The sequence below is a fragment of the Rousettus aegyptiacus genome, unplaced genomic scaffold, assembly GCF_014176215.1.
Source record: "Rousettus aegyptiacus isolate mRouAeg1 unplaced genomic scaffold, mRouAeg1.p scaffold_m13_p_1, whole genome shotgun sequence".
NCBI lineage: Eukaryota > Metazoa > Chordata > Mammalia > Chiroptera > Pteropodidae > Rousettus > Rousettus aegyptiacus.
Window position 1 is genome coordinate 92,027,988 of NW_023416284.1, and position 71,703 is coordinate 92,099,690.

A 71,703-nucleotide genomic window follows, 5' to 3' on the forward strand; every position below is an offset into this window, starting at 1 on the left:
GAACGTGAAAAAAAAAAAAAAAGCCTCGTTATGCAGATGAGATTGATGTATGTTCAGTTTTAGAGTGGGCTGCAAAGATTCCAGGTTAACCTGTGACCCTTTTTCCTCTCAGGGAAGCCACAGCTGGATGTCAAAGGAGCCTACTTTGCCCACTGTCATCTCTCCAAATAATCACTGCTCTGCTTTTCATCCAAATCTCCATCCAAATTCCAGATGGCCCCCCACCCAAGCCCCAGACTTGAGGCCACTGTCCCTGGCACCCCCGCCAGAGCCTACCCTTGGGCCCTGGCACTGGGGGAGCTCCAGTCAACCATACACTCTGGTTCCCCAACTGAGCAGTGAGCATGTTCAGCAGAAGGGCTCCTGGGCTAGCAGAGATCAATACATCAATAGAAATGTCAGGCTGAACATAAACAGAGGGAGATTGAGGGGAGGAGGGCAGGGGGCTAACTGGGCTCTGGAAGGAAAAGAGCCAGACGGCCATGTCTGGGAAACAGCTGAGCTCCATCCAGAAAGCACCTCACCTGCATTGTCTCCTTAGGGAGAAAGGCTCATTAATTCAGGCCCCACTAATTAGAAACCTGCCATGACTCAGATCCGGCCTAGCCTGAGGTTTGCCTCTATTCCAGGTCTGTTGAGAAGGGTTCGCAAAGCAATGGCCTGCTGAGCTGGATTCTTGCAGGCAAGTCTTTTGTGTTTTGACCTGTGTCACAGGCACATCATGCATGATATCTAGCCATTCCCTCCTTGGGGTTGTCTTTGCTTTGTGTCCCTTACTAGATTGTAAGTTCCATGAGGACAGTGACGGGGTCTGGGAGCCTCCTGAGCCAAGTGCACTGTGCCTTTGGGCTGCACGCACCCAGCAAACACCTGAGGAAATGCCTTAGCTAACTCTGAGCAGCTCAGCCAGGCACTAGTCAACCAATGAAGAAACAGATGGTGGAACGCCCGGGGTTTAAGCAGAGAATGGAAGGCCCCTAAGGGAGGCCAGCAGTTGACGTCAAGATGAGTGATGGGGGAACTAACTCTGGCTTGAAGAAGCCACATTTGATCTCCAAAGGCATTTATTCTAGAGAAACATCAAACTGGTACTCATAACCAGCTGGGGAGCATATGGTGACCCTGAGGGTCCTGTTTGCAGAACTTCAGGGGGATGGAAAGGAACAGGCGACTTGTCAGTATACCAAATAACCAGAGTGGCAGGAGATTCCAGGAATTTATTTCTGGACTCTGGGACACAGAAATCTTTGTGCTTCGCCTTGAAGAGTTTGGAAAAATATGCTTAGACCAAGAAGAGACATTATGGGCCTTTCTCACCACATGGCTCCTTAGCTGAGGTGTGGATTACTGGGTTTGGGTGGGTTCTCCCTCATGAAGGCTTCGATCATATTTTTAAAAAGGAAGTAGGAGAAAGCTGACAGGCCTGGTGAGCATTCTCAGTATTTGTTAAACACGGCAGGGCTTTTCCAAAGAGGCCACTGCACTGCTGGTTGTCATCCCTCTGGGAAATTCCCTGGTCCACCAATTCCTTGTGTGAATTACTTTAAAACTTGATTACTTTATACCTGTTATCTGGCTTATGTCAATCCATTCAAGGAATAGAACTTTGATGAGGGAAGAGCATGCTGTGGAGTGAGAGGGAAAAGAGAAGCAATTTTCGGAGATTAGTAGGGAGGTGTTGAGAATACAAGAGTTCAGCAGGAGGGGACTCAGGTGTCTAAAGAGCAAGGGGAGGATGCTGCCTAAGCTCCTGGTGGTGACGTCCACACCTCCAAAAAGTCACTTTTGAGATTCTGTGCTCTGAGTTGACAAAGAATTGTCCCCTTAACTGATCCAAAGTTTCACTGGGTGAAATAAAGGAGACTGGCCAGGCAGAAGAACCTGGTGTTCTTGGGACTGATTAGAGAATTACTACTGGAGAGAGGCTTAGGACAGTTGCTACCAAGTCTTCTAACCAGAGGATTTTTGGGAGCTCTGGGATGGGCTTCTGGCCAGCTGCTGGGCTGAGCAGTTTCAATGAGAGCCAACGGGCCTCTTGCTGAGGATGATGATGGAAATGAGGGTTTGGAGGTGGGTGAGGAGGAGGGAAACCTTGAAGACATTGGTTCTTGGGAGTAAGTGGAGATCAGGATAGTCTAAGCTTGAGGGAAATGAGCAGGGTGGAAAATGAGCAGGGTTCTGAGCCAATGGCCTCTCCTCTCCTCTGTGGGATCATGGGGAAAAGGATGAGTAAAAAGAAAGCATGCCTGTGGAGGGGCAGGTGGTCTAGGGGAAGATTCTGGATCAGTGAGCCTCCAGTCCTTCATTTGGGCCCGATGTAGAGTTCCATGCAAGGAGTGAGAGAGTATGCAGGCCCCTGATCGCCCGGACAGGCAACAGCAACAGCAGGCCTGGGGACTGGCCAAGCCTCAAGACTGATGGTATGCGGGACAAGCCTGTTGGTGACCTCTTTGCTTGGCTAATGATAGTTACAGTACCCTAAGATTCAAGAGCACTTGAAAATTTACAAGGCCCTGTCATATACATCACCTTATTGGAGCTTTCCAAGGGCACTTCAAAATGGGCAAAGAAAGGCAACAAAGAGGCGAGTTCTCTGAGGGCATTTAATGGATTAGTGGTGGAGTCAGCACTAGATTTCACCTCCAGAGTTCTCATCTCGGGCTCTTTCCCATCCTGCCCATGCCTTCTACCAAGATGAAAGGGTCCCCAAGTCACCCCAAGAAGGAGTCACTGATATGTGAGGATATTTAGCATTCTCTCTTCTACTCACCTCCTTCCACATTCAGGCAGCTTCCAAATTATCCTTGGAAGGATATGACAGGCACATTCTCACCACCACTCCCCTGCACAGGACAAGAGGTGTTCTCCACCATCTCCACCCAGCAGTAAGGAAGGAAGGAGCTGCCTTAGCCCCTCAGAGTACCTGGCTAGCCCTTATGGAGAGCCCCTTGGAGCAGGACATGCCATAAAGCTCCACAAACTCAGTGACTCATGGGTGACCTGAATCGATGAGGTCAAGGCAAGGCAGAAAGACATGCTGCCCTCAGCACAGCCCATAGGAGCTGGCACTGGGGAGATTCGCTGGCCTCCCTTCAAAGCTGCCCAACTCTACTACCTTGAGGCTCCAGCCTCCAGGGCTTTTTGGGTGGGGAGGAGTTTAGAAGTGGGGAATAACCTCTCTTATACCTTGAATTTCTATTCCCAGAAAGGGTAATGGGGTGGGTTTGAAAAGACTTTGATCTTGAAATAGTCCTGGGTTCAGGTCTTGGATTTGCCACTGACCAGCTGTATGACTTTGAGCCAGTCCCTTAATATCTCCACAGAAGGCCCCTCACTGCGTTTCTGTAAGGATCAAAGGAGAAAATGGGTGGGAAAGTGCTTCGCAATCTGTAGGCTGTTGTACAATGGACGTGGATATTATTATAAGGGTTTTGGGGCCCTGCAGCTAGGAAGACAGATGCCCTTACTAGGACTGTATGAGGCCTGGACAACAGTACTTGATATGAGGGATAGAGGCTCTTCAAAATGTGGGAACTGCCAGGTGGGGAGGGAGCTGCTCAGCATGGTTAAAGAGACATGGAGCAGAGGCAAATGGACCTTCTTTGGCTTTTCAACTTCCCCAAATCTTTTTAATGTGCATCATAAATTATCATCCTGTTTTATTCTCATTTTATAGCTTCTTCCAGGCCATCTCTGGCAAATTTACTCTCTGCTCTGGGCCAACTATGTTAGAAACAGGTGTGTTTATTTTTCTCTGTCAACACCTCAGTTTCCTGGCAACTAATCCAGCAACTAACTGGGGGGCTTCTGTGACCACCTGTTGGCCAAGAAAGCATCAGGCCTGGGAGCTGAGAGGTGATACCACAGTTGGGGCATCTAGTGCCAGTCCTTGAGTAACTTCCATTAGCTGGAGGGAAGTAGCACTGAGTCCACGTGTTGACATAGGCTTGTTGAGCCTGCTTCTGGAGAAGACAATCTCACCTCCTGGGACCTGGGTCTCTATTTCAGGCAGCTGTCAGGGTGTGATGACAAATTCTTCAGTGTAGTTAGCTTTCTCTCAGTGTGGATGGTCTAGCCTTCTTATATTTAGAAGGAGGCATTAGGAAGACTTCTGAAGTCATTTCCATTTCAACATTCTGTGGTCCTACATTGATTATGAAAAGCTGGGGGTGAGGGGTGGGTGGAGATGGGAAGAGTCCTGACTGGGGAATCATGGGCTTGCATTCTAGTCCCAGTTCTACTACTAGTTAGTGGCCCTGGGCAAGTCCCTTCCTCTCTCTGGGTGTCAATTTCCTCATTTATAAAGTTAAGGGGACAAAGCATATGGCTTCTGGAGTTCCTTCTAGTGCTGCGATGTTATAATACAGAACATCCAAGCATTTGTTTGCAAAGAGACAGATTCATGTGGCAAATTAATGTCCTATCAAGTGTCACACACAACAGTACTGTTTTTAATGAAATGATGGCTTTTCAAAGGAAGGCAATGGATTAGGGAGGATCTGAATGATACTCATGAGCGTTTGATATAACATTTTTACTGAGGTGTTTTTTTTTGTTTTTTGTTTTTTGTTTTTTTTTTTTTTTGGTATCTTGATTAAGGGGAAAGCAGAGCAGTGGCAAAGTTGTCTCTCCTGTCATTATTCAAATAGAAGAGGATTTTTGTTCAATACGATTCTTATAATAAACTGTCAATTACCATTCTCCCTGACGAATTTCTATGGCACGACCTTGTGGCATCCCATTTTATGGATAAAGGATACGAGGTGGTAAAGGATAAAGCAGTACATGCTGAGTTTGTGATGAATGGAAGGACACAGATGGAGAGCAGCATCACAGTACTCACGGTGGTGGGATAAAGGGGTCTGGAGGGAGGGAAAGAAATCAACCTTTACCATGCTAAATGTAAGAGGGCTACAAGCCTTCAAAAATATTCTGAAAAGAATACAGTGGGATGTGGAGCCAGGAGAGGAGAAGTTGGGGCCATTCATAGTGGACGGTATCAGTAGGGAGGACATAGGGGAAGGTGTAGAGGATATAGGACCAGATGGGGTAATCCCTCTCTGGGCCTCAGTTTCCTCATCTGTAAAATAAGGGGGTTGTACCAGACAGGCTTCGTGCTTCACCCCATCATCCAGCTCAGAGTGAAGAGGAGCAAGCAGGTAAGGCAGGCCAAGGGTGCATCCAAACAGGCTCTTCCTGGCTCAGCTGCCTCACACATAGCTTAGAGAGAACTCTCAACAATGGAAATTTTAGTACAATTTGCATTCAGCCTTGTTGATATACTGATAAATGTTGAAACAGTGCTATCTCAATTTTGTTTATAAAGTTACTTCAAAAAATAAAAGTGCCATTTCCAGGGTGAGTCACAAGGCTAGAGAAAACCCTCCACTCCATACTCTAGGGTTAGGCCAATTGAATGCCAGAGCGGTTCTTTTTAGGGCAATGTTTGAAATCTGTTCAAATAAATTCGTATTCCCATTTCAAGTGTAGGTTACAAAATCATACACCAATGTATGACCCCTTACAATTCCATAAGGAAACCTTATGGAATTCCATCCCCCTGAAAAACTAAAGTGTGTGTGTGCGTGTGCGTGTGCGTGTGCGTGTGTATGTGTGTGTGTGTGTGTGTGTGTGTAACATTAGGGGACATTAGGGTGCATAAGCTTTCATTTTCTTCTCTTTGTGTTTTTTATTATTCTTTGAAAGGCTTTATACCAGAAGTTGCAATGATAGAAAGAAGGAGAGAGACGGTGCGAGACAGGAAGATGCAGGGAAGAGATCTTACAGTTTATCAAGATATGAGTACAAGTCACTCTTTTTTAACCCCCAAAAGGAATGTTCTCAATAGCCACCCCGAGGCAAGGCTCCAGCTAGAAGAGAGATCTGAACAGCTAACATGAAATTGTGTGTAGGTCGTTCCTACGCTGGTCAAGTCTGGGTTTTGACCCACCCCGGGTGTGCCGCTTCTAGACAGGCAGCATGCCTGGCATGGGGTGGAGGCCAGGCGAGAGACTGGGGTTACACTTGAGAGGAGGGCCTTGCCTTGGCAGAGCCTTTTGCCCCAGTCAGTCCTAACTCAAGAGATGAGTTTCCTATTGCCATGCCGAAGGCTCAGATATAAACTTCTGGTAAAACCCTAGTTCTGCTATTTGAACCTCCCCTTTCAGCAGCCTGCCTTGATTTTTAGCCCTTCAGTTTGGCAGAGGTACTCTAGTATAATCAAAGATGTTGTACAGAAAATGATACCATCTTTCATTTGTATAGCACTTCAGTCACTCAGGGTATACACATATCTTATTAGACAATGTTAATTATAACTGGAATTGAATAGCCCACAAGCCAGCAGTCTCCATTTCTTGAGAATTCCGGAAGGAAGCTTCAAGTGCTGTGAGATCAATTCCCTTCGCAGCAGAGGTTCTCAGAGAATCCCTTTAAAATGACTGGAAATAAGAATAAACTGAGATGTGGAATAATGAGCTAGCAAATATACCATTTAGGGCAAATTAAATATTTTTAATAAAATTCAATTTAGTGTGCAACCAGAAATAAAAAAGCAGACCCAGACCCAGCTCCCAAGGGGCAAACAGTCTAGCTAGGGTGGTCAGACTGTATGGAAATTCAAGGAGCAAGTCAAAGAAAGGAGAGATTCACTGTTGTTCATCATGATCCAGCTTCTCACTTGTCCAGACACACACATTCTTTCTTTTGTCCCTCCTGGCACCCACGCCTCTGCAAAATTCTCTGTTCTCGGGTTTCTCTGTTGGGACATGTGGCCTGTATCCGGTGATATCCCCAGGGACTTTCTGTACTGAAGCTCCAGACCACCCTATTTCTGCTTGTACAGCAAGCCCCGAGGGTTCAGTCTTCCTTGTAGTCTTTGAGAGGAATCTGGTTCCACCCTAGACTAGTTGTTGAGAATGGCAATCTTCCTGCTCCCCACCTTCCTTGCTGTATTAAGGGCTTAACTACAAAGGAAGAAGTTGACCAAAATAGAAACGCTGAGAAATGACAAGATACAGATTCTTCAAAGATTCCATAAGTTCTGGTTCCTAGTTTATAGCTTCTGATACCCTTCTGGGAGCCCCACTGGAGTTCTGCCATCTGTTTTTAAAGCCAAGTGTGCAAGTGTGTGCTTGCCAAAAAGCAAAGCTGCCCCTATACAGAGGCTTTCATGATCCCGTCCCTCCAGGCGGCTTTGGAGGGGAATCATGATTAGCAGCAGCAAATGATCCCCGCATTCTGAAGTCCTCCTGCTGGGACCTCACCATCCCTCCTCTGCCAAGCCTGGTGATCCAGTGCTGATGCTTGGTTAGTCCTCCCACAAGGCGTCAGCTTCCTTCCTATAGTTACCAAGGTTTCCAAGGGCCTGTCTTCTGGTGATCTGAAATGGGCTCTTCTGAGAAAAGAATCTGGGAATGAATTTTCCTCCTCAAACTCCAGCCTCGCTTCGCTGGCTTCTCCGCTGCAGCTTGGTACATGTGCACACACACAGAGACAGTTGGATGAGGTTAAAGCACAGTAGAGCACAGAGAGGAGCCCCTCCTACACACACACCCTCTGTCGCCATCACTTACACCAGAGACAGCTGCACTTCCTTCTAGTCTGATCCCTCCCTTTTTCCTGTGGGGCTCTGCCCCTCTGGCTTCTGACCTGGGCCGCCTTATTAATCTAATTGTCACACGCCTAGGGAAGAGTTCTCCACCTTGTTTTCTTTACATCTTTCAGACTAGCACAACATATCTGCATTTTAAAGCTAAGTCCCTCTGCTTAAAGTCCAAGCTCTAATTAAAAGCAGATTTCTCCTCCTTTCCTCCCTCTTTCAGGATATATTCCCTTGCAACTTCCTATGATTTTCTGTGAGAATAGTAAGTGTCACAGATGCACTTGGTGGGAGGGCCGAGAGGAGGTTGCTGCAGGTAGATGGATTGGGGTCATCAATGAAACATGGTTATAAGCTATTTTAATGGATTTATAACTCAAATGTTATAATTTCAGAGCCACCTTTTTTAATGCCTCAAAAAAATAGCCAATTCACTTTACCTTTTTAGAAAGGTCTTCATTTATTTAAAAAGAATGATCGGGGGCGGGGAGAGGTGGGATTGTGCCAGAGGCTGGTTGCAACCACTTTCAGCTTATTAAATTTCACTTTCTCCATGTTCCTATTAGAACCTGTTAGGCTGAAAGGAAATAACTTTTCACCTGCTCTCTTTTCACCTCACTGCTCTATCTCCTCTAGAATTGGGACCTAAGTGGAGAAGGGCAGAATGGGAGGGAGGGGCTCCAAGGCGTGGAGGGACAGACAGCTCATTTTCCAAGACTGTCTGACATAGAATATGGAGAGAAATGCAGCCTGCCCGTGCCTTGGGGGGAGGAAGATCCTGGTGGAAAAACTCTAGAGGTCTCAATTTTTCTTGAGGAGGCAGAGAAGATCCTTTGACTTCAACGTGGATGGGGAGGAACGGGAAGATTCAGGGAAGAGTGGGACTTGAAGGCACCTAAAACTTCTGTGCAGTCTTCCTCAAGCCCAAAGAATATAAGGCCACGCCTGCAGGCTCCTCCAAAAGGCGTTTCTGACTCCAGGAACAATTTGGTGGATCAAGATGTCTGAATTAGCTGGGACTTTCCACAGTAACTTTCAATTATTTCTATTCGGCTCAATCTGAAACCCTTTAGAAAGTGCGTGAATGCGCAGTTCTCCAAAGCCAGGGGAGACCACTCAGCCTGACAGTGGGACAGGATATTTGAAATCAGGAATGTGTCGGGAAATCCTCCAAGCTGTGCCTCAACCCCGGCCCAGAAATCCAGAGAGGCGGACTTTCACCTATACCCACCCCGGGGACTCTCAGAGCTACAGACCCGTTGCGGGTCGCCGGGAGCGAGACCGGGTGCTGGTTGCTGAACCCCTCCCCCGGGGAGCTCTGGGTTGCTCCGGCGGTTGCAGGTGGGCGAGGGGCGGGGCGCTGGGGGCAGCCGGGTCCCCACCACCGCCACCCCCACCCTGCGCACCCCACACGCGGAGGCTTGCGGGTAACGGCCGCTCCCAACCGCTAGCTTCGTTGTGCCGCGCGGCAGATCCGCTCCGGACTCCTTAAAGGCGAAAACGGGCTTGACTGCCAGAAGGGGATGGGAGCCGCGGAGGAAGCAGGGTGGGGGTGGGGGGGCGCCTTCTTGGAAGCTAAGGAGCCGGAAGAGAGACCCCTACTCTCCTCGTTTCGCGGCCCTCCGTGGCCCCAGAGGGGGAGGACATGGGCTGTGCCTTGGGCGGGTCGTGGCTCAGGTGGCGGCCGCCTCTCACGCTGCAGCCTCTGCGCCTTCGGTCGCGCTGCTACCAGGAGTCTCTGTTCTTGGTCACTGCCCAGTCACGAAGCAGGTGAAGGGCAGACGCTGGAATAACAAGACAGGGTTTGCGGGCATCTGAGTATAGGGGAGGCATTGCAGGGGCATCAGGTTAGATGGAGTATGTTGGGGTGGAGGCTGCCCTCCCCAAGGATACAGGATTTGGGTCCCAGAGTTGCACTTACATAGCTGAGCCCAAAACTTGTTTCCTGTGAAGTGAGCTTGCTAGGACTACCTCCTGGGCGGCAACCGTGGGCATCTTGAAGAAATGCTGGCATAGAGGGTCGAGGCAAAAAGCATGTGTGACACCGGGAATGGGCTAGAGAATGCTCTTACAGAGCAGAAGGCAGTGGTAGCTCACAGCAGAGGCTCAGGGAGTGGGAAATGTGGAAAACTAACAGACTTCAATCAGCTCACAACACTGACACATGCCAGGGGTGGGCAGGTGCCAGCCAGGGTTATTAAATAAGGATTGGTGGGGTGTCATAGTGTAGAAGATGGGGGAGGGGTACTTGAAGGGGAAGAGGGTGGGGTGGTGCTCCTGTCACCAGCACCAGCCCTCTCATCAGCTTTTGGTATCAGTCCTCGGTCACCTTTGGGAGACATTTCCTGACTGTGGAATCTGTCAGTGGAATGAGGACAAAGAAGAGGGGAAGTTGGGGGCCTTAACTGGCTCTCTACTAAGTCGCTCAGAAATATCTTCCACAGATTAATCCAGAGAACAGGAAAATCTTTTGAGTCTCACTCTGAGTTCCAAAAGTTCTATGTATCCAGGCCTGAATCCAGCAGGCATGACCGTTCATGCCTTAGGTTTTCCATCGGGAGCGTCTGGAAAAAAGCTCTTTCCATCCAGTATTCTCTACTCTGACTAGAACCCAGAGGTGCTACTCTCATGACAGCCCTTTGAGGGGAGAAAGAAAGTGGGCGATGGTCTCAGAGCAGGCATCAGGCCAAGTTTCAGGTTAGCTGTGGTTCAAGACTTAGCCTGTGTGACAAAAGTGGATATGTGCAAGGTCCCTGAGGTAGCACCGTCCCCTTAAATTCATCTGATTTTCCAACCTGAGGCAGACTTCTCTTACAGGCAAGGAGTGCCTCATTCACTTCTGGGCCCTTGAAGACCTGTCATTGAACTGGCACATGGTTGGCACTGGCAAGGCACATACTTACTGGATCTTGAAGGCCTAAGCCACAGGCACATTTATAAGATCCATATCAGCAGCGGGGTGGGAAGCAGTTGGGGAACTGATTGAAAATCATGGAAAGTACCTGAAGAGGTAGATCAATTTGAGCTTTAACTACTGGAGAATGGAGCATGAGCAGGACCCATTTTCTCATACTCATAGATAAGTTGGGTGTACCTTCTAGCTATGTAAAAGCCAGTAGGAAATTCCCTTCCTGCTGAACCATGAAGGATTTCCGGGTGGACACTGGGTTGTCTTATGGACCATGGCAGTGAATCCAAACCCCTCCTCCCCCCACCCAAATGTACTTTCCTACTCTCTAAATAAATATATGGACACTACATATTCTTGCCCCGCCTGGTCAGCCTGGGCTAACTTCCTGAAGAAAGGGGTCAAAGAAAACCTGGGCCTGCCTACCTGGGCCAAAGAGATTAGAGCTGAAAGGGAACCATCTTTAAAGTGGATAACAGTGGTCCTGACAGCGCACAGAATCTTAGAGTTGGCCACAAAGCGAAGGCCTTGCATCCCGGCTGGCTACTTGAGCCTCCAACTTCGGTGTCCACCCATTGGTGCTCTCTGAAGTGGCCCCACAGGGTCACTGGATGCTGGGCTATTATTCTCTGATTGGCCTTGTTTTAACAGGCTGTAGCAGAAGCTTTGGTCTCCAAAGCCCAGGAAACAGAGCCCCTACACGAACACCCCTGAAAGGACCTGAGACAGCCCGCTGCTTCAGGACCACAGGGACTCACTCATGTGTGCTAAGAGGGGCTTTAAAGGCTACTGAGTAGAAAATTCTCAGATGTGGGTCGGGGTCACAGGCACCGGTGAGGTCATAAGCCACACCTAAAGATTGTGTTAATATGAGTGCATTCCAGATCCTCTTCCAAGGCAAACTCCCTTGCCTTCTCCACAAAGTTCACTGTGGAGACATGAGGACTCAGGAGGCTTACCAAGCTTAGGGTAGCCCCAGCTGATGGAACCAGGCCCAGGCCCCCACTGGGACATTGGCTTCCTGCTTTGCCCAGACAGAGGCCCTCAAAATGTGTGCTTTCTCACAAGAAAAGTAGATAAGAACAGCAGGATTAGGCCTTCAGAAAGCTTGAGAACTATCAGAGAATTCTGGACAATGGTCCCTGCTGGGATTTGGGAGTGTGGGGGTGTGAGCTGGGAACAGGAGCTCATCTCACAGGGACCTCTGCAAGTGGTGAGCAATGACTGTCAAATAGTGGGCAAGGCTAAGGGATCCTGTTAAGCTTGAGGTCATAGTTTCTTTTAGACTTCAGCCAGAGGCAGATAATCCAGCCCCAGCGTGGGCCCCTGGCAGCTCTGCCTGGAAATAAGGGAGGAAGCTTGTTTCTCTCCTTGACTCCAGGATCCTGAGAGGCAAAATAAAGTATGGGATAGCTCCTTACCCATGCATTGGGTGGGTAGGAACTTGGGTGTCAGCTACTTGAAGTGAGTTATTCCTGTTTGTGTGGTTTTTGTATGTCCTCTGCACCCAAGACACCTGTCCTTGCACAGAGCCCTCCTTGGCCCCATCCAACAGATGGCAAACTCACATTTCCAATTATTGCAGCTTTCTTCCTCTGGATATGTATGTAATATTTATGATGGGCCCACAGATAAACTTTAGCTACAAATGCAAGATAGTGAGAAATTTATTTACAAAGTGGTTCTGGGACAGTGATACCTTGGGGGCAGAGGAAAAAGTAAACTTTCTCTCAGACCCCTCCCGCACACCAGGCCTCCGATGTAAAGGTGTACTTGTAGGAGGAGATGCTGTCACCCTGAGACCACAGAACCTTAGAACCATCAGAGAATGTCTGGACCATGGCTCTAGGTGGGGTCAGTGTTGAGGTGATGGACTTAGTAATGGGGCAGAGGAGCTCACCTGGCCATGATTTGCCCCTGAACCTCCATGTCTGCTCTTCAGAACATCTCTCTGGTGATGGTAGACCTCCCGATCCCAGAGAGCAGCTGCTGGCAGATGAAATGGGCCTGTGGTGGGCATGGGAATCCCTGTGGACTTCCTGAACACATGCTAGGGGTGGTTCCAGAACCCACGGTGACCTCGAGCCAGGGGCTGGCAGGGGTCAGGGAAGATGAAGTCTCTGGGCACAGAGCTTGCTTTTCCATTTGTTATCCTGATTGGGCAGAAAAGCACAAGGTGCAAGCTTAGCCACCTACTAGACTATAAATTCTCTTGGAGAACAGGGCGTTTGCTTATTTGGATCATTTATTCCCTCCACCCCCACCCTCAAATGTTTTAAGCTACCCAGCACGTAGTAGGCCTGCCAGTGAGTTTGCCGTAGATTCAGGTCTGGAACAGCAAATGCTCTACAGCTCCCCCTGGCTGACCAAGTGAGAAGAGCCACAGGAGAGAATCACAAGTAGGGTCTTGAAGTCCTGCAGCCCTTGTTTGTTTAGAATTTCGGGCTGATTTCATCATAGGTATATTTTAATGGCATGACCTGGGAAAACATGGCTTGAAGCCTGATGTGTCATGCCCTGATCTCACTGAGTGACCATTTGGAACAACCCAAGGACTGATGTGTGTCTTTTCTTGTTGGAAAGGGAAGGATGGATAGCACTTCTTTCTCCAGATCAAATTAGAATCCCAGTAAGAGGAGGCACATTGGCCAAGATTGGTGGTGGGGGTGGGGAGCAAAAGAGCAGGAAGCAGGCTCAGGGCGAGCTGGAAATAACTCATGACACAGGCTTGTGGGAGCACGGGCTTCCAGTGGCAGAGAAATCTCCAATTTGGCTTGTAGTAAATACATAAACCTGTTAAATTGATTAGCACAGGATCTCCACTCAATGCTCTTTAAACTCTTAACATATGTAACCAATAAATAATTCATATAGTAGATGTTAATTAGAAGACTTGGGAGGAGGGGATAGCAGCTTAAAAAGTGCACTGAGGTGTTTCTTTGCCAAATGCAAGCTAAAACTCCTACTCAAATGTAGAGAAGTTATGTGAAAATGATGTCTCCCTCCTTCTGTCCCTTAGTCACAGGCTGCATACATCACCCTGCCCCTGTCCCCAGCAGGCAGGTGACGTGACAGCTACCTCCCATCTGAAGCCCAGCAATGCCCCTGAAGGCAGCTGCTCAAGCACAGCTGGCCATGGCCCACAGTCACTATAGGGGTGTCCATGGATTCCTAGAACTACAAGCAGTGGAAGGTAGCCCTTTCCCTCCCCCTCTCCCCTGCCAACAGGCAGGTAACTGTTTGCTCAGGCATCCACTGGGAATGGGAAGGCATCTCCCAAGTGCAGTCTGGAGGTGCTGCTGGAGTCCTCCCTACCTGGGTCCTCAGGGAGAGGGCGGAAGTCAGAGGTCAGTGATGGAAAAGTCTTAGACCAACCCAGAGGAAATATTCCTCTCCCCAGTTGGTTTTTTGGGGGTTCCAAGCCCCTTGCCTCCTTTTCTCAGCAGTTTCCTTTGGAGTTTCGGCTTCTTTAGCAGATCATCATTGCTTTCAACTTTGGAAGGAGCAGGGCTTCTGGGAGCCCCACCAAGAGGCCTTATAGCCACATTCCTGGACAGAGTGGGTGGCTAACTTCTCTAGGTAAAATAGCTCAGTTCATTTTCATGGAGTAGGAGGGGAGCTGCCCCCCACAAGACCTGGTCAGGGGCCGAGAGAAGTACATTCATCTTCTCTGAGTGAGTAGTTTGCAGCTCACTGAGACCAACTGGGAATTGAGAAATGCACAGGAAAAGTACTTTATACCCTCTGTTGTCTACTCTCCATCAAATATTGGAAGAGTTTCTTAAGGACTGGAGTAGAGAAGCTGCTGGGGGTAGCCTGGGCCCTGCACCCATTAGCTGGTGCTACCGTTGTAGGGCTGCGCCTTCCTCCATGCAGAAGAGGGTGTTCAAGGTTCTGTCCGTGAACTGAGGTCACTGAGTGCTGTCTCCACCGGCGCTTTGGCCCATTTAGATGCCAAGCCAGCACCTAGCCTGGGCCAGGAAGCAGCAACACCTGGCTGGAGGCCCAAACAGCAGGTGGGGAAGCTCTGGTGGGAGTCTTGCGCTGGCTGTCCAGGTGAAAGGAGTCCAGAACTCACCCACATCTTTTTCTCCATGAATTTAACTGAGCGTTTAATTCCTGAAAGCTTTGATCTCCTACAGGGCTTGGCTCCTTTCTTTGTTTCAGTGCTGTTATTGCAATAACCATTTTCCTTCTGATCAGAGATCTTTGAAATGGAATGGAACTACATGGAGATCTCTTGGGTTGAGGAGAAAGAGAGCTGCTGGGCTCCTATTTCACACTTTAAGAACCAAAATCCAGGAAGAAGGGTTGGTCTCCCAGATAAATGCTTCCCTCCTGGGGATCCGCCACTTTACTACAAGTTCAAAGTTAGAAACCCAGCCTGGGCAGGTGCCTTAGACTCCTGAGGCAAGGCTTAGTGGTTGGCAATCAGTATGGACAGCACAAGGGTGAACTCCAGTGAGGTCACAGTGGGCTTACTAATGTTTGTGGGCTACTGTGGAATGGGGGTGGCAACCGTTTGGCCTATTTCTTGGAGTACATTTAAGTTCTCATACCATGGGCCTCAGCCTGCAGACAGGGGGTTGGATAGCCAGAGAAGTAGCCTGGTCTTGACATTTTCTTATGTTAGTTAAGAGGGTTTGGGGCATCAAATTCAGGTTTGACCAGTGCTGTGAAGTGGAGAAGGGCCACGAACATATTTCAAACTTCAGTGGGGGGGGGGGGGTGGTTGGGGTGGGGGGAGTATATAAATCTCCTTGGAGGGAGAGGCAGGGAGGCAAGGAGGGAGTCCCTTGGCTGGAGGTCAGTGTGGCCTCTGAGCATATAGTGTGTGATTCTTGGCTGAAAGGACGAGGAGTGGCCAGAGTGCGGCTCCAGACCTAGGTCACCTGTTCTGTCATTTAGGGTGGTGCCCGTGGAAGCCTCTGAGTAGCCAGATAGAGCAGCCAGTGGTCAGACCACCATTTGGTAAGACTGAAGTTAGATGGATAATGGGGCTTTGTTTTATCCACAGGATCAACATTTCTTAGCTTTTATTGAGAGGTGCCCAGATTCCAAGAGCAGAAAATACCAGTGAATAGAAAAATAGAAACCCTCCCCATGCATTTAATGAGAAAGCATTGCCTGGCACAGATCCCCAGAGGTGGGCTTGGCAGAACAGAAGAGTAGATTGATTGGTCAAAAGTCAACCCTCCCCCAGTCACCCCTCTACTCCACTGGCCCCAATGCTTTCTCTCTCCAATGACTTGTAGGAAGCTTTTGAGTGTTCGGCTAAGGGAAAGGGGTGCATCTGCAAAGGCAGAGTATAGGGATGTAATTTGATAATCAATGAAGGGCAGAGTGAAGGCCTCTGCTTCCTGCTTCTCCCCCATCGGTGTACCCTAAATCTGAGGTCCTGCGGTCTGAGAGGGACAAAGCGTGGAGCATAAGTGTTTTTCTGTTATTTCCTCTGGCTAGAAGTACAGGCACGGTCCAGAGCAAGACTCTCACTAAAACACATCTTATTTACCCCACTGACAACCAACCTCTCTACCCCAAGGCTTTTCAAGCCCTTAGCTAAATATCAAACTGTGTCTTCTCTTATTGAGGTGCCCATAATGTGCCTCATAACCCACTCGCCAGGGCTTCTGTTCCAATGTGGAGAGCTCTTCCCTGAGCCTGCCTCATCATTCAGATCTCGGTTCCGATGTCATTTCCTCGGGAGCACTTTTCCGGGCCCTTGGCCCCAGCAGCTATCAGGGACATCTCCATGAGCCACTCCCTTGTGGCATTTAGCACAGTTTGAAACCATACATTTATTTGTGTGATTATTTGATTAATGTCTCTCTCCCCTCCAAGACTGAATTTAACCTGGTTCAGCTCACCATGGTCCCCAGCTTCTCTTGCAACACCCCGGCACTTAATAGGTACTCAATAAATATTTGTAGAATGCATGAATGAAAGGGGCAACATGAGTTCTCCTTTTCCTCACACTCACCTGTGCAACCCTCATTCATTGGGCAGTTCACTTGAATTGCTCAGATGCCTGGCTCCAGCAAGCTCAGGTAAAGAAGGGCTTCTGAAGCTGCAGGAGGGGACTTAAAGACTCATCTGAGGACCATTAGCATAACGACGATAAAGGAAGCCACTCAAAAAGCAAGTGGAGAAACTCAGGAAACAACATACAAGGGGTCAGCCAGCAGAGGAGGATGGGCCAGTGCTGAGGGGTGGAGGAAATTTTGAGAAGTGGTAAGAAGTAACGCAACAGCAGAGTTTGAAGGTGACGTAGTGGGTGGGCTGTGGCTTCACAAGTCCTGGGGGATGGTTACCACGAACCTGCCCAGGCATGGACAGAAGAGCCCTCACGTGCTGTGCATGGGCAGGGAAGCTGGAACAGCCTTTTTGGAGGGCCATTTTAAACATAGAAAGCAGTTCCACTTTGGGGACCCTCCAAGAGAAATACTCGCATAACTTTGTGAGGATAGACATGCAAGAATAATTGTGGCAGCATAGCAATGTTAAAAAATTGAAAACAACCTGAGCGGCTAGTTGGGGGGTGGCTAAATCCATGGCACATTTATTTGTACGATGGGAAACAACGCAGCCTCACTAAGAGTGTGATGGGGACATGTGCACCGATGTAGAAATATGTTGGTGCATTATTTGAAAAAAGCAAGCTACAAAACAATGTGTACTAGGATCCCATTTATGTTTTTAAAAACAAACTTCTACTTGTGTGCATGAAAGTGCACATATGTTTATGCATAGAAAAAAGCCTGGAAGGATATGTACATACTCCACATTTACCACTATTCCTTCCGGAGAATGGGATTCGGGGTAGAGTAAAGGGATTCACACAATTCGGCTCTCTCTGTGGTATGGTTTGAATAAGCATGTATTCTGTGGTAAAAAGGAAAAGGTTCTAAGATGTGAAATCAAGAGGGAATCTTGCCCTCTGGGAGCTCAAACTCATTAGACTGGGAGGCGAGCAGAGAGACCAATTGCACTGGGCAAAGTGAAAAGGAGGGATGGGCGAGCCATTACAGACTGTGAAGATCTTTCCAGAAGTTTTCTGGTGAATGGCATTTTTGAAAGAGGGTGATAGCTTAAGGAAGAGGTGAGGTGGAGGGATGGTTTTTTACCTAGTGGGAGGTGTTGGCACATTGGTAGGCTGAGGGGAAGGAGACGAGATTAGATTTCACAGGATAGCTGGGGGAGGGATGTTTGGTCGGAGGGCCAGCCTGGGGTGTGCAGAAAGGCTGGCAGCACCCAAAGCCCAAGTGGAGGAATTATCCCCCCAAAAGGCTGAGAAGCATGTTGCAGGTGGGGCTTTGGGGAAGAGCATGGATAGAGGCAGATAACATGAGACAGGAGGGCCAAGGAAGGAGTTCAGAGTTGATGGCCTGGGTTTTCATCAGTGAACTAAGAGTGGATGTGTCACAACATGAGTAGGCTAGGAATGGGGACAATGGTTTGAAGACAAAGGTAAACTCTAGGAATGGAATAAAAGGGTTAGTGAACTGACTACCAGCTGAACTGTTAATCATCCTTTTGTAATGGAAAAACCCAGGGGTTCTGCATTTTTCTCATAGCAGAGCTCAAGTGCAAGACTGGAAAAAATTGAAAGGTCATGTTTGTTCCAAGACTGGGGGACCAGCAAAGCAAGGCTAAACTTAAAAGGAGGGGAATGGAAGTTCTTAAATTGGTTGACCATCAGGTAGAGAAACAATGTGATATGGAACTGGAGATCTGCAAGTTGGGATGAGCAGCCATGGGAGCATTTTGAGAGAAGGATTTCAAGCTTTGGCTAGGGGGGTGAGTTACAGGAAAGTAGTGGGGACAAAGTTTCTTGGGAGTTGCTTAAATTGTCCTAGTGGGGGCAGAGTTGGGGCAAAGATAAAACCCATGATTCTGAGGCCAAAAGCCTCAATTCATTCATTCAACAAATATTTATTGAGCACCTACTATGTGCCAGGCACAATTCTTAGCCCTCATGGGGAGGTGAATGTGGAAGTCCACTGGGTTGTTGATAGATGAAGATGGGAAGAAGAGAATCATACAGCATGGGGTATGGGGCTCCAACAGGAAGAGGAAGCATCACTGAGGAAGGAATTAGAATGATCAGGAAGATGAGGCAAGAAGCTCAGAGGGTGCTAGCCAGCTTGGGATGGACAGGAAGAAGAACATTCTCTCTCTTTTAGAAGAGCTGGAAGAGGAGCACCATCAGGGAAAGGCAGGCTTCGGATGAGGCGAAGGTGGGAAGCAAGTGTTTTTCGTGGCTTCCTCCTTGCAACCAGGCCTGCTTTCCCCCACACCTCAGTCCTCACAAAATTGTACAGGACTGACAGAAAGGGAGAGGCAAGTCTCTCCTCGGACACCACAAGGCTCCATCCTAGAACTGTGACACTCCTCTGTAACTTCAGCTCTGGATTCTGGCCCTCACCCATTGTGTGGAAGTGGAGAGAAGAAGGCCCGGAGAAGGACCCTAAGACCAAATATAGTGGTAGGAGAGAGAAGCATCCAGGAAGAGAGAGATGCAGATGAAAACAGAGGAGGAGAAGCCAGAAGGTATTCCTGAAGGGTGTAGATGCACACAGAGGAGGCAGGACTGAAAGTTGTCACACACGGAGGGAAATGGAGCCAGGTACATCTGGTTCTACTATGCATTAGGTGTTCCCGGTAGCCTGCAAAGGTCCCTCTAATGTCTTCTGCCAATCCTTCAGGCCACGTTGAAGCCATGGGGAGGAAGAAATCTGGAAGCAGTGATAGGGCCAGTGGTGCAGAAAGAGTCTGGAGCAAGGTGGATGGCGATGACCCGATGACCTGGGTTCATTCCTGGGGATCCCAGGGACGATGGCTCTCTTTCTACCTGAATACCCTGGCCCTCGCCCATTATGCTATCTTCCCAATTGAGCTCCACTTCCTAGGGTCACCTGCTTTCACTTTGTCTTATTCCCCATATTGCTGACCTTGTCATTTGACTTGAGCATCCTGGTCTTCATTCCCCCTCCCTTGGGGAGTGGGCGTGGGGATCTCCCCATGCATTCATGACCTGCCCATCGGCAGGGCACTAACAATCAAGTTGTGCTCTTTTAGATTCCAGACAAAGCTTCCACGCAGGATGACCTGGGGCCTTCAGCTTCCCCTGAGGGCCAAGAAGGCTCTGCTCTAGGAGGAGCCTCTCTGAGTCTAGAATGCTCTTTCCAGAAGAGCTGAAGGCAGAGCCCTTGGAGGGAGAGAAGGGAGCCGAATTCTTGTGGACATCTTTTCCTCGTTTGCCCTCAAAGTCTTTGGGATGCCAGTGAGGCCTGGGATTTTATCGGCCCTACCAGCCGGTGGTCAGGTGCTCTCCTTTCTCTTGGCCCCTTTCTCAGAAATTGCTGCTTCTGGAGAAAGAAAAGGCAACTGAAGTGTCCCAGAAGGGAAGAGTAGGCAGCAGGAAGTGAGAAGCAGGAACCCAAGCTCCCTGGTAAGGGACACCATTAGCCTCGGTTAAAGAGGGGTGGGAAAGGAACCAGAGTGCTTGGAAGGAAAATCCAGCCTTCTGGTCTGTAGGCAGCCACCTGTGAGTAGCAGCAGATAATTCTAGAGGAGAATAACAGAAAAAGCAAAAAGTGTAAAACTGCTCAGAAGAGGGCCTGAGGTAGAAGAGTGGAAAACACAAAGTGCTGGAAACAGATCTGCTTCTGCGGTTGGTGAGTGAGATATGGACATGTGCTCACCTCAACCTGCAGTGAAACCTTGCCAGGGGCTCCTTCTGGGGAGGAAAAGGGGGCAGTTGTAAAGCAGGCACCCTCACACGTCCTCCTCCTCTTCACTGTCCTCCGTGTGCACGCCAGTGGTCTCTATGCCGTCGGAGGTCTCAGAGCGGCCTCCCAAGCAGCTCTGGTGGTTCCTCTCTGGCCTTGAGCCTGGGAATGGGCTCCCTCACTGCTGCTTCTCCTGACCACCCCCACGCAATCCCCTACTCCCAAGCTTTGGCTCTGACTGAGCTCTGCCTTCTTCTGAGACCACTGTGGTTTCTTGCAGACCAAACCTCTTCACCTGCCTTTTGTTCACTGTACCCTGGGCAAGCTCACAGATGACAATGCTACAGTGGCCTAGAATGTAAGATATGCTACGCTTGGGCTGTCTACTAAGGGCAGAGTCACTGAAGACTGACTGTAGCTAGGGCAGGACATGATCCCCCAGTGCTGAGTCTGCTGTGAGGGCTCCCATCACTCCCTCATAACTTTTTCGGGACTCCCTCATGCTCTCAATGTATCTTAACCCTATTTTAAGTTTATGTTCAGCTTAGAAACTTCTGAGAGAAACTTATCTGCATTGCTAATGGGTCCTTACAGCTCAGAGGGTCTCCTAGTCCTGATATTAAAGGATTTCATGAACTCTGCTGACATATCCTTAAAGACTAGACAGCCCAGCTCAGCCCTCTTCTTTCTAGAACCCCTTGAGGTTCCTGACACCCTTTTCTGGACCAGATAAAGCCTCATAACATCTGGCTGAGGTAGAATGAACCGAACCTCAAGTCGGTCTCAGGTGCAGAAGTTCCTGCTTTTTGTCAGAGTCTGATAAGTTCTACTTTGCTTTCTGCTGGTGATCCCACGCCTTCGCTGGCCTCATGTGCTCAGGGGCTTTCAGATCCCTGTCCTTATCTCCAGGCCATACTGGAGGTCATGCTTCTGTCACACACACTAGGTTACATTTGTTCACCCTGAAGTTCAAGTCTGCCACTGACTTCCCTACTCCCCAGTTTGTGGCTTCCCACAGGCCACTCCCCGTCTCACCACCACCAGTGGTTGGGAATGTAACTACTCGCATTGGGTGTCATTATTGTTTTTTGTGTACCTCATTTCCCCATTCAATAAGACAGCTCCCAGCGTGGCTCCGCAGACCTCCCTACTGCTAACAGTTCACCCTTCAGAACAGTTCTGCTTTTAAGTTTTGCTTTTGGTGATCCATTTCTCTGATCCATACAAGTGTTTGACACATCTTTTTTCTGTCTCAGATTTCTTCCTCCTTAAAACCCAGCCCCAAGAGACCCACCTATTTCCTCTTTTCCCAACTGCCTTGCCCAGCTTTCTCACTTAAAAAGAGTGAGGTTCAAAGATAGGATGGATTGTAGAGAGATGAGGTAGCTATCTGATCCTGCCCCAACCTTGCTCTTAGCTTCCCTGCATTGGTTCAAGCACACAGATCCTCTCTAGTGTGGGCTTTGATTGGTTATGATTCCAGACAATACCAAAGGAGGACAAATAAAGGGAAGGTACGAAGGCTCCAGGACCATCGCCAGGTCCTCCCAGCGTTACTTCCTGGTCTCTATTGCAGCGTCAGTGATGGTTCTCCCTCTTCCTTTTATGTCTCGATGGAGCTGACACAGCACCCTGTTCCTGCTTCTTCTCACATTCTTCTCCAGAGCCACGCTCCAACCCCCTCAGAGGCCCCTCCGCCCTGCTCTGGGCACAGGAGGCTGACCCGAATGGACTGTAGGACAGCTCTCAGCGGGGTCAAGAAGCACTGGCTGAAGCTGGGGAGAGTGAACACTCACTGTGGTCCTCGGTGGGAGGTCATAGCTCTAGCCTGGCTGCCCTCTCCACGCAGCTGCCCTTTTCTGATCTCATAATTACGTGCTCCCACTGCTTTTAGGTCTTCTATTTCTTCCTGAAGCATGTCTTAAACCCCCCACTGTAGATAGTCAATGGCTGAGCTTTGCTCAAACGACCTGGTGTAGCAGGGTCTTTGTTCCTGCTGGCTCCCTGGCTGGTACAGTCCTTCTCTCCAGTGTGGTTTCCCAACTTCTTAAATCCACGTTTCCTGTTGATAAACACAAAGTCTGGTGCTCTGCCAGGAATTCTGATGCACCTCTTGGGTAGTGTGGGAGGCCCCCACCCCACACAAGTAGGCGCCATGGATGCACAGGAGGGACAGACCGTTCGCTCTGCCACCCATCTGCCCAGGTTCTGCGGGGCTCTACATTGTGTGGTCTGTATTGTGAAAACCCTCAATGATTTTCTAATTTTAAAATTCAAATATGCTTTTATTCAAAAGGCATCTCCCTGAGATTCTGAGGCTTTTCTGAAACCTCCAGGTGGAATGGTTGAATAGGAAGCCTGAACTGGGGGGAGAGGTGGGATCAGGGGTGGGAGAGGTGGGGCTCTCCATTGTCGGCGTTGCTCAGAGAAGAGGTCCAGAAAAGACTAACCCAGAACTTTGGGGAAAGTTGACAGTTCAGGGGCAGGCACAGGAAGAGAACTAGTGCAGAGGAATTACAAAAGGGCAGAGGCGGGGATGGAGAGAGAGATTAAGGAAAATTGCTGTCCCAGAAGTTAAGGGAAAAGTCTCAACAGAACACCTGTGACCATGTCAAATGCCACTTAGAGGCCCGTGCTGTATCAGATGGACTTAGCAAGGCTGGTAGTGAGCTCAGCTGGAGCTGCTGCTGTGGCACAATGGGGGGTCTGCAGGGCCCCAGCAGGGAATGAAGGGGCTTCCTGTTAGAAGCTTCAGAGAGGGTGGGCTGAGGGTTTCTGGATTGAGGGAGAAGACTGAAGGGACAAGTCTTGAAGGGTTGGGGAGGGGGTGCCAGTCCCTGGTGGAGGACTCTGAGACAGCCTTTCTCCTGGAGGCCTTGAGAGAGACCCAGGTTCAGTTGACTGGGCACACGGGAGCAGTGGAGGGGCAGGGGGCAGGCAGCGGAGGTAAAGGCCTCTGGGCTCCAGACCTTGCCTTTCCTCAGTGAAGTAGCTTCTCAGGGCCTTTTCAGAGTGTTGGGGTAGTGGTTTCAAAAAGTTTGGAGATGTCATAGCCAAGCAAAAGAGTAGGCACCAAGGGCACACACTCTCCAGGACAGCAGCTTTCCTGAGGTACTCAAGGGGATGGTAAGGAGGCTGAGACATACAGGCAAGAGCCCAATGGGGTGAATGTTGGTGAGTGGGGGTCTAAGTAAGGAAGGAAGGAAGGAAGGAAAGCCTAGTTGAGACCCCAACGGGACTTCAGGACCTGGAACTCTCCATGAGATTGAAAAATAGGGACATTTTTATACTGACCGATTATCTTGGTAATCAGAAAAAAGTCAATTAAAAAGACTGCCAGAATGCCCATCAACAGTATAATGGATAAATAAATTGTGGTGTATTTCTACAATAGAATACTATACAATGCCATGCAACATATGGGCATATCTCAAATCATAGAACTGTTGAGCAAAGAGGTCAGACATAAAGGACTAGATAGATACTATTTGTGATCGTTTATGTAAAGTTCAAGAAACAGGCAAAAGTAATCCATGGGGTAAGATTTCAGGATAGTGATTACTCTTGGGGAGAGAGATCACAGAAAGGAATGGGGGAGCTCCCCAGGAAGCTGCTACTCTTCTATTTGCTGCTCCCAATTCTAGTTCCATGGGGCCATTCAGTTGGTGAAATGCATTAGCCCATACAGTTATGACATGAACATTTTCCTGTGTATTCATTCTGCTTCAATAAAAGTTTGCTAAAAAAAAAAAAAAATGAAGCAATTCCATTGGGTTCCAAGGCCAGTCACTTCTGTGACCACCTCCACCAGATGTTGGACCTCCTCCTGGCCACAGCAGCCACCAACGTGGCAGCAAGTCTTCCTGTCCATTGCTATGGGTGAAGAACCCCTACTTCTGTCTTCTCCCCTGTGCTCACCACTTATGGTGAAAGATATTCCAGATAATCAATCACATCGTGAGTACTAAAGGCCATTTCCCCTCTGGAATCCTCTGGCCTTGTGACCACAGTGTTTCCTGTGGTAAGACCTATGGGTACGGTTCTATAGGTTGTGCCAGCTCCACTTAGCAGGCCGTGCAGGGCCCAGCTGTCCTAGATCCACCCAGGAAGGTGCTTTTTTCTAACTTGCCCAACAATGCGCAAGAGATTCTTCATATCCTTTCTGGAAGTTGTTGGACAAACATTCTTTAGGTCTTACAATGTCTGGGCCAGAAAAAATGGGAATGTGAGGGTTTAGCCAGTGTTACACTGACGATAGTGATGGGTATAGAACCTTTTATTTTTCAAAGCACTGGCATCGACACTCTCTATGACCAGGGCAGGAAATATAGAAGCATCTCTCCTGGCCACAGCTTCTGCTGCTCCCTGGAATCCAGCTGGAGAGTGACAGGGCTAGTCCTCCTTCGCCTGTGTGTCATCACCTGTGGAAGTCATTAGTTTGCAAGACATGTGTGTCTGGGGCTGTGTGCATCTTGCTGTCATTCTGTCACTGATGGAATCCTTCTGTAGCCCGATCATTCTTTAGTTCTTGCTTTTGATGTTTGTGAGGGCTCTGCGGGTGTGCTGAGGAGCCAAGACTCCTGGCTCCTGGACCCTCTCTCCCAGCAGGCCCTCTGCTCACAGTGACTTTGCATTCAGTTGCCTGTGGCATCTGGTCGTGGGCCTAGACTTTTTGTTCTGCAAGACACGTTTTTGGTCTTTTTTTTTTTTTTCCTGTTTTCAAATATTCTCCAAGTCTTCCTATGGGGTTTCTACTCTTTAAACAGTTCCTTTTGATTTTTTCCCTTAATAATAGCCACATTTCATCATAGTTTCTTCACCTGAAGTTGAGTGCCTAAGAGGGGCACATCAGGGGCCTTCCCTATGCCACTAGAGCATTAAATATTATCGCGTGGGTGTTAAGAGCCTCAGTGCCGCCCTGAGGACCCCTCCTGCTCCAGGGATGTCACTTTGGAGAATGAGCCCAACCTATTTCCAGTCTTCATGGATGAGAAAACTCTATATGAGGAAGAGTCATTTGTTTTATCCAAGAGCTGCACCTCAGTATTTCGTCCTGATGAAGCAGTCAGCAATTGGAGCCATGAAAAGGAGTTTTATTTTGAGTAGTGAAATGGCAATTGGCTGATGGGGACAACATATGGGAAGTCCAGAAAAGTGGTGCAACTTAAACAGACAACGTTCTAGAAAGCTGGGGGACAACTCAGGGCAATTAGTAAAATGTGATTTAGTTATTGAAAACAAGTCCATTATGGCCATGTGTCTTACCTGTGCAGAGTAGAACTGGTTGTTTAACCAGCCTGCCTATTTTCTTCCTTCCTGCGGCATTTCCAGTCTGTCAGAGCTGCCTGCCATTGGTCAGTTGCCTCCCACCTAATCTCTAACACTTACTTCTGTCGAGACTGCATCAACCATTCCCAATCATCCACTTTATTTGTCGACTCTCTCCCACTCACCCAACCTGTGATATGCATGTAGAAACAGTCACACGCTTTGTCTTTGCTTTTCTGCCACTTCCCGGGCCTGTCAGTTGTCAGGTTGTATGGGTAAATTTTATTGTTACCCTCGTTTTCTTTGAATCTCTACATTTTCTCCTGACCACTGACTATCATGGGGTAGATACCAATCAGAATATCATACAGTCTGATATAGACTGGTGTTTTCTCCTACTTTAGTTGAAAAACTACCCCGATTTCCATTTTTCACTCCCAGCAACTTAGAGCCATTCATCCAACCCATGCATTCAGTCTCAGAGTCCCTACTGGCTCTCATGCCCTTGTTGGAACTGAGGACTCGAGAAGAGCAGAAGAATTTGTAGGATGAAAATGCTGGTGTTAAAAAAAAATAAATAGCAGGCATCGGCTGAGGGGATAGAATGAAATGGAGCCCAGCCTAGAATAGCCTGGGGCAGAGAGGACAGCAGAAAGTATGCCATGTGTGGATAGATCTGGGATCAGCGGTTCTAGAAACAAGGGGCAAGTTAATAAGGGATCTGGGGAGATGGAGAGGATGAGTCAGGCAGGGAGAGGCAGCTGAAGAAGCCCCCAACGTGCAGAGAAAGAGGGAGAGGTATGAAGCTTCATGTTGGGGCAAGACATTTTGTTAACCTAGGGTGGCTGGGAGGACGGGCATGCTGGGCCTTGGGAGCAAAGAAGGGAGCTGGGAAATGATGGCCACCTTTTGGGTCCAAAGACAAGCAAATGATTGGCAATCTGATGGAAACCTCTCTTCTGCAGTCACACTTATGTGCTGCCCCACACTTACTTTGGAGGGCTCTTCTCTGGAAATGGCTCCAGCTCTTGACCTCCATTACCCACCTCCTGACCATCCACCTGTGCCAACAACAGAGTCCTTGGTCGGCCCATTCCCAGCCAGGCTGAAAGCTCCCCTTCAGTGGGCACAGAAGTGGCCATGTTCTGCCTGTCTCTCTCGCCTGAAGGCCCCAGATCCAAATTACAGAAACCCCTCCTTGCCAGGCCTTCTCTGCTTGCTTCCTTATCCCCAGAAAACAGACTCTCTCCGGCTCACCCACCCTCAGCTTGTTTGTCCTCTTGGATAGGCCAAAGAGAGGATGGCTGCTCAGGCCTCTCAAGTCCAACTTCCATGTGCCTTCAGAAAAGCAACAAGGAAACAGACATCAGGAAACTGGCCTCCAGAGGGTCCTCCTTTGTCCTGGCCTCAGGAACTCACTCTGTAGCGTCACTAAGAGTGCTGTGGCTTCTTTGTTGCTTTCGGTATCTAGGTATCTGCAGCTTCCCACTCCACCCCTCAATTCTCTTCACTCTATGCCCACTCTCTGAGGCCTGCCTGGGGCCCTTCTCCTCCAGAAAGCATTCTTAGTCCACTCCAGCCCACTATCATCTTCCCAGTTTTCTGACAACTCAGAGCTTCTGTTATCTGCATTCCATATTTATTTAGTGCTTTATTATACTCCATTTTCAGCTTAGTTCTGTTTTAATCTCTAAGAATTTCTTAGGCATTCTTTTCTCTATCTAGCAAGATAAGAAACTCTTAAGAATAAGCCTGACCATGCATTTCTTTTAAAGCTCTCTCCTTCACCCTCACCTGGGGAATAAAGAGTTGCTGGGAAGCCAGTCTGCATTATAAGGGGCCTGTGTAATGGTGGCTGATGGTTCAGGATTGGAGGGTACTGAGTAGGCCGGGTACCGGCAGCAGACAACATTTACTCCAACAACTGTGACATCTCAGTGGGGCGGAAGAGATAAGTTCTCCATAGGCAATGAAGGAGTTGGACTTGGCGCTTAAGACACTGTCCAGACCAAAAGAATGTAGGGGAGGTTCGGGCAACTCAGGGTGTTCGGGGTCCAAGAAAGAAAGGCTTCTTGGAAAGGGTGTGGACTTGGGAACTGGGCTGAGGGGACAGACCCCCAGGGTTTTCTATGGCAGGTCGTTGTGTCAGTGGGCAGGCTGGGCTAAGCTTTGGAACTGCTGCTTTGCATATGGGACCAGAAGGCTCCCTAATCAGTCTGTCCCAGCTAGGTCAGTTCAGAGGGAGAGCTGTGGAAGAGAGTGATCAGGTTTGGGGTACAGGGAGAGTGGGAGGAAGAAGGTCCCTCCCAGGGCCCAGAGTTGATGTCTAAAGCAGGCTCCTGGAGGGCTGGGAATAAGGCACAACCCGGGCAGCCAGTGAACATAGGCTGAAATAAACTGAACAGTGGGAGCAATAAATCTTTCTTCAAATGTTCTCACATCACAGGGAGGAACAGAGTGGAGAGTGGAGAGTTGGGGAGAGGAACTTTGATGTGATTTTAGCTAGGGCTGGGTTCGGGCTATGCTCGCCCTTCCTCTTCAGTCATAATTGGTCTGAGTTGAGGCAGTGGGAGAGGCTCCTTCTGGGAGGATGGTAGCAGGTTCCCATCAGAGACAAGCCAAGCAATCGCTAGGCAGAGGGGCCTCCAGGGAGACCCCAACAGCCAGCAGCTTTCCCCTAGGGAGCAGGGCTCTGCTCCACCATCCACTTCTGCCTTCCCCTGCCCGCCCCAATCAATTCCTAGAAAATAGAAAACGTCTGGTGTCTCCCAAAACACTTTTTCTTCTTAGGCGCGCTGCCAGCTTATCCTCATTCTTCCAGCTCAGCTTAATATCCCCCTCAGAAAAGTCTGTCATGCCCGTAGCTCCAGTGGCCTCCCTTCCCCCACCACAGCTATTCTGTTGGTTCTGTTTTCTTCATAGCACTTATCATTATCTGGATTTATCTCGTCCAATTCTGATTCCTTGTTGGTTGACTCTCCCTCCTTCCTAGAAGGTAAGCTCCATGCAGGCAGGTTCTGGTCATTCTTGACTGTAGCTGTACCTTCAGCATCCAGAATAGGGCCCGACACAGAGGGGCCCTCAATGAGTATTTGTTGAATGGATGAATGGGTGGATGACAACAGATGGACATGCACCAAGTCTCAAGCGGGATGGGGGTCATGTCAAACCTCCTTGAGTCTCATTCCAGGACCCCTTCCAGAAAGAGCTACCAGCTGGGGAGACGGCCTACAGGCAGCGATAGAGAAGGAATTCTGGGCCTTGGCCAGCCAGTCTTTGCTCCCTTTCAGATGGCATGCTGAAAAATGTATGAAATGGGATGCAGTTCATTTCATTTGAGCCTGAACCCCTGAACCCCTGGGAAGGACTAAAAATGTGTGGTTCTGTTCCCTTTGCCCAGGCATGTGGCCTTCTTTCAAGGGCCAGGCAGTAGAGAGCGGTCTTTGAGGGCAGAGGAAGAAGAAGTGTGGTCTTCAGGTTGCCTGATGGAGTGGAAATTGTGGTGCTGTGTACAGTGAGCCTACAGGGTGTTACAGTCCTTAGGGAACAGTGGCCGGTCTGGCGATAGGCAGTAGGTTTCCTAAGCCAGGCTGTCGTCTCAGTGGGTGAATTGGACTAAGCTTTGGAACTGCTGCTTTGCATATGGGACCAGAGGGTTCCCTAATCAGTCTGTCCCAGCTAGGTCAGCTCAGAGCAGGGCTGTGAAAGGAAGTGATCGGGTTTGGGGTACAGAGAGGGGAAGGAAGGAGGTCCCTGCAGTGTGGGGCTGTCCCACTGCCCCCAGCCCGAGTGGAGGCTTTATCCTGGACCTCTTTCCAGCTCTAGCACAGGTGGTTCCAGCCCCATTCACTTTTCTACCTAACTGAACTGTCACCACCACATCTGAACCTCCAGCATGGCCAACACAATGAGAAGTCAAAGGAAGAGAAGGCACTTGGAGATTTCCCTCTGGCCCACAGGGTTCCACCACCTCCAGGTTCAGGCAATATCAGACAGTGGAGGCAGGGGTGAGGCAGGGAAGCTCGGAGAGGAGCTCAAGAACTTCAGTGAAGGTGGGGTCTAGAATAGGTTGATGATGCTTTTTTCTCTCTTCTAAGGAGCTCTTTCTCTCTTTTATACTTGATAGAGAGCGCAAATATTTATTTTTAAGAGAGAAAATATCTGAGTTTGGGGATAAGGAACTCCAAGCTGATAGCAGTCTGGAAGGAAATATTTGGGATTGGAGCCCTTCCCATCCAAATGTGTCTCCTGGGTGATGGGAGAGGAGACAGGTTGCCCTTCACCCCAACCATGTCCTCTTTGCCTGTCAAGCCTGGCCTAGGCCTCTCACTCCTGATGAAGCATCCGTGAGCATCCCATTAGTGTCCACAAAGACCATTCAGGTATGAGACTTGGAGAACATCTAGGGCTTGGCATCTGGGCCAGGAGATGAGAGTGCCCTTGCCTATGGAGCATCAGTTTGATGGGTTTTCTGCAGTCTCCCACACTGCTGTCCCAACAGAGCTGGTGCCACACTGGGCATTTCCTCCGCATAAATAGCCATCCTCTGACCCTGCCCCTACATCGCCCCCAACTCTCACCCCATTCACTTCCCACTCCTTGTCCCCTATCCCCTATGTTTGTAATGGGGCTCTTGCCAATTAAACCCCATCCCACTTCCTAGTTCTTAGGTCCCTTCCCCATGCGTCCCCTTCTTGCTTGGGCCTCCGGGTCTCAGTGCAGCGTCCTCTTTCCTTCACAGCTGCAACCACCTACCCTACCTTCTGAGTGCCGATGAGAGACGCTTCATCTGCTTGCTTCCTGGCTGCTTCCAGTCAAACTCAGAGCCCCTGTCCATTTTAAGTGCTTCTCTGCTAGAAACAGTGGGGCAACGAACAACATAAGGATGTTAAGAAATCTCAGAAACGATCATGAAGGATTTGTCCCTAACCCAACAGAAAGGTCAGTGGCTGAAAAGGGCCCTTCCGCTAGCATTCTCTAGGGGCCCCAGGCTCTGTCTTCACTTTCATATACCTTTGGATTTTCTTGAGTATCCTGAAGGCCAGCTGAGATCTAGTTTGTCCTAGATATTGTATGTGGATTCACAGGCTGCAGGAAGTTGGGGGTGGGGGGTTGTGGGAACCAGAATTGTTCAGTTTGAGCAGCACAAGAGGACCCTATTGAAAGTGGGAAATAAGGGGAGATGATGGGAGCTGAGGCAGAGAGCCTGAGATCAGTGGGGGCCTGGACAGGTATATGTATCAGTCCCTGAGCCTCCCTGGTAGCCCCCAGACCTCCATCGGTCAGAGAAGACCTGGTAAAGGGCCTTATGTGACCCTCGGTGGATGGTAGAGGAGGAGGGGTTTTTCCAGGCAGCGATGCCCACACTAAAGGTCTTCATGGAGGGTCCCCCTTGGGACTGATTCTGCCTGACGGTCCACAGTTCCAGGTTTGTAGATGAGGGTAACGAAACCCAAACTGGGTTATCTGGCTGCAAAGGTTCAGGAGAGAGCCATTTTTGTAAGGATTAGGTATTAGAACAGCCTACAAACCCCTAGGAATTAGAACAGCAGTGAGATTTGACATCACTGCTGTTCTAATTCCTAGGGGTTTGTAGGCTTAGGAAGTTAGAGTAAGTAAAGAGGATGAAGGGCTAAGGGTTAGCCCCAAATAACCACCAAAGCAGAAACCTGTCTGTGGTACTTGGGATCCTGACCGTGGGGAAGACACAGGTGTAACAATGGAACTTTGGGAGCACCCTATTAGAAGAAGGGAAAGCAGAGAGAGTGTGAGAATTGCTTCCTAAGAGTCTGGGTTGGAGGCAGGAAGGGAGGTGGCTAAGGCATTGTCCTTGGTTAAGAGCTTAGAGGAATGGAAGAGCTGGTGGTGGGGCCTTTAGTCAGGGCTGTGCACGGGGCTAGGCTCCTATGGATTGTGGCCGGGACTTGAATTTGGACCTAGATAGTTAGATACTCTTTGGTTTCCACAGGGGACTTATGTTCCGCTAGCCCAATGTTTGGGAAGAAAATATACACAAGAGTACGGATGGGGTGGTTTGGGGTGGGATGGGGTTTGGGGATCTTCGTAGACTAAGGTGACATCAACTACCATGGTATACAAGCCAGTTTCAATGCCATAAAACCATCTAGGAGCAAGGGAGCAAATCCAAGATAAAACCCAGATAGAGAGGTGGCCCAACATTACAGCTATGGTTGGAATATGGGAGCATTTTGATTTGTTCTAGAAGGAATGAAAGAGGCAATGGAAGTAATCACCAGCTTCTGGTTCTGCAGCAGTGCATAAACCACAATTCCCAGAGGTAGCAAACTAGACTTTGGTTGTGAAAGAAGAGTGTCTAGCTTCTTTATCACCTTCAGTAGTATGCTAAAGGCCAGGCTTGGTGAGCTAGATAGTGGACTTTTTACTTAAGTGAGGTCCAGGTAGAAAAGGAAGGGGCAAAACTGTCCCTGCCTGCACAGAGAATTCTGGGAAAAAGAAGAGAGAAAAAGAAACCCACTCTCCAGGGTTCAGCCCAAGAGCAGGGCAAGCATTCCAAGCTGAGTAAGATCAAAGCAAAGGGTGAATGGCCCGTGGCCATCTGGCACCAAACTGCCCCCAGGCCACCTTTCATGGGCAGGCTGAGGGGTAGCTGCATCTTAGTCTTCTTGACCTGCCTTGGTCCCCACATGCTACAGGCAGGACCCAAAAGAGGCTGGGCGTTTGGCAGCAGAGGCACCTGATGTAAGGAGTCACTCCAGTATGGACACCAGGCTGGACCACGTCGAGGCTATGGCTGGTTCAGAGTGAAAATCCAGCACCCACAGGGCAAAGAGCCCCACCCTGGAGACCTGAACCGGCCGCATCTGGGGCCTGAAGAGACTCTTTGTTATCGAATGGAACTGAACTTTAAAACATATTGGGCATTCGAGCAGGGTTTTTGCTTGTTTGTTTGTTTGTTTTTTAAACTATAGACAAAATAAATTTCATTTTCTCAATTTCATTTCAATTGTTGTGTTGGTTAAATGTTGCAGACCTGTCCCAGGGACCACCATTGTTATCAGGAGATGCAGCACTTGTAGCTCCAAGAGGCTTTCTGAGCTGCCAGCATCACCTGCTCCTTCCTAAGGTGTTTACAGCGTTGGCAGTGTTGAGAACAGAGAGCAAAGTGCTGATACTGACCGAACCCATGAATGGCCTTGGCCTGAAAGTCCTGTGTCTTTCTAGACAGCACTGGGCCCAAGGTTTACAATGGATGAGCCGAACATGCACATCTGGGCCTAGCTGCCTCTCCCCACTCCCCAGGCCTTGAGGTCCAATTATCCCTGGAGCCTGAGTCAGACGAGCTTCCTCCAGGGTAGAGGACAAGCCTTGGAGGCCAGGGATCCTGGTAATCACAACCAAGGTGGGTCAGGGAGCCAGACAGGCCAGAATTAGAAATCAGGCAGTATAATAACCCCTCCTTCGGCAGCAAGGGAAGCTCAGCTCAGACTGAGCATTAAAACATAAAATTGTAAGAGGTTGTAAGAGCCTAGGAACACCCTGACTGTGCTCTTGGCCCAGGAGTGTGCCTAAAGGAGGGTCTCCTGAGCAGGGGTGATGGCACAGCAGTGGGTAGAAGAGGCGCCTTCAGGTCCCCAGTGGGCAGCCAGGACATCTGAGCAGGGCAAGGGGAGTCTCCTCAAGCGTCTTGGCCTGTGGCCTAGGCATAGCAGTCACGTCCACTGGGAGAGGAAGCATGGAGGTTGGCAGGCTGGAGCTGGGACTGGGTCCCAGGCCATTGGGACTTTGTCCATCTCTCTGCCATCCTTAGCATGTCACTGCCATCCTTGTGGTCACAAAATGCTGATGCTCCTCTAAGTACCTTGCCCAGAGGGAAAAGAAAGAAGGCCTAATGGGGTAGACTGGGCCCTTTTAGACCTAGTACCTTCTGCTAACATCTCGTCATCCAGAACCACCCCACATGCCTGTGGAGACAGGGCCTTTTTGCTGGTCCCTGAAGTACTGACTAGGCTCTTGTGGCAATTTAACAGAAACCCAGATGGATGTGGCCTCTGCTACCATGGAGTGGGCAGTGCAGTGCTATTGGTGTAGGTTGGGGAGAGCATGGGGTGTTGGAAAATATATAGAAGAGGCATGAATCCCAGTCTGGAGGGGGCAGCAGGCAGGGAGAGTTTCCAGGAGCTGGAGATATCTGAGCTAAGACCTGAAGGCTGGATAGGAGCAAGCCTGGGAAGGAGTCAGGGGGGCGTGGCTAATGACACAATTAAGGGACTAGGATGAATTCAGCTGGAGTGCCGGGTAAGAAGTATGCTGCAGAGGAAGCAGGGCCAGGCTGGGCACACAGGGCCTTTGGGCCGCACGGAGAGGAGTGGGAAGCAATGGGATCCAGTGTAAACTGGAGAAAGGCCTTGGCCTGCAAGCGGCATAGGCCAGACTAGGGGCAGATGGCTAATAAGGAGATTATTGCATTTAGAAAGTCAGGAATGACAGATGCCTGAGCTCAGGAACCACAGAGACAGGGAAAGACTAGAGACAGACCCCATAAGCCTCAAAGACCAATGAAGAGGTATCCTATCCACAAGAGGCTGGATAGATAGGGAATGACTGCTAGCTGAGGGAAACCAGGTGCAGGTGGCCTTAGGGAAAGAGGGGGCACAGGGGAGGGGGCAACTCTATGCAGAAGAGACATGTCTGATTGGAGAGACTGCGTTCAAGCCTGTTGAGGAAGAGATGGAAGATGTGGGTATCTGCTCCAGGAGCTCGGCAGAGTTCTGGCTTGAAGATCTAGCCACCCTCCCAGTAATGCCACCTGTGCAGAGACCATCACCAAGGAAAAACACTGTCCTGCTACTAAGAACCAAGAAAACAGGTGAAGAATGAGGGATGTGCAGAATGGGTCTTTCCTTTCCCTCGGGCCACCATCCAGCCCTGGCAGCCAGTCAGCCAGTTTTGAGTGGGCGTCTAGGTGTCTCCCTTCCCTGCCCCCATCCGATTCCCTGCTGGTCTCCCAGCCGCAACAGCATCCTGGATCCGCTGTGGAGTTGTGAGGTTCTGAGGGTAACGGGAGAGGTGGCGGCAGCATCTTTGGGCCTTTCAGACTGTTCCCCAATGAATGAGTAAAGGGCAGGCAGCTTCTTCCTCCATTAGGGTGCCCGATGCCCCCCGCAGCGGGCTTTGGTGCAGCTCACCCAGACCAAAGCTCTGACCCATCACAGATGGGAGAGAGCGGGATAATTCCCCATCCCCAGGAAGAATCCAGAGAATTCCCGTCCCTGGCTCCTTCAGAGCCAAGTGGAAGCAGGGACTTGGGTTTCTGTTATCAGAGGTACTGCTGTGAAGCTGCCTGGGAAGTTCCGTTTTCTGGAAAATGAGGGGCCTTCATGTCTTTGGGGGAGATGGGAGCTTAGAGCTTCTGGAGTCCAGCCTCAGCGTCCCTTGTGCCAAGCAGGGAGAGGGATGTGGTTAGCCAGCGCTGCTTCTGTTTCTGATGGGGCAGGGCCACAAGGCCCGTCCTAAGATACCTGCTGGGCTGTCTCAAGAGCATATCACTACTGGCATCTCTTAACAAATCCCCTTCTCTCTTAATCGGCCCAAGACACTTTTGCTAAGAACCCTACTCAAGAGCAGGGAGGCTTGGGGAGACCCGGGGGGAAGGACTACGGCTCCATGGGATGAAGTGACCCTAGGGGACAGGATTGCTGGGGCAGGGCACAGGCAATGGCAGGAAAGGAACCCAGGAAGGAAAACGCAGTGCACAAGGCTGAAGTCTGAGGCTTGAGGAGCCAAGGAGTGGCTGCTGTAGCTTCCTCACCTGTATAATCAGGATGGTAATCATTCACTCATTCATTCGTTGAACAATATTTTCAGGCCACAATTGAACAAATGTTTTCAGATATATGTCTGAATACATCTATAAATAAGACAGACAAGCACCCACCTCTCCAGAACTGATGTTCCAAGCTGACAGGCAGGGGGACAAAACAAACGCAAAACAAATTAGTATTTGTCTGAAGCTGTGGGTGTGACAAAGAAAATAAAACCAAACGGTAGTATAACAGAGCTGCAGGAGGAAGCAGGCAGCTACTCTTGGGGGTGGGGGTGTCAGGGCTGCCTGAGAGGAGGAGGGAGCTGAGTAGATGTAGAGGGGAACTCTTGACAGAGAGAACATCAGGCTCAGGCCCAGCTCCCTCATTTGGATCCTTGGGAGGCTAGGGGAGATGTCAGAGCTCAGCATAGCCCCCAGGCCTATGGCACTCCATTGGGAGGGAGAGAACTTGGGACATTTAAATGTTGGTGGTAATGGGACCAGAGGGAGGGAGCGGATGATGGGGAGGAGACATGGAACAGAGGGCAGGGTCCCTCTCTGGTGGTTGCTCTTTTCTCTGTGAAATGGGAGGTGTGGTTTCTACCAAGAGTTTGGTACTCTACCTGGGGGCTAACTTAGAGGGTAACTAGTAGCCTGGGGCCTGCTAGAGCCATGCAGTTCATCAAAGTGGTGCCCAGGAGCTCAGGGAGAGGGGCTGGGAAGATTGGGGCACTGGAGTATTGAGTCCCCGGATCTGGGGATGTGGCTAAGAGGGTGGGTGGAGAGGCAGGCCCAGCAGCCTGAGGCACAGAGGAGCAGAGTAAAGTTAGGAGCCCCATCAAAAGAGGAGGAGGGACACACGTATGGGAGTGGATATGGGTCAGCCACCCTCTGGTCGAGCAAGTGGGAGAGGGTGGGGTGGCCTCAGTAGGGCATGGGGACACAGAAAGTCAGCCAGGGAGCGGTGACCCATACAGCAGCATTCACCTTCATGTTACTAGGCATCCAGTTCTATTCCATTGTGGCACCAAAATCTTCTCTTTGGGTGTTCTAACTTTGAATCTAAATGTAATCTCCACCAGCATCTGAAGAGAAAATTTGGGGAAATTTTTAAATGTGTTTAAACTGTCATAAAAAGAGATGGTCATTTATAGATTTTTATGAGTAACTGAAAATTTTCACAAGTACTTTGTGTTATGATGGGGAAGAAAAAGATAGAATTAGCATTTATTCAGTGCCTACTATGTGCCCTCTCTCTCTACTGGCAGGCGGCAGCAGCCCCCACCCCCTGCTCACCACCAACCTCTACCTCCCAGTTTTTGGACACTGAATGAAACAGCTTGGTGGGCTCATAGGACAATCACTGAACATGCTCTTTTCCCAGAGACACATCCTGGCCCCCCCTGGGCCCAAGAGTAGAGGCACAGCCCTGGTGGCCTCCCCTTTCTGACTGCCTTCTGAAACTGGAGTAGAGCCTGGAGAAGGTGGGATGAGGTGGGAGTTGGTGCAGGTTTCATTTGCCAGGGAGGTCGGAGGAGGCCAAAGGACTGTGGGAGCCACAGGGAGTCTGCATGAAGTTACACTGGAAAAGGGAGGGTGAGTGGCTGGAAGAGGCTAAGCCTGAGCGGGTGGGGTGGACAGTTCTGGGCTCTGCAGGGCTGGGAGGCACCTCTCAGGGCTATATGACACCCCACCGTCAGGGTCTCTCGTTGCCCTCCATGGTTCTTTCACATGGGTTTTGTGGCAAGTTGCTTAGTGCCTGAGCCAGCACACCAGCAGGTGACTCAGCAGCGAGTGAAAGGCAGCCTCACTACTTGGCAGGTCAGGAACTTAGGCTAATTTCTAACCCTTCCGAGCCTCACTACTACTGCTATAAATTAGTGACAGTATGTCTCTCAGGAGGATCTCTACGAGGAAAAAGTGTGATAAAGCATTTCTGATTCTAAGAGTAATGCCTGACACATAGCAAATGCTCAGGAAAAATTGAGTACTCACAGTGGGATTCAGGGATCACAGAACACAGATGGCCCTAAACTCTCACTCCATCCCAGCTTCTTGCCCAGCCCGTGATTCTGGTCCCATCAAACCGTCAGCCTCTTTGCAAATAGCCCCTGCTCTTTGTGGTCTCTACTCTTTGTTAGTCTCAGTTCCGTGGGTGTGACATGCCCTTGCCCTTAACACATGTCGCCCTCCCGCCCTCCTTTTCCCCATTCAAGGTCCACAGCTACCTCCCCACCTACCCACAGGAGCGCCATGAGGGTAGAGCTGCCAGCTCTTCCCTATGTCCTCAGCTAAGCACACCAGTGCTGTTGAAGAAAATTCTGCAGCTCCGAGAAGAACCAGGTGAGAATACTGAGTCTCAGCGCTGGAAGGGGGAGAGTCTTGCTGGTGGGGGAAGGGGGCCACGAGTCTCCCTAGCTCCCAGGTTCCGGGATTCTGAGACCCTCTGACCATCCTCCCAGGCCCTCGGGTAGTAGCAGGGACTGTGGACATGGCAGCTGGCAGCAGCTGCTCGAGGTCAGGAGGCCTTCTGCCATCACCAATACTGATCGTCCTGGCTGTCGGGGAGTACCACGTGAGTATCCCTTCTCTGCCTGTCTTAGTAATAGGACCCTGCTTTTTAAGCAGAAACCAAGTGGTTACACAATTCCACAGTTCTTTTTGGCAGCCAGGTGTGACCATGTGACTGGCCATGCAACAACTGCCACATGTGAATTTCAGGAAGCAACTCAAGGGGATGAAATACTCTTCTTCCTGCCCCTTCCTCCTCCCTCTGCCTGGAAGGCAGACAAGTGATGGCTGCCATCTCTGACTACGAGGACGTGTGAGAATGACAGAGCAACTAGATAGTCATGGCGCCACCAAGAGCCAGCCCTGGATTGCCTACGTTAAGGTGAGAGAGAAATGTCTACCTTATTTAAGTCGACATTTTTGTGTAGGCAAACCTGATCCTGATACTCAGTACCATGATCCCTCCCTCCTTCTCCTCCTCTCTCCCTCACTCACCAACAATGACGCACGTACTGTGTGGAGAGCAGAGACGGGACATAGAAGCATTAGAGGCAATTTAGCAAGGTTGAGGATGTGAAGGTAATGAAGGTGGTATAAGCAAGGAAGGATAGAGCCTGGGGAGGAGTCATCAGAGCAGGGGTAGCAGGAACTCCACGCCCATTTCCATGCCTGCCCCAGTTGTCCCCTGGAGGGCCCAGTACCCTGTCCCCAACCTCCTCACCTGCCTATCAAGGCCAAATTCACCTCCCTGATGGGGCACCTGGAAGGGGTGGGGGTGCTAGTCAGGTGAGAGTGGGGAGAGTTTGAAGCCAGCAGAGAGAGGGAATAGCTCTACAGACCTGAAGGTTTTTACACATCCAGACAAGAGGTCTAAAGGTGACCATGGGGTTCTCTCCTCATTCTAGAGATATTGTGTCATTAATTACATGGCTTACTTCTTGGAAGTGGGCTTCCTCTCGGCCCCCGTTGAACTCAGTTCAGTAAACACATGGAGTCCTACTGTAAACGCTACATGTAGACATGTACAAAAATTCCAAGAAGGCCCTTCACTGCAGCTTCAGGGTACACTGCCTGACAGGTTGGCCCAGGACAGTCATGTGCTGGTAAGTGTTTTACAACCAGCTCTTTCCTGGGGTGGGAAGGGGTAGGAAGGGAACCCTGGTTTCTAGTGTTCACAAATTTTGGTGGTCTAAATCCTCCATCATGGCCATTGCAAGCTGTAAACATGAAGCTCTTGAAAGTGGAATCAGAAAGGGAGCTCAGCTCCACGACCAGCTCTCAGGAGCAGTTCCAGCACAACGCTGCCAGTGGCTTCCAATCACATGTCACAAGTCCCCACCTTCACCATGGTGTCCTAAGCCCACAGGTTGCCTGGCCTGGGATGCCCCTGGGAAGAAGGAAACTGGGCCCTAGAGCCTTACTACTAGCCTGCACCTTGTCCATGGCAGATCAGCCACAGGCACTCGGTAAAGAAGAATAGGGGGACAGTCAGCCACAAGAGCACTCTCTGGAGGTGCTTACTCCCCTAACTTCTGCCACTGCCACCCCACCCCCTTCCAGGCCTTTTCCTAACTCTTCCTGCTTTTCTTACATAGCTTCTCTTCACCTTCAAGTTCTCCTCTTCCTGGTCAGAAAGGACCATTCCCCAGTATTTGGAGCCTGAGCCCTCCCAGCCCTGAAGCCCATCCTCTACCTCTGAGTGGGGCCTCGTGGCCCTGCCCCCGCATGGTGCTTCCACAGCTATCTCCTACCTGCATTCTCGTCCTCTCAGCCCCTCATCCCTGCAGCCCACTGCCAACCCCCACCTGCCCCACAGGAGGCCTCCATAGACAATCTCTGAACGCTGCTGGAGGGAGGTAGCAATTCTCTCAGCTGTCTGGTGGTTGCCACAACTGCTGTCTTCAAAAAAGGGTGGAACATTCCCCTCAAACTCCCTGCCTGGCTCTCCCATCCCAGCCCCAAGCCATCCTGGCATCATCTGTTCCACCTCTAGCAGCTGGGAGCCAGGATCCCACCTGCCCAGCCGCCTGGCAGCCTAGGGCACTGAGCCTTTACAGCTCCTGGGTAGGTCTCTGGATCTGGGCCCCCAGCCCCCAGGCTCCAAGGTGCCAACCCAGCAGGGGAGTTGCTTAATGACCTTGTGAGCAGTAATTACACCCCAGGGCCTGTTCTTAATAACCATGTATTCTCCCTGTCAATGTGCCTTAATTGAAAATGAGTAGGCGATACAAGTTGCTGTGAAGTTGGCTGGCAAGCCTTTAACGTGATATTAATTGTAGTAATTAGTAGTCACTTTGTGCTGGAGTCATCTATAAATAGGGGGTCCATTAGTTTAGCAAAAGAGCATGATTTAAAATGCAAATAAAAGCCTAATTAGTCAGATAAATCACTAGTCTTACCCAACAAATGAAGTCGAAGGTTGGGGATTGCAGGCACTTTGAGGATACATTGGTCAGTTCAGGGGCTCTGCCTCTTAACACCACCTGAGCGGCTGATTTGGGACATTGTCCCTTTAAAGGAGTGTGCCCAGGCTCTCTCAGGAGGCTGTCACTTTAGGGAAGTCCTACAGACTTTTCATTGGCACAACCCCTTGGCAGGCCCTCAAGTAGCTCCTCCCCCTATCTACTGATTGGTTCCCTCCTGTGACACAGGAGCACTTTTTAAAGGGACAGTAGCACAATGGGCCTCTAGGTCCTGAAAAAATGGACGGGGGTGTGGGAGGGCTTCCTTCTTTGAATGTAGCTCTTCATAGTCCAGACAGAGTGAACCCATGGAGGTAGTGTGTTGTCCTGTGACCCAAATGAGTTAAAAAGCAGATCCACACATTATTCTGAAGGCGAACCTTCCTTCCACAAAGACCCCTATGGTGATTACTAGGGACACACACACACACACACACACACACACACACACACACACACCGTATAATATTTCTCATAGGCTTTGAGCAAACACTGGAAGTGGAAATGACTAGAAATAGAAAGTGGCACCTAGGGAGTTAAGAGGGCTCAGCTTCAAGGCCAGAGGGGGAGATTGTCTAGTTTAGCCTTTATCTGATTAGAGTTTCACTATTTCCAACACCTTCTCCCAGGCCCCAATTTCCAGTCTCACAATTAGGAACCCATGGTGATTGATGTGCCTGGGGACATGGATGCTAGCTAGTCCTTCTCTCTTGGGTCAAGAGAACTGCCAGAAACCTGGTGTTCAGAGTCCAGATCTGAGTTCTTCCCACCCCCACTGCCACCTGCAACCAACTCCCTTCCCTTCCCAGAGCCCATCATTGCCTTATGGATAATTGTGGCTGGTACTCTGGCAGTATTTGCATTTTAATAGGAGTCAAAGCCACAAGATAAAACAGCCATCCCCAAGAACAGCAATTGTCCTTGTTCCAATAGGACTTCTCACCATTGTTCAAGAAATGAGGAGAACACAGGCAATTTGAAAATATTATCTTTTAATTTATCCTTTATTATCCTTTTATGACACAATGCTTGCAACAGGTGGTAGTACTTGTGATTTTAATGTCCCATTTGACAAAATCAAATATTGGCAACCCTATGTGGATTCTAAAAATAGTTTTTAGAAATTTTGCCAGGGTATACAATCCAAATGTCTGGTTGCTGCTGAGCTACAAGATTGAATCGGGGACTTGAGGCCAGATGAGTCAGATGTGTGTGGGGAGAGTGGAGGTGGGGACAGTGAAATAGGGACTTAACAGTGGAGATTTCCCTCTCTCTGAAATAGCACGGGAAGACAGATCATGGATAAGGAACCGGAAGGAGGCTCAGGCACTGTCCCATCTGATCTTCCTGTATTACAGATGAGGAAACTGAGGCCCAGGGAGGGAAAATGACTAAGCCAAGTGAAGTGTAGGCTCTGGCTATCACATGCTGAGGTCACCTAGTATCTTCCCACCTGTCCCTTGTTCCTGTGTTGACTCTAAGGCGAGTATCAGAATAGATGTCCTAGGATAGGCAGGGTGGGTCTAGGCCCACTGTTGAAGCTCTACTTCCACAGCAAGTTGCTTACTCCCAAAATGTAGGAAACAGCCCTGCTGATCAGACCAAGAAGTTCCCAAAGGAACAAAAACCAAGCATAGAAGAGCATATGGACCAAGCCACTCATGACCAGTCTCTGAGTGACAGTGCTTCCCCACCAGTGACAGTTTTGCTTTAATTCTCCCACCTCCTAGATAGAAATAAAGACCCCTATCATTGAATCTCTCTACTACTTGGTAGCATTAAATCCCATACTGGCCACTGCTTCCCCAAGCTCTCCTCCAAATCACCCAACACCAACACAAACCCTCTAAGAAGCCCCCTCAGACCCTCCTTTTGAGATGCCCAGAGGTCCTCAGGGTGTGTTCTTCTTTGCTTCAGCAAGCTAAATAAATTGAGCTCTATTTTTTTTTTATTACAGGTGTGTTTCTGGTGTTAGTTGGTTGTTAGGCTATAAACATCCAACGGATACTTGAATCACAGTATTCCAGGCAATACAGTTGAAAACAGCATAGCTTAAGGATAGACATATAAAGTGATCAATGAAATAAAACTGAGAGTCCAGAAATAAAATGTGTCCGTGGTCAACTGATTTTCCACAAGGGTGCAAAGACCATTCAATGGGGAGAAGTAAAAATCTCTTCAGCAAATGGCAATGGGACAACTGGGTATCTACATACAAAAAGAAGAAAGCTGGACTCTTACCTCACATTATATACAAAAATTAACTCAAAATGGATCAAAGACCTAAATGTAAGAGCTAAAACTATAAAATGCTTTGAAGGAAACACAGGGATAAAATTTCAGAACCTCAGAGTTGGCAATGGATTCTTAGATATGAAACCAAAAGTGAAACAAAAGAAAAATGAACTTTGTGAGAAAAACTTCAGAGGACACCATTAAGAAAGTGAAATGGCAACCCATGTAATAGAAAATATTCGCAGATCATATATCGAATAAGGGGCTTGTATCTAGAATAAACAACTCGTACGATACTCTAATAAGACAACCCAATCTAAAGATGAACAAAAGATGAAAATAGGTATTTTTCCAAGGAAAATACACAAATGACCAATAAGTACATGAAAAGATGCTTGCCATTATTAGTTATTAGGAAATGCAAATCCAAACCACAATGAGATATCACCTTACATTCACTAGGATGATCTAAAAGATAAGTGTTGATGAGGATATGGAGAGATCTGGATCCTCAGATATTTGTGGTGGAAATATAAAATGGTACAGCCACTTTGAAAAGTAGTCGATCATAAAAAGTTAAACATAGAATTGCCATACGACCCAGCAGTTTCACTCCTGGGTACATATCCAAGAGAAGTGAAAAGATATATCTATGCAAAAACTTGTACACAAATATTTATGGCAGCATTATAATAGCCAAAAGGTGGAAACAATCCAAATGTCTCATGAATGAATAAACAAAATGTGGTATACCATGCAATGGAATATGATTAAGCCATCAAAAGGAATGAAGTGCTGCTCCATGCTACAGTATGAACCTTGAAAACATCTTGCTAAGTGAAGGAGTCAACCGCAAAATACCACATATCATGTGATTCCATGTATATGAAATGTCCAGAATAGGCAAATCTATAAAGACAAAGTAAATTAGTGGTTGCCTATGGCTGAGAGGAGTAAAGAGGTAAAGGTGTTAAGAGTATGGAGCTTCTTTTCGAGGTCATGAAAATACTCTACAATTGACATGCCAGTTGCACTTATCTGTAAACATACTAATCCAATTTGCTATTGAATTTTACACTTTAAGTGGGTGCATTGTATAGAACATAAATTATGTCTCAATAAAACTGCCTAAAAGAAAATAAAGCCAGGCCCTTCCTCTGTGGAAGCTCCATTCCAGAGAAGGTTTGCATGAAACGGACCACCCTACAAACATATAGTTTCCGCCTGACATGTGGGCTAAGATGGAGAATCAGAAGGCCAGGAGACAAGGCACGGAGAGCTGCATCTGGAGGGGGCCGGGGACGAGTGTCAGCAAGTCCGCTCTGGGGAAGAGACTCTTTTAAATTTTTTATTTTGCAGCTTTCTCTCACAAAATTCACCCATTCCAAATTCACAATTCAAAAATATTTAGTAAATTTACCGTGTGGTGCAATCATCAACCATAATCCAGTTAGAACATTTTCATCAACCCAAAAAGATTCCTTAAACCCAAACACAGTTAATCCCATTCCTGGCAACCGCTAATCTATTTGTTTCTGCTGATCTGCCTTTTCTGGAAATTTCATGTAAATGGATCATATATGACCTCGTATGTCTGGCTTCCTTCACTTAGCATGTTTTGAAAGACCATGTTGTAGTACATGCCAGTAGTTCATGCCTTTTTATTGCTGAATAGCACTCCACTGTATAGATAGACTGCATTCTGTTCTTCCGTTCCCCAGCCAAAGAATAATTGGGTTACTTCCAATTTTTTGGCTTATGAACATTTCACATACAAGTCTTCGTGTGGACATATATTCTCATTTCTCTTGGTTAGATTCCCAGGAGTGGTATTTCTAAGTCATATGGTAAATTTAACTTAAAAAAAACCCGTCACATCGTTTTCCAAAGTTGAACTATTTTACCTTCTGCAGGGAACTGACGCTTAAGATGGGACCTAACAGATGAGAAGGAGCCAGCCATGCAGCGAAGTCAGTGAGAGGAAGACGGGGTGTGGCACATGTGAAAACCCCCAGGCCGGAGGAAGGTGAAAGCTTCCCTGGATAGAAGAGCTGGTTGCCTTAGGAGAAAATGTGAAAATGAGAGAATACGAAAATGAGTCAGAATGAGGCCCCAAGGGCAGGACGGCATGAACACTGAGGATGTATGTTGAACATGAGACAATAAGAATAAATGTGTGTGACATGATAGAGGTTGGCCATTCAGGACGTAGCTAGAGGAAACAGCACCAACCTCGGAGTGAAGCCAACCTGGATTCAAATTCCAGCTCAGCCTCTGGGATGTTGGGCATATTAATTTTTCTGAGCCTCAATCTCCTCAGCTGTAAAGTAGAGACTAACTTTACCCTGTCTTAGGAGATTCTGAGGACTAGCAATAATGGGTCACATCCAGAACTTGGCTAAAAGGGACCAGAAGCCACAGGTATTTGTGGAACTCCCCAGAATAGTTTAGTGGAGGGGGCAGTGAGAGGGCCGAGGAGGGCAGTGGGCAGATCACGGGGCCTGTGTCTTGAGGGCTGCAACTTTATTTACCCTAGAGGCAGCGAGAAAGCGCTGGCGGACTCCCTTGAGCTGACCAGGGGTGGGAGGCCCCACAACTGTACAGAGAATGGGTTAGAGCAGGATAAGACAGAGAAGGAGACAAGTCATTCTGCTGTGATTGCAGCAAGATGACAAGAGTATGGGGAGGCAGAGGGAGATGACGGTAAGGGGAGAAGAGGGCATGGTGTGTGGGTGAACTGGGGGTGTGTGACATGGAAGAGTCAAGCATGTCTCCAGGTATCTGGCCTGGGCTGAACACCTGGGGAAAAATTGAAGATTGGGACAGCAGGCTTGGTATGGGGAGAAGGGGAAAGTGCTGAGGTGTTCTATTTTGGACACCTGGGTTCGAAGGGTCTGTGGAGTGTGCCCACTGGCCCCATGACAAATTACCAGAAGAGAAAACCTTGTATGTGGGAGACTCAGGGTGTGGACTCGGGTGTCCTCAGGAGGGTTTCTTTGTGTACACATTTCTGCTGCCACTGACCTTAGGGAGGCTCCACTTTCCTTCCTCATCTGCCTTGTTCCAAGTATGGTACAGACCCTTCCCTGAGTGCCCAGCTCTCGTAGGGTCCCAGCTGTGGCTTTCAACAAGTTCCTCAAGGTTTGAGAATAATCTATTACATGAATACACCAAAGGGTTTCCTCTGAGGCTGGTCCTCTGCATTACTCCCAGCTTTGCCCTCTGCCTCCTTCTTCATGTCTGGGCCAAGGTGATCCCTGAACCAAGGAAGCAAGGGTTTCCCTACCAGAGTCTGCTAGTGCCCTAATATCCACTTCCTTCTATGGACTCCTGATTTGCAGCTTAGCATGTACCCATCCAGAATAACTCTTACAGTTTCCAACCTTGCTTGCAGTAGGATGTGGTCATATAACTAAGTCTGGCTAATAAGTAGAAGTATCTTTTCTAAGAAGTGTCTCTAAAGGGAGGAGGTGTGGCCTTTGTCATTCCTCCTTCCTAGTAGTTGGAATGCAGATGTAATGTCTGGAGCTCCAGCAGCAATCTTGGATCATGAGGTGGGAGTGACGTTGGGAATGGAAGCCACATACAATGGAGCAACAAGATAGAAGAAGCCTGGCAGTGCCCTACTTTGCCCAATTTCAGGGGCACCCTTAGCATTATATTCTATGGTGAACAACATACAGATTACAATGTAAAAGTCACTCCCAGAATTTGCAAAGTAATGGACCTAGAGCCTGAGCCCCTGAAACTAGAGTGTCATATCAGCCTCAACTGCCTATCTGTGGATATCATGCAAATAAGAAACATACTTCCATTGTGAGCAACTGTAATTTGAGGATTTTCTGTTATCTGCAGCTGGATCTACCTCTAATATCCTTGGTCTACGCTCAGTCCCACATCCTCCCTTCCTTTCCCCAAATCTATTTGTGCTCAGGATAAGTATCGCTTCCCTTCAGGAGAAACCACACCCTACCTCTGATAGTGGCCCCACAAGTCAATCCACAGAAGCAACGTAGCCATTCTGCCATAAGTCTCACCCATCTCATCTTGTTTGTCTATTTCCAATCATTCAAAATGCAGTGGCTTCACACAATAATTTATTTCCCGTAAGTTTTCTGGGCTCACCAGGTATTTCTAACTTAGGGTCCCCCATGAGGTTGCAGTCAGATGGTGGCTAGGGCAGGAGTCATCTGAAGGCCCAGCTGGACCTACAAAATGGCTTCATGCTGGCAGGTGGTGTGGACTGGAAATTCATCTGGGCTGTGTGCAAGAGCTCCTGCCTGGTCTTCTCACAGTGTAGAGGCTGGATGCCAAAGAGTATGCTGGGAGTGAGCATTCCAGGATACCTGGGCAGGAGCTGCAAGGCTTTTAATGCTCCAGCCTTCAAAGTCACACAGCATCGCTTCTGCCATGTGGTTTGGGCTGGCGCAAGTTCCAGAGCACAGGATTATACAAGGCTTGAATACCAAGAAGCATGGTTCATTGGGACTACCCTGTCACAGAGGAGTCTGGAGCTTGAAAGGAGGCTGGACCAGAGACACGGATTTGGGCACTGGCAGCATTTAGGTAGTAATCGAAACCCAAGGATGGATGAGTTTTGTGTGCACTTGAATTTGTGTGTGGCATGTGTGGTGTGTTTGGTGTGTATTATGTGTGGTGTTTGTGTGGTATGTGCTGTGTGGTAGGGGCAGTGGCGGGGTGGTATATGTCCCTGCACATGGTTGGGAGCTGGAGGTTAGCAGAGGATAAGTAGGATTCTAGGAAGCACTGAGTCTTTAAATTAGTAGTCAGGGGTTCGATTCCCTTTTCTGCTGTCTCCCACTTTCTTCCTTCAGAGCCTCTGACACCGTCTCCCCTCCCTGGAGCCACTGCCAGCCATGGGAGAAGTTACCAGGGACCACCTCTGAGGGAGGAGCAGGCCTGGGGCTCCTGGGGCTGCATGACTGGTTCCACCCTGCCCATGGTCCCCCCCACTCTGTATTCATGATGGCGGCAGGTCCAGGTGGAGGCCCTACAGACAGGCAGGCAGGGCTTACAGAGGCCTCTGCCACATCGGCAGTTCCCAGAGGACACTTTCTTGTCACACCTCTGCCCCATGCCAGAAGGCCTCTGGGGAGGAAGTGGGGGCACTGTCCCTCCTGCCTGGCCTCCGGGGTCTGATATGCAAAGGTCACTGGGCCAGAAGTCAGGAGTCCTGGGTTCCACTCCTGCCACATGACTGTAGGTAGGTCACTTGCATTCTCCGAGACAAATGAAAGGACTGAATTAGACCCCTTGAGATTTCACGCAGAGTCCCAGCACTGAACAAGAACTCCCCTCCCCCGCCCCACTTCATTCATGTTCTACTTCCACGGGTGAAGCCTGGAAGGCCCACACAAGCAGAACAGCACCTAAGCTCCAGAGGTCATCTCAGGCAGACCCTGGCCTTAGTTCCAGCGTCATCTCTTTCTGAGCCAGAAGCCCCCATCTGTCAGGCAGGGCCCAGTGGTTGCAGGGGAGGGAGCAGAGGGGGAGTTAATCTTCCCTGGAATATTAATGGTTCCGTCAGGAGCTCTGTGAATGAACCGAGCAGCAATCTGCCTTTATTAAGGAGGCGGGCAACAGCTGGAGCGCAGGGGCCCAGGAGACAGAAGAGTGGAGGAGCAAAGGCAGCTGGAAGGAACCAGGAGGGTGAGACAGCAGGTAGACAGGGGAGGGGGTGCCCCACTGCACCTAGGCCTCAGAGCCCCCTCCAACCCTCAACCACTCCACCTACCCCCGAACCCCATCCGCTTACCTCTGCTGCCCCTTCCTCTGGGAATCCTTCTGGCAGTCATGCTTGACTGGGCCGCATGGATGGCCGCCACTTGAACCGGCCTATCACCTAGACTTGTTGTCTCCCTGTAATTGTCTGTCTAACTCGGTGGTTCTCAGCCCTGCTGTGCATCGGAGATACCTAGAGAGTTTTAGCGATCCTGATGTCCCGCCCACACCCAGAGATTCTGATTTGAGTGGTCTAGAGAAGGCCTTGCCATGAGTATTAACATGTAGTTAGTTTCCCAGGTGCTTCCTACGTGTGCAGCCACAGTTACAACACCCTGCTTGACCTAGGGGACCACCCCCCCCCCCCCACACACACACACACCTCTCCCCAGCACCTGGCTTCATAACCCTGTCTGGTGGTGGCTTAACCACTAACCACTACACAGGGTTATGAAGCCAAAATTAACAACTGGCTCTGTGGCTGGAATTAATACATATTTCCCTCTTTTGCCTTTTTTGTTAATCAAATTGAAACAAATTTTTAAAACTGCTCACAATAGATTTGTTCTGAGTCCCCAACAATGAAGAAGAGTAATGAGGCATTGGGGCCCTTGGGCCAAATTTCATTCATTAAAATGAACACTCGCCAGCCAGAGGTAGCCCAGCCAACCTGTCACATGCCATCTGCCTCCCACCCCCACTGAGCTGCCCCAGCCCCCAAGCTGAAGGCTGTCCTGCTCAGCCTCAGGGGATGGGGACACACCCCCATACAGCTGCATCCCAAACCCTGGGCTCCTCTCTCTGACCCCAAATATTTCAACCTGAAACCAAATCCTGGCCCCACCTGCCTTCCCAGGGCACATACCTCACACTTCAGTGAGCTGTGCTTTCCCAAGCAAAATCCCACAGGGCAGAAGCATAACAGACACCTCACCTCCAATACTCTGCCATGTGCCTCAGAGGCCACCATTGGAATCATAGATCATTAGAGTCATAACAATACTGGCTACTATTTATTAAGAATTTCCCATATACCTAGCGCTGTTGTATAAATTCCCCAAATAGTAATACTATGATTATCTCTATTTGATAAAAACACTGAGGCTGGAGAAACTAAATGGCATGCCCAAGGTCACTTGGGCAGCAATTCGTTGTGGCACACGCAGTGGGTGAACCTTCCAAAAGCTATTACCAAGCTCCCTTTCTCTTCTGTCTCTTACTCTATAGTTAGGAAGCTGAAATGTTCACCTTCCCAGCCTCCCTTGCCGCTAGAGGTAGCCCTCTGACACAATTTTGGCCAATAAGCAAGAGGTGGAAGCCCTTGGAGCAGGCATTTCTTCCCAAATAAAATGACAAAGCCTAGCTAAAAGAGAAGACTTTGCCCTCCTCTTTCTCACTTCTTTCTGGTTGTCCTTTTTCCTTCCCCTAATTTAAGGGGAACATAGATGTGATGATCAGAGGTGTAGCAGTCACCTTGTGACCATGAAAAGAAAATCAACATGCTAAATATGAGAGAGCAAGAAAATAGAAGAATCCCAGGTTCCTAGGGATATCTCGAAGCTGCCGTACCAGCTCAGGCCTACCTCCTCCCACACTTGTTCTGGGATAAGCCAAATAAACCTCTCCTTTGTTTAAGCCTCTTCCGTGATTTCCTGTTACTCACTGCTGAATGCACTCCTAACTAATAAGATGCAAACACAAGCTGTTTGGCTCCAGAGCCTCTGATTTTAGCAATCTTGCCCTGCCTGTCAGTGATTTCATAGAGGATACACCCTCTTTTTGGTCCTCTCTTATCCCTGAATGAAGGGTCGTTTGTCTCATATAACTTGGCAGCTGCCTGAGCATAGCTCATTGGTTTTAGAGTGGACACCCAACCAAGAGCTGAGCCAGATTCTTTCCCAAGAACTTCAACCAAGCCTGGACTTTGTCTAATGTGGAGAACATTGTGATGCACTACTCAGATCCTCCTTTAGGAATGAAGGGCATCGTCCCCCAGCTGCTGGAAGTGCTGCTGACTGACGTGAGACGAGCGAGATGTCTCTCAGCTTGTCACCCCTTTAAGGACTGCCTCTGCTGAGAGCAGACAGCCAATGACTAATGGGGGAGGTCCCCTCACTATCCCAGGACCAGAGCTTCCCGTGAGATCAGCTAAGGACATTTTGGGGGTGGTGTCAGAACTCAATTTCTTTCTCTTTCCACTCCTGCATTCTCCTCTTTCCCTCCCTGGGTGTTAACCTTGAGAACATTCCTAATAAATACCCTCCACTATAAACTCCATCTCGCAGTCTACTTCCCAGGGAGCCCAACCCCAATGCGGGAGCCAGAAGAACCCAAGACACATGGCTGAAGAGACCACTGTTGTTTATGAACAGAGAAGAGAAGCAGGAACCTGGAGCACTGCAAAGGGCAGGCATGAGAGACCACACAGTCTCCAAGAGGGAGCAGATGAAGCAAGCGTCTGCACTGATTTCCGACACTCCCCAGCTCCTGGGTCAGCTCCTGGAGACGCCACAGACACTCCTGATTCCTCATAACAACTCCCCCAGAGCTGCCCTGGGTCCTGTCCTTTTGTTCGGCCAACTTGAGTGGATTTCTGTTTCTTGCCATCAGACTATCCTTGAACAAGACCTGCTGCTACTCAGCAATTTATGAATGAAAAAACTAAAGCTCAGAGGAAAGGGACCTTCCCTGAGGTCACAGAAAGTTAGTGAAAGAGCCAGGTCTTCACCCTTTATTTACGTAACAAATAGTTACTGGGGACCTGCTATGTGCCATGAATTGTTGATTTGGGGATTATAACTATCAGCACGGCAAAGATAATCCCTGCTATCATTGAGCTCATAAGGCAGTGAGAGAGAAGAACAGGTAAACGATTACAATGCAATGCGATAAGTGCTATGGAATCACTTAGGAGGGGGACTTATACCAGGCTTGGAACCTCATGGAAGCTTCCTAGGGGAGGTAACATTTATACCAAGGCCTACAGGAGAGCAGAGCCCTCCAGGAAAAGGGAACAGAATGTGAAAAGGCTCAGAATTGAAAGGCAGTGGTATATGGAATCTACGTTCCGGTTTTGTCTGATTAGCAACTTTTCCTCTAAAAGGGACCACAGCTTTCCTGGCCCTGCTGGCAGGTGGCCAATCACTATGCCTGTGTCCCTCACCTTAGGGTTAGGTCCATGACCCAGAACTTCTCTCAAGAATATACATCTCTAATGGAGACACGCGAAGACGGAAGGTGGCGAGGGCTGAGGCATCCTGTGGCAGTGCCCTAGAGAGTTGTCATGCTTCTTAGGTCTCCAGAGCAGCCCTGGATACTGTCAATCCTGAGGCCCATTCTCCAGCTTTTCTTTCCATTCTGTGACCTGCTTCACCGTCTCCTCAATAAAGCCCCTGTTCTTATTTTACCTTTTCAGAGCCAATTTTTGGTTCTTGCAACCAAATAATTCCAATTCAAAAATTAGTACCAGGAGTGAGATTCATGAAAAACCCTTAGGGATATGCGAGGTACTTGGAATTGGTTTTCATAACTCCCTGGGGCCAAAATCAGTAGGACTCTGGTTCATATTATTTAACAGAAAAGAGGATAGCAATGGTACACAGCAGTGAACAGCTGATCGTGCTGTACCCTCTAGCTACGTGCCACCTGAAAGTGAAAGACTCTAGCAACTGCCTTGAGCCAATTTATAAGGGGTGAGGAATGCTGGGACTATGGGCTGGATGATTGTTCCTAACACTAGATAATATAAAGCAAGAAAATGACAGGCTCAAATCAAAATGTTCACCTCAAGGCACAGAATAAAATTCAGGGCCATTACATGACCATGCTAAAAAAAATCTTTTATTGCATGTAGGCATAGAAGTGAAATTGCTGAGGAATGAACTTAGAGATTGAGTTTGAAGTACTGAATTACGGTATCAGATAAATTCACAACTTCACCAGGTCTCTTCTGTGAAAGGGAGGGCATCGGTCAGGCAATATTAGTATCCTAATGGAATGGTGGTATCTGGGAGGATTATGAGAACTTGGAGGACATTCAGCCCCTAAGTAGCTTAGCTCACTGTCCTGCCTTTGAGTTCCCTCATGACCTACCCCTCACTGTTTCTTCTGGAATATTCAGGACTCCACATGATCCAGATGATACAATGCAGAATCAGGGGAAGAGAGTCATATCCAGAAAAATCACAGGAATTCACTAATTTATATTTCTAGGGTATGAGAAATATGTGTGGTAATGGATTTTGAGGGTGCCTGGATCAAGCTGGGAAGGACAGAAGTGTGCACAGGGCTGTTTATTGATATTAGTGTCATCACCAGAAATTTTGTATTCAAAGTGCTCTCTCAGGCAGTTGGCAGAAGTTCTGACTTTTTGCAGAAGTCACTAATGAGAATCTGGACCAAATGATGATCTGCACTAATTGACTAAAAAGGATCAGAAAAATTCTTGGCATAATTAGAGGAAGGAAGGCAAAACAAGTAGAGACAGGAACGCTGAATGGGATCTACCAATTCCGGGATGCACCCCCTTCTTACTTCCCGTGAGGATGCTGTCCATGAGAGAGGATCATAATCTTGTTTTTCAATCAAAAAATTAGTACTGTGTTTCAGATATATAAGATGTATAAAGAACAACGTAACAAACACCTGTGAATCTCTTACAACTTAAGATATGAAATGTTTGAGTTTGAGTCCTAGAGGACACAAACATCAAGAGGGGATTGAAAATGACTATGAGGGGAAATCGGGGTGGGGGGTGGGAAGGTAGAGGGGGTAGAGAGGGCCATCAGATTGCCATGCAGGTCGATCAGTGGGAAGGACAGAACAAAAGGAGGAAAGTTGGACAGGAAGAGTCCCAAACTGCAGCACATGTAGTTCTAAGAAAGTTTCAGCAAAGCCCATGAGAAGTTCTGGCGCCAAAGTCACCTGTAAGAAGAGCCCCACGTCTCACAGAATGGGCCTGGCTGGTATTCCTGCAAGACCGGGTGCAGCCTGGGAAGCGCAGGCTGATAAATCCAGTAGGCTCAGAGTGCAGCAGTGGCGGCCATCAGTCAATTATGTGCACTGAAGTAGGTGACACATTTTCATGCCACACACGAAAGATGGCTAATGGCAATCAAACTCCTTATTAACTGGCACCTCCCATATCTTTACAATGGGCTCAGCCACCACATCCAGGATTTCCAGCAGAAGGGCTGCTGTTGCAATGGGATTTCTAATCCTAGAGTGGGTAGAAGCCCAGTGTAGGTGAAGTCATTATGTGAAAATTGGAGGCATGGCCATCCTTTAATAGGCTGGCAGGGATGGGGCTATGGGAATCATCCAAGGGCAGAAATCCCTGGACATAGGTAATTGATCAAGAGTCCTTTGGTATGACATGTGCAAGCAGCCCACTTAGGCCTCACTTGATCCTTCAACCTAAATGCTCTAAGTTTGGTGAATAATGGGTTCCAAAGTCCATTACTGAGAACTTGTAACAGGGACTCAGAGCCTAGAAAATGCAGGAGTGGGCAGCACCTTTGAGCAGGACCTGCTGCAAGAGCGCACAGAGAAGACACTGAGACTTCCATCCAGCTGCTGCCCTCTACCTGGGGTGCTGAGCGCAAGCGAAGGGAGGGGAGGTTACATGAGCTAACTATCCCCAGCTCCTGGGGAAAGGCATGCCACTGTGGTCTGTAGGTAGGAGTGGCCCTTCAGGAGCTTAGATGTAATACAGTTCCCACCTGAATTCACCCTGCACTAGGTCAGTGGAACCTCGACCCTCTCCCGGAGCTACTTCTCAAGTTTCTGTGAGGAAATCAAGGTCCTTACAGGTAACATAATTCAGGGCCTGCCACCTCAGTGAGGATCCTGCAGGTCTGTGGTCTAGGTATGACAGAATACTCTCTTCAGAGTAAAAGAGAATTTGCTGCAACTTGAATCCTCTACCCCTAAAAAGGGGCTACAATGCTCAGTGGCCTTCTTTGAATTTTGGAAGCAGCCTCAAAATCAATTCTTCTGATACCTTTTCTAAGCATCCTGAAAGCATCCAGCTTTGAGAGTGGCCCAAGCAGTGGAGGCTCTGCAGGGACCCAGGCTGCAGTGCAGGCCCCTCGGCCCTTAGCACCTGCCCAGTGGTGCTCACAGCATCCAGGACAGGGCACAATGCTGCATGGGGCTGACCTGTAGCAACCCCCCCCCCGTGGTAAAGTCCTAGTAGAGTCTTAGAGCTTTGGAATAAGTAATTTTTCTTTGAGGAAAAAGATTCTTGCCAAGGGCCCTAGAAAGATTGATCCTGAGTCACCAGGCAGTCAGCAGCCTGAGATGTCCGTCACGAATCAGATGCCGTCGGTGCCCCTGGCCCTACATAGGGTGTGCCCAGCAGCACTCTATCTTCAGTAACCCTGTGCATAACCTGTGTGAGGGCTCTCCTTTCTCATGGGAATGAGCCTCCATACTCTTTGCAGCAGAGACCAAGGATATCAGGAAAAAAATATTTAGTTGCCAGTAACAGAAAACACTGGCTTACACAGAGGAAAGGCTCACATAATTTTAAAAACACGAAGTTAACTGCTTCTGGTGAGGCTGGATCCAGCAGCCCTATGTTATCATTAGGGACTTTGTTCCTGCCTCTCCTCTATGCTTTCCATGGAGGTAGCCTTATTCTAACATTACCCTCTCTGCTCCACACAGAATAGCTGTCAGCATTCCCTGTGCTGTACTGTTTCCTCCTTCGAGTCTGGGGGCAGTAAGCATAATTCTGCTGACAACTCCTGGGGAAGCAGAGGGGCTCCTTTCCCAGAATCCACCAGCATCCTTGTGTCTCCCTGGCCTGAACTGGGTCATGTGTGCACTTGTACATCAATTCCTGTGGCCGGGGACCTTCACTGATTGGCTGTAGACATCCAGGCCCAGTCCCTGGGGCTGAAAGAAGCCAATTCTATAACCAAGAGTGGAGGAGGGGTGTGACTCCAAAGGAAATGGGGGGCTTTATTGCCGAAAAGTGAGGGGAATGGACACTAGGCCCCCAAAACAGCAGACTTTGCATGGGGACAGGGTGCGGTAGAGGTGGTGCAGTGAGGAACTCAGGTTTGATAATAGAATCATAGTCCTGTATTTTGGCTTGAATCTTATAAATTCTTGACTCCAACCATGTTTACAGAATTTTTTTTGCCTCGGGGACCACTGCTAACCGTGAGGAGGGGAAATCAGCTGTGGCCTTGGTGGAGGACAGTGGGGAAAACTGAAGAGCTACTGTTTCTCTTGAATTCCCAGGCAAACCACCACGAGAGTCGGCTTTTCCTCCCAGCTTCTCTCTCTCCTGTGGGTACCTGGGGGCATTAGAGGCTGCCTACTAACAAGGCTAGGAACCTGGGAACCAAGTCCTGGGAAACTACAGGCCCTTGTCTCAGGCTTTGCAATTGAAGACTGTTCCTCCGCTTTTTTTTCTCAGAGATATTCCAGGTTCTGTTCCAGGCTACCCTAATAAAGAAAGTGCCACAATAAAGGGAGTTCTAATCTTTCTGCTGGTGGAGAGTCTTGGCTTCAATTTGTAAAAGAAAAAATGCAACGTCTGTAAAGTGTGATTAAGCAAGGTGCAATAAAATGAGGTCTGCCTGTACAAACATTTTATCCCAAAACACACTAATTAAGTATACTCTACAAAGAGATATTTCTGCACTACGTTTTCAGACGAAGACACACTCACCATCTGTTTCTTGGACTCTGCCATCTGAAGGCAGAGATTGTCATGGGGACCACATCTGAGTTGCGTGCCATGTTTGCCTGGACCAAAATGTTTTACTTTGTTTTCATGCATGGGGTGGAGCAGGAGGAGGGGATATCTTTCTTCTATGGCTCCTTGGGCTGCTGCCTGCACAGCCGTGTCCATCTGCTCGGAACTGCTCTCTGGTAAGCCTTTACTTTGCCCTGAAGTTATTTTTCTCTGTTATAACTTTATTTTTTAGTGCAAGATAATCATGAGCCCCAAAAGGCACTGCCTGAAAGTAGGTCCTCAGGGATGCGCTACCCCTCCTACCATTCTCTCGGAGGGCAGGGCGCTGCTCATCCTGTGCAGGATGGGTAAACTTCATCACATTACATTTTAGTATAAACCACAGTATTGTGTTGATTTCAGGTCATTGTTTATAATGTACATAAACTTGTTTTACCTGTTCAATTGCTAACTTTTTCTGTGAGAAATTGTGTCTTGGCATGGGATAGAATATACTTTAATTTTTTTCATTAAAATTAATAAAAGAAAGTTTCATTTTATAGTGTTTCATCAGGGGCAGAGTTTTCAGAAATGAATTAAAGTCATCGAATGAGGGGTAGCTGTATTCACCCAGGCCTTCCTGAGCTTTACCTCCATGGAGAGGATTGGGAGGCGGTGTCTTGCCCAAGGCCCGCAGGTGCAGGGGGTGAGCCCTGTTGTGTCCTCCTTGTTCTCTGCAGAGACCTGTGTACATTTTCTCTCCCTAACTCACTTTCAGGCTCCTTAAGCTCCTTTGCTCTCCCAGCATCAAGCCAGTGCTGAGTATCCCTGGTACTTTATAAATACTGATGAATGCAAGGATACGAAAGAAAGGAAAGTGGCAGCTCCACCCTCACCAGGAGTTGCACCCCTGGGGCTGAGCACCAGCACCCGGAGATCAGAGATGTGGGGAGAGGGCCAGCAAGGCCTGAGAGGCTGCCCTCTGACTGGTTCCTGGGCCCATAGGTCTCATGAGCTTAGGTAATGCACTTCCCACCCCACACCATCCTAGGCCAGGGCCTCCCAGGGCAGGCAGACTAGTACTCTCTTCCTATTGGGTTAGAACCAAAGAGGGTTGGAAGAGCTGGGCAGGGAAAAACTCCCATCCCATGTGCCTCCTGGGGACTCATCCAGGAGCAGTGGAGAAGGGAAAACACTGAATGCAGAAGTTTACTCCTGGGAAAAGTCTGCTACTCTTGCCCCAGTAACTGTTTATTCCTTCTTCCAGTTGTCTGTCTGGCGTATAAGGACATTTTCCTTGCAGCTAGGAGTGGTCATCTGACTAAGCTTTCAGGAATTTTGCTTAAGGACAGTTGGCATACACACTTAGCCTCTTCTTATTCATCCTTTCTTTCTGCTGATTAACTGAGGATGAAATGAGTCAGAGCCATGGCAGCCATTTTGGACTATGAAGTGACCCTGGAATGAAGACTATACAGAGCAGAGTAATAAGAAAGAAAAAACTCAAGTCCTGAGGACTGGTTAGAGCAGAACTGCTGTGTCATCTCTGGACTTTTACACGAAAGAGAAATACACTTTTTATCTTGTTTAATTCATTGATGTTTTTGTCTTTATTACTCTCAATCAAATATACTTTTCTTGATTCATACTCGAATCCTGTGACTCTCATAGTGGGCCCAATAAGAAGGCCTTGGGGCAGTGGGGTACGGGGGCTATATTGGAGCTCCAGGACCTGAGGCCATCCTCCGTGGATACAGCTTCCCTTACCTCCCTACTACCCAACTGCTTCTTCCCACTTCGTCTGCCACATACACACACAGACTAACCTCACCAGGATCCTGTAGCTGGAGCAAAGCTCACCTCACTCCCTTGGCTAACAGATACTATGCATCTACTCCATGCAGGGACTCAGAGCTAATAAGACATGGCTCCCCCTGAGGTTCTCAGTGTAATGGGGATGATGACAGGCAGGGAGTACCACAAATGGGTAGTATATAGGCTTTGCGTATGAAAGGCAAAGAGTTGAATTTTAATGGGTGAGCAGAATTTTGCTAGACAGAAAAGAGCATTCTAGACTGAGGGAAAAGCAAAAATCAGTAAAGAAGAGAAGCACATTAAAGAAACAGCCAGAAATTCCCCGTGGCTAAAATGTGAGGGTCCTAGTGCAGGAAGGTGGGGAACAGAGCTGGAAAGGCAGCTGACCCTGTAGGGTCTTGCATGCCCACAGAAAACACTGGGCCTCTACCCCATAAGCAGTGGGGAGCCAGCAGTCCTCCCGAAGGGAAATTGCAAGGTCAGATTTATGATCCTGATTTGACTGATGAGGTAATTGGAGTCTAAAGGGAGGAAATAACTAGCTGGGGTCTGGTCACTCATTTATCACAGGTTCCTAGTACACATGAGCCCTGGACATGCAGAGTTCCCAGTTGCCAGAGGCCTAGTGCCACTCTCGAGAGAAGGAGCGTATTAGAGGGATCGGTACAGCCTCTCCTCTGTCCTTCCTCCCAGGTGCCTGCCCAGCCTGGGTCAAACGTGCAGTGATACCCCCACATTGCTGGGGCACAGGAGGTCACCTGAGGGGCCGAGCTGGGGAGCGAGATCTTAGGTGTCCAAGGCCCAGGAATCAGTGTTGGCTCCCACTCTGCTCGGGTGCCAGGGTAACAGAAATGACCTCTTGAAACATCCTCAGCTACTTCTTGGTGCTAGACCCTGGTCCAGAACACGGGGACAAATAAAACTCAGTCCTGTCCTCAGGGAACTCATAGTCTGGAAGCCTGGAAGAGGAGATGGATTTTTAGACAGGACACAGAAGGAACCTAGCTGCTCTAGTGATTTCTTAGTACAAACATGGTCATATCAACTTTTAAACCCTTGGCTTATTACTTGCCTAAATCTGCTCATGCAGTCAGTCAGTCTCTCAGCTTCTTTCAGAGATCCTCTCCCCAAAGAGACCCCAAAAGAGTGCCCCATGCCAACTGCAGGCAGTACCTTCTTGTGTCCTGGAAGCTTTGGGCTGTGCCCTCTACATGGGAAAATGTGGTAGCACCCTCAACAAGACATAGATGTCCTCCATGTAGAGACAGGAAGTGCTCCTCCTTCCTGCTCTGGGCCAAAAGCTGGCTTCTGCCACATCCAGACACTCTTAAGCCTCTCACAGAAGCATCTCCTTCACCATCTGGCCCCCACCCCTCTCCCCTATGAGGTTCAAACTCAATATAGGGGCTGAACAGGGGACAGACCCCATCTTGTGTCCCCTACCTTCTCTACCACTGACCCTATTTCCCCCCACCCACCAAAAAGAAACAATGTAGGGCCCTCCCTGAAGGATGAATGGGGGCATTCTGGCAGGTGAGAAGGCAGCACAGGAGCGGTTGCTCAGAAGGCGCGGGCACTGTGGTGTTGGTGGGCAGCGCGCCCAGAGCATGATGTGCGCTATAGAAGGTGGATGGGAGCACCAGCTCTAGGGAGAGACTCGAAGTGGAGAGGCAGATCCTGCTCAGATGTCATAGACGCTGGTAATGGGAGCCATTGAATGTTGTCCAGGACAAGGGGCCAGGAACCTCACACTGACCTCTAGTTCCCGAGTTCCCACCACAGACCCTCCCACCCCATACAGCACCCCTAGCTCCAGACCCTGCCTATTTGGAAAGTTCTCCTTGCTGCCCTGATTCCAAGCCTAGTGATGGATACCCAGCATTCACAGAAATGCAGGTGTGACAGAGCAGCACCTAAGGACAGAGATAGGGCACTCCAGTGCCTTAGCAGGTCGAATGGGGCACACATCAGCACCCATGTTATGTGACTTTCTGGAGGATGTAAGGTTGCATGGGCGATCAGGCTTTCTCTGAGTCCCCGCCTTGCATTGCAAGAAGAGAATCCTTGTCTCTCTGGCCCCCACAGCACCCCACAGAGGCCTCTGTCTTTGCCCTAATGTTACTGTTTGGTAACTGGCTCCAGGTCTGTTTCCTTCCGGGACAGCAGTTTCCTCAAAGGCTGTGACAGATTATTGCTGTGTTCCCAGGAAGCACCCAGGGTGCTCAAAAAATGTTTAATGACAAAATGGGTATGCTCTAGGACAGAAAAGGAGGTGAGTCCAGGGGTCTGTATATACCTATGGGTGCCCGTGTGTGTGTATGTGAGTGCGTGTGTGTGTCTGTGTGTGTGTGTGTGTGCGTGTGCACCTCTTTGGAGGTGGGTAGGTATGGGCGTGGACGCCCAGTGTAGTCTGGCCTGTATCTCACCTCACCCAGGGAAGTTCCTGGAAGGACCAGAAAGAGTGGCCAAGTTTCCTTTCCCGCTTCATTTCCGTGACAGGTGTTGGCAGTTTATCTAACTGATAAGAAGAAGGTAGAGTGGGGGCGGTATACTAATTCCTTTTCACTTTATTGAATCCACCTATCCTTCACAGCCTGGGAGCCCTCAGAGAGGGCGATGAAAAGACACTTCAGCACACTGGTTGTTGCCAATTAACAGACGCGAATATAAACAATTAATAAAGCCACGATTGGAGGCCTAGAGAGGGATTCAATGCCCCAGGCTAGGCAAGCTCTGCCAGCTGCAGGGCTCCTGGGCCCAGCCACACAGATGGCCCTGGCCTGGGGGCAGGTGGTTAGGGGTAATGAATGCCTGGGAGGTGATAGAGAGATGCCAGCGGGAGAGAGCCGGCAGGAGTAGGGGCTGAGAGTTCATCCCAGTGATGTCCATAGACCACAGTCCCAGGAAGGGATGGGGAGGGGCCTTACCCAAATCCCCAGAGCCCATTTATACAGTGTTCTTTGGACCATAAGGCCAACACCCTTTTTTTCCTTGCCTGTCACCTCAACCAGGTAGTAGCTGAGCCTGATGGGTCTCTTACCCCATCTAAAGCCAAGGGGCCTTCACCAGTTACTGCGCCTCGTAGGAGAAACCAGTGAGACTCCGTTCTGCTTGCCAGCCTGGCCCTGTTGTGGTCCAGTGGTGACTTGCTTTCTCAGGGGTGAAATGTGCCACACCTGCCTGGGAGTGGCCTTGATTCTTTAAGGCAGTTTTCAGGGGTTGCCGAGTGAGCTTTCCAAAGGTGCCGCTCTGTGTCCACTAGTGCCAGATGTTACCCAAGCCCATCTCATGAAATCTTCAAACTGATCATTGTGGGAGGTGTGAGCTACAGGTGGGAAAACACTCACACCTCGAAGGATGAAAGAACTTGTATGTGTAACCTAATCACTCTCTCAGCTGGTAAGCGGTGGGGCCTGGACAGGACCCTAGGTCAGGGCTCCACCTCCCACGGGCTTTAGGCCAGGGGGCGGCACACTTGTCCTGTAAAGGGCCACATAGTAAACATTTGAGCTTTGCAGGCCACATACAACCTGTGTCACAACCACCTGACTCTGCCAATGTGGTGCAAAAACAGACGTAGACAATGCCTAAATGAACAAGTGTAGTCGTGTGCCAACAAAACTTTATTTACAGACAATAAAATTTCATTTCATGTAATTGTCACATCACAAATATTCTTATTTTGATTCTTTTTCACTCATTTAAAAATGCAAAAACAATTCTTAGCTCACAGACCATACAGAAACAGGTAGCCAACAAGATCTGGCACACAGGCCACAGTTTAGCAACCCCTGATCTGGACTTTAGGAAGCTTTGGGACTCCCTGGGCATCCCTGTGACATGACCTCTGCGGGCAGGGACTCTAAAGTTCCATCATACAGCCTTGCTGTTGGAAAGTGGGGAGGGCAAAAATGGGATGCCAGAGAACCTGCTTCACCAAAGAGCCACATGGCCACAGAGCGTGGCCTATGAGGGACAGAGACAGGATGAGAGACAGTTGCAAATGGGTGTGAGTACAGACAGACAGACGAGAAGTGATGCCACCACTTCTCCTGCTGCTTAGGCTGGCATGCGGCAAGGCATGGACAATCCAACATGGAACCAGAACAGCCTCCTGCTGTCGCATGGGACTGTGGGTGTCTCTGATGCTCTGGTACTCCAAGGTGAAAAAGAAGGAGCCAACTCAGAGGGAGCGGAAACGTCTTCATTCCTACCCCTGTTCACCTCATTCATTCAGTCACCAAACATTTTCTGAGCATCCACTAAGGGTGGCTTGCTTTTCAGTTTGAGACAAAGCCTCCTAGTCTTGCAGCTTTCTTAGGAAATGATTATGGAGGAGGGAGAGTATTGCATTTGGGTGGCTGAGGACATTCCTGAGCCGCCTGGAAAGTGGATAAATAGAGGAAGTCCGTGTCAACAGAGCAGGTAAGCAGTCTCCTGAGGAACTCTGGGTGCTGGTAGAACCAGTCATTTAGCAAAGCTAGTGCTATGTGGCAGCCAGAAGTTGTCCTCGAAGGCTTCATGTAAGGGCAGCACTGATTGATGGGAAGAGAGAGCATTAGCTTTGAGAAACCAAGAGGTGAGTTTGCAATCTGGCCACTTGAGGGTGCCCCACCCCCACCCCCGTTGTCTTTGCCTCCTGACTTGTCTTCCGTGGGGTGCCTTGTCATCTGGGGGTAGGGGGCAGAACCAGAGTTCCACCATCACATCTGAGTGAGGCGGGGGAGCAAGCATGAGCGCGTCCTCTTTTCCCAGCCCACACCTTCGATTCTCACAAATCCTGCTGACTCTACCTTGAAAATATGCCCCGCATCAAGCCGAGTCTCCTCACCTCACTGCTGCCACCCTGGCTGGAGCCTGGAGGAGTGCAGTCGCCCCCACACAGGTCTTCCTATCCCATAGTCCATCCTCCACCAGCAGCCAGCTTAAGTCAGACCACGTTCCTCTCTGGTCTCCATGGTCCCACAGCCCTGGCATCCCGGAATGAATCCAAATTTCTAGCTTGGCTCAAAACTCTGCAACCTCATCTCTACCACCCTCTCTCCCTCATGCACACCCACCACACTGGCGTCTCCCAGTCCCTCCTCTGTCTCGCTTTCCCCGCATACCGCATACCCCCGGTTCCCTCCCTCTCTCCCCGCAGGTATCCCCTCAGTGACTGGCTCCTTCCCTAACCTCCCCCTCATTGTCTTCCCTGCATTTCAATCCTCAGGCTAATTTATCTGTTTGTTTCCTGTTTGTCTCCTGCTACTAGGAAAGGCCTGGTGTCTACAGATCTGATCCAAAGATCCCTGAATAAAATTCAGGGGCTCTGTGAACGTGGCAGGGAAGAAATCACATCTTTATTTTCCCTCATCTTTCGTTGAAGTTTAGCTCTCCCTTCCATTGTGCATGTTCGCAACAAACCATAGTAGTTGTCATAGCGCCTGTGGCTCTGTCACACAGAGAAGCTCAGATAATTTCAAACCATAGTATAATTGCAGCAGAAATCCTAAAATATCACTTACACGCAACCCTACTTCAAAATGATGGTAGTTTTATTAGACTCATTGCTTCGATCTTATTATCTAGTGCATTAATAAAGAAGCACATATATTACACCATTCCACGTTTTTCTTAATATTTTGATAACCGCATTTTAATATAATTGTTTTCCTTTGAATCTTACAAATTTTAGTGTGTGGATTTACAAATGTTATTCTGAAAAGGGGTCCAGGTGCCAGAGGGGTCCATGCCATAGCAACAGCGAGGAGCTTCTGTTCTAGAATGTAAACTCTGTGCAGAGAGGGCCAACACAAAGGAGGAGCTCAATAAATATGGGTGGAAAGAAGGCAGGTGGGGAGAAGGGGAGAGAGAGGGCGGGAGGAAATGAACCAGCACAGAAGTGTATCCAGCTTAGTGGTGAGAGTAGAGCCTGAGCCAACTTCTCTGGGTGAACCCAGCTCTGTGGCATGCTCTATGTGGAGTCCTGGGTACATCACGTAACCTCCCAGAGCCTCAGTCTGCTCATCTGTAAGATGAAGATATTAGGACAGGCCCTGGTGCACAATGAACACTCCATAAATTATAATATATTTTGGTTAATGTAGTGGCTTTCCCAGTTCTATGCTTTTGCCATGGATCTAGCTCCTCGGCCAAGAAGGCAAAGGGACTCTCACAGAGCTCTCCCACTGCAGATGTCTGGGGTGTTGTAAGGAGACACAGCCCCAGTCCGGGGAGGCTGGCCAGTGCTGGGCCACAGGCAGGGTCTGAAAGCAGGGAGTGTAGATCTGTTCATTACAACCGGGCTGGGGGTCATGCTTGCCCAGGCATTCTTGTATAGGGGGAAGTCTAATCATGCCCCTGGAAGGGGGAGTCCTCCAAGACCCTAATTCATGAACGTGGAGGCATTTATGATGATGGTGATGCCAAGAAAACACCTTGGACAAATTGTTAAAAAGGTGGTCCTGAGGGCCTGAGGCAAACTTGGCCCCACTGGCTAAATTCTACGCCCACTGTCCTGCAGTCTGATTTTCCCTGTTTTACCCTAAGACTCCAACCCAGGGGCCAGAACCCTTGCCCTTCCTCAGGTCAGCATCTCTATTCCCTGGGCGCCTCTTGTCTGACGCCCTGCTTCCCAACCTTTTGCCTACCACAACACACACAGAAAATGACAATCATTTGCAAAGCATGCTGTAGTGAACAGAGGACAAGGAAGCCAGAGGCAACCAGCCTCGAGAGCACCCCGAGGGCTGGAGACATACCTCACAACAGCCTCCTTATTTCTAGACAGGCAGCGTATTCCTGCCTCAGGGTCCTCTAGTCTGCATCCAAATAGCCACATGATTTGTCACCACCACTTCTTCTTGTCTAGGCCAAAGCTCCAGCCTTCTCCACAGCCTGCCAGGAGGAGTCTGAGGCGGTGGAAAGACCCCGGCTTTGTAGTCTGTTTGTCTGTAAATAGGATAGTACATTGGCCTCTGGGGTTGGCCATGAGGACAGAGGTGGTGTCTAGACATTCCTCGATGGAGCAGATATGCTGGACGAGGGCCCCGGGATGACCAGTGGCCCTGTCTCAGCCCTGCTGGTGATAGAATGCCTGTTGTTTTGGGCTGGGATCTCCATCCAGCAAGGGGCCATCCCTCCTGGACCTCAAAAGGACCTAGCCCACCTTCCAACTGTGCCTTACAATGTCCCCAGCATGGGAGCACACTTTTGCTCATCAGCTCTTCCCACTATCCTTTGAGGGAGTTAAGGCGTTTTATACATGAGGAATTCAAGGCTCCATCCAGGGGAGGTGACAGGCACCCAGGTCTTTTCCCTGTGTGCCAGGCTTCACACTTCCTGCTGCAGGCCTTTCTGCTGGCTGAATCATGATATGTCTGTGTAGACTCATCTCAGGGCCCTACCTTTACAATCAGCGAGGGACGCTAAGTGGATTTGGGGGTCTGCAGTGATACCAGCCTACCTTTTATTGAGCCTTGACCACGTGCCGAGCATTTGACTCTGGGACTTATTAATCCTCACAAGTCTAGGAATAGGCACGGTTGTCCCCTGTCCGCTGTCCTGACCCTCAGATATGAGGGAGTTGAGCCAGCAGCAAGAGTGAGCCTGGTCCAAATTATGTGAAAACCTGCGCGCTCTCCCACCCCACCGCTGGGAGAGAAGGGCAGCAGGGTCAAAGAGGAAGGCAGGAAGAGGAAAGAAAATGTTGTCTGAGGAAGCTTCTAGTTTGGGAAGGCTGAGACGCTAGAGGGGAGGCAAGGGTGGATAGCTGATTCAGAAGATGGAGCTGTGGCCAGGAAAAGCAAGCTGGCAGCCACCTGGGAGCCACCTGGTAAGCCGAAGGGCTTGGCGAAGGAGCGAGGCTGCCAGCACATCTGCACCCTCTAGAGCCAAAAGGCTTGCAGCAAAGCTGGGATGAGGAATGGGCTCCTAGTGACACAAGGGTGACACTCACGTCCCCTGCCAGTCCTGGGCCCCAGGCCAAAGGCTTCTTCCTTCAGGCTGCTTGCCACAACTGCACTCCAAGCATCTCAGCCCCTCCTGACTTTGAGTTCAGAGATGGGACCCAGGGCCAGTCTGATGCAGTGGATTCATGAATGTTGCTGGTTTGCCTGGGGTTGGGTGACTGGGAGACAAGAGGGGCCTCTTGTCACTGTGGGTGGCTAGATGTTTGTGCATGCTTATGTATGTGTGTACTAAGTGCATGCATGCATAAACATGCATGTCTTCATGTGTGGTCCTACTCACGTGTTTGCATGTGTACCTGGTGTGTGCATGCGTGTGTGCATGAGCATGTATTGAGCGTGGGTGTTTGTGCATGTGTGTGTACACATGGTGGCATGAGGTACGTGGCTGCACATGCTGTGCACATCCACATGTATGCATCCATGTGCGTGCGTGTGTGTGTGTGTGTGTGTGTGTGTGTGTGTGTGCTGAAGAACTTTGCAGAGGGAGCCTGAGTAATGGGGGAAAGATCCCGTGTTCCCATCGCCCTTGCTGAAGCTGGCTGGGTGAGGAGGATGCGCAGAGAACAGGAGGCCTGTGGAGCCTTCTTCTCCCAAAGGTGCTACCACCAGCAGGGGAGGAAGAGAGGAAAGAAGCAGCACCTTATTTAAATGCAAATGACTGAAATACAACTTTGTTTATTAAAATGCAAATTGTTCTTCAGTCTCTCACACCTTCTGAGTGCCAAAGCCACAGAACACAATCAGGAATCAAGGCTGTAGGACTCCCAAGCAGCCAAGATGGTGCCAGTTATATAAAGAAAAGGGGGCCAGAGGACGGGCCCCAGGTGGACTTGGGATGCTAAGCCAGGTGCTCCTCCTGCCTCTGGGGCTTCTAGGAGATACAGCAGCAGCCACAGGTGCCAAAAGTGGAGTCAGAGGTCTAGATATCAGCCCCATAGGAGACCAGGCTGGGACTTGCCAAGGGTCGTCTCCTGATGGCTCTCTGCCTGGCTGAGGAAACACACTGTGTGGTTTCCTAATGAGTCCGAGCTGTCTGGCGAGCCTGGAGCCCTCAGCTGGGAGATGGCAAAAACTGTTTGCCAACATGGTTAAATGAATTGCCTCTTGGGTGGTCAGACTTCGCTGCCAATGGGCGGAGCACTGGGGTCCGCCTGAAACAGCCCCCCTCAGGCCACTCCTAGCTCAGGCCCAGGCCACGCCTGTCTTCCTCAGCCCCAACTCTTGCCAGGGGCCCAGGAGCAGACTGGCAGGCTGCCAGGTACAGCTGTTCAGGTCATGAGGAGGCTGCAGTTGGGACCATGTCCTGCTTCACAATCTGGGTGACCTGGCATGGGGCCAATTCCTCCGGGAAGAAGGGTGTCTCTTTTTCACACAAAGACTCGTTTGATTTACACCTTCTTCTAATTCATCCACCCACATAGGGCACCTTTCTCTATTTTGCACAAGTCTCTGTAGAAGTTGGGAGCCACCAAGACCCCTGACTTCTCTTTCTTCTGCTCTCTACACATCCCTCTCAGGTCTTACTTCTCCCTGCACCTTGGCCCCTCACTCCATCTCTACACTTTGTTCTCGCCACCTCTTCCTTGCTCCCCACCTCTCTGCGCCCCGCCGTGGCCCCTCTTATTGGTTCCCCCCAAATCAGAGTGGCACTAAGTCATTACTCCCTAAGGTCTGAGGCAGGGACAGGCAGCCCAGGAATGGTGGGCAGGCCCTTGCTGGCTCAGGGCCGCCCTGGCGCACGCAGAGAGCCCTGGGCGTAGGGGAGGGTCCCGCCCCTTCCATCTGCCAGGCTCCTAATATAGGCAGCAGCAGCATGGGTGCGGGTGGGGAGCGGGAAGCAGAAGGCAAATTGGAGCTGGAGGGCGACAGGGCTGTGTTTCCTCATATAAATAGTCCCGTCTGTCACTCTGGGGGAGAGTATCTTCCTGGGGTACTTCTGATGTCATCTGCTTCTGAGGAGAGCTTTGCTGGTGTGAGCAGGGTCTGAGGTGAGGAGGCTTCAGTGCTGGGGGCCTAACCCAACGCGCCTCAGGGGCCAACACCCCAGACAGCTCTGGCCTATTCCAAGCACCTTCTTGGCTGCCACAGACTCGCTCACACCCCAGGCTGTGCATGCCTACAAAGGGATCCTTCCTTGACGTCACCCCCAAATCACTCAGCTGATCCCACTGAGCTTGGGGGCTGTACTAGCTTTGGGAGGCTACCCTGGGGGACCCCAAAGAGATGGTAACTTCATTTATCTCCCCACTTCTCTATGAGATGGGTCCATGTAATGACAAAGGTTTTGATGTTAAACACAGGTGGCCCTTGGCCTTTGCCACACTGGCCTCGCTCTCTCAGCCTTGACCGTTCCCTTCAGAGGCGAGCACAAAGCCTTCCCCTCACGGCCACTCCAGACCAGGTTCCGGGCTTCCATCTGGCATTTCTGAGTGTCAGTGCAGGCTTGTTTGGACCCTGCCACCTTGTCAGGAAGGTAGAAGGCACAGAGCTGCCCCCAGGACAGGGGTTGTACCTCCCCCAGGGGACAGGGTCTGGCCTTCCCATCAGACTGGTTGTCTGGCTCCCTCCTCAGACTGGAGCTTCAGGAGGGGCCCACAGCCATTCTCAGCTCCCCTCCTGTGAAGTATGTCCTGCTGTCCTGCTGGCGGTGCCGCTGTGGGACTCTGTCTGGAGAGCCTGATCTGGCCTGGAAAGAGATGAGGAATGATGGGAGCTGCTGGGGGTTCACCCAGACCCTGACTAGTAAGAACAGCCTTAAACTGCAGTGGCCAGGGCTGAGGCAAGAACGATTGCCCAACCTGCAGCCCAGGAGACCCCGGAGGGTGTTGTAATGGGAACAAAGCACTGGGCTGAGTCGGATATGGAGGGGGAGGCCAGTGTGACAGTGAGCCAGGAGCCCTCCCTCACCCTAGGAAGATGGGTTTAAATGTCCTCAGGGGAAGGACAGGTGGGGGAGAGGCCGCTCCTGTACACCCCGTTGTGCCTCGTGGATTTGAACAGTGTGGCTCATGTAGGACAGTGAGCCTGGGCCCTGGAGCCATGAGGTGCTGATGGGAAAAGCATTTAACCTCTCCGAGCCTTGCCTCCCTCCAAGGGAACCCCTAACGGGAGCTACATCATGGACATTACATAATACCACGTGGGTATTATGGCACATGGCAAGCACACACTGTCCTTGTCCTTAGGACCCGGGACCCCGGGCCTCCACTTTCTCGCAAGGCATGCACACCCGTATCCCCTCAGCCTTTTCTGCTCTGTGCTGCTCCCTCAACTGCAAGCCCAGAACCTCTCCGAACCCTCTCACATGGCAGTCTCGGGGCAACCAGACTAGCTGGGAATTTGAGCCCCTGGTGGGCTAACAGTGCGGCAAGCTCAGAGCCTCTCTCAGAGGTCCCCAGAGTGCTTGAGCTCCAGGCGCCCATAGTGCTGCCTTCCCACCCTGTGTCATTCTTCACTCCCTCCTAGCATTTCCTGAGATCACTTCCCAAGTAAACTTGAACCAGTGGGATTTGAACCCTTGTCTCAGAGTCTGCCTCTGGGGGAGCCCAAACTAAGAATTTCACACAGCTGTGAGCTGGGATTCCCCAAGACCAATTGACCAAGAGGCTAAATGTGGGGCAGAGGTAGGGGTCCTCTTTCAGCCACGCTGAGGGCTCCAGGGGCCAGAGCTGTGAGGAAACGCTTTTGTTATCAGGCTCTGTACTCTCTGCTGCCTTTGGTGCCGTGACAGGAGCTGTCTCCTCCCATGTTCTCGATCTAAGCGTCAACATCCTCTTATCAGCCCTCTGAAGGAGGCCGTTGGCAGCACGTGGGTGGCCGTAAAGCCACACCCAGTTCTTGAGGAGGTGGGGTCAGAAAACTGGAAGATTACTAACGTGTATTAGGTGCTTAGTGTGTGATATCCCATTTACTCTCATAACAACCCTGGAGTCAGGGCGGCGGTGTACGGTTGGGGAGGTTGTTCACTGCACGAGGGCATCTGGCCAGCAGGGCAGACCTTGTTCTTCCCACCAAGCGGCACATCTGGCACATATCTGTGTTTCTGGGGTTAGAGAGTGCGGAGGGAGGCTTTCTTAAATTTAATGTAAAGGACCCTCTGGCTATCCACTGCTTTGCTTATGAAGTAAGGCCTATTATGATCTCCATTTTATAAGTACGAAAACTAAGGTACAGAGAACAGAGAGTTTAAGTGATTTTCCCAAGATTTCTCAGCATGTAAGGGGTTAAGACGAGCTCTAAACCCAAGAATTCTGGCTTCAGAGCTCGAATTCCTTACTACCCTGCCTTACCAGGGCTGAGACAGTTATGAGAGCTGGAAAGCTGGGGAGGGCTCTGACCCCTGGGGTCCAGTCAGTTCTGAGGCACGGGACTCCAGGGAACCAAGGGACCACCAGCAGCTGTCTCCCCCTGGCCAGGGTTCCAGAGGCCCACGCCTGAGCTGCCCGCCACAGAGGACATGAAGCGGTAGCTGAAAGCACCGAAACTAGGATTCTGCGGCTTAGTGATCCCGAACAATTCACCGTGTCTCAAAGAGCCTCAGCGTCCCCATCCATAAAATGGAGTTGACAGGCTCCACTCTGCCTGCCCCGTTGGCCAGGATCAAAACAGCTGTTTGAAGAGTTTTAAAGGAAGGAGGCATTCTGCAGCACCTAAAATCACATCTAGAATTGCCTAAGTCAAAGCTCAATATATATCATCTGCTTAACACAGCTATTTCCCAGGTCTGTCTGTGGAGATCTCCCCGCCTCTCACTGCCTGGGAGCCAGTCCTTCCATGGGCTGCCTGCCTTCTTTCTCAGACACTGAACAGCAGAGCCTGAATGCCAGGGCGCCCCCAGCTAATGACTCAGCCTCCATAACGAGCCCAAACATCTGGCTGATAAAGGGCACGGCTTGCTCCCGAAGCAGCTCCTTCTGCACAAATATGTTCTTAATATTCAATTAGTATTTATCCACCACGAACAACAATTACGCCATTGACTCTCAATGAAGTGCCTGGTTAATTAATTAACACAGGCTTTAACATGCTGGCAGTGTTTCTCTGCGCGTTAATATAATGGCACAGTGACTCCGGGATGAGCCGGGGCTGGCGGGGGTGCCCTGGGTTCCTGGATTCCAAATGTAAGTCTGGAGCTGAGCAACCCGCTTAACCCCTCCCTCCTGTTTCCTCCTCAGTAGGAGCTGGGCCAGATGATCACCAAGATTCCTCAGAATCCTAAACACATGGGTTCTGTTTGTGACATTCAGATCTGTGTTGATCCCCAAACCCCAGTGACCCCATACAAGGACTGCCTTGGCTCCACACAGCCTGCAATCTCGGGGCAGCTGTTGACCACACGCCTGACACCTCCCTTCCTCCCTGCCCCGTCCCCCACCTTCTCCCTGACTATTCCAGCACCTCCTTCCCAGGCCTCATTTCTTCCTCCCGCTCCTTCCTATCGGCGTTCCCAGAGCTCAGGCCCGACTTCCGTTTGCTCCTGTCCTCTCCCTTCTCCCTGCCCTCCTCCCCGCAGCCCAGCTACCTCCCAGTCCCAATTGCTCCTTACTATGCTTTCACCTTCATCAGAGCCTGCCGAGGAAACAGAGTTCGGAGACCAAGCTGCCTGGGTTCATTCACCCTGGCTCTCCACTTACTAGCTGTGTGACACTGGGCGAGTTAACCCAAAGCCCCCACGTCCCAGTTTCTCTACGTCTAGAATGGGGATGATCATGTGGGGAATAATCATGGCCTCCACTGCACTAGCCGTGACAGACCCAAATGTAACGGCTCAAACTCAGTAGCAGCTTCTTTCTCACCCACACTTCAGCCCAGGCAGGGAGGCCTACACCAGCAGGTGGTTCCCTCACCCTCTAGTGGCTCCACTTGCCCCAGAGGGCTCTGCCATTGTGCTCATGGTCCAGCTGGGTCTCTATGGTCTGTGTCCCACTGGCAGAGGGGAAAGGTCATGGAGGAAGCACAGCCACTGTCCTGAAAACCCTGGGCGAAGGGGCGCACATCACGTCCAC